General features: G+C 39.2%; 1 protein-coding gene across 2 annotated transcripts; it reads left to right on the top strand.

Annotated features, from left to right (window-relative positions):
* Positions 1-29,416: 29,416 nt before the first annotated feature.
* Positions 29,417-59,411, top strand: ZC4H2 (zinc finger C4H2-type containing). 2 transcript variants are annotated; one of them, XM_007088316.2, is made up of 5 exons: positions 29,417-29,552; positions 51,006-51,177; positions 52,745-52,917; positions 53,762-53,924; positions 57,925-59,407. In XM_007088316.2, exons 1-5 carry the CDS (start codon positions 29,500-29,502, stop codon positions 58,036-58,038), a joined length of 675 nt encoding a protein of 224 aa, XP_007088378.2. In that variant the 5' UTR covers positions 29,417-29,499; the 3' UTR covers positions 58,039-59,407. The 2 variants fall into 2 exon arrangements, with proteins under 2 accessions (XP_007088378.2, XP_007088379.1); XM_007088317.2 differs by lacking the exon at positions 53,762-53,924 and having other exon boundaries at positions 57,925-59,411.
* The last annotated feature ends 12,678 nt before the right edge of the window (positions 59,412-72,089 follow it).

The raw sequence follows: 72,089 nt of genomic DNA, 5'->3' as shown, positions 1-72,089 counted from the left end.
CTCTTAAAATTGTATATCTGTGTTGTTCGTTGTTACTTCTCTTTCTTATTTGTGCCTTTAGTTATTTGGGCCCTTTCACTTGTCTTTTTGATAACTCTGGCTAGGGGTTTATCAATTTTATTAATTTTTTCAAAGAACCAGCGCCTGGTTTCATTGATATGTTCTACTGATTTTTTGGTTTTTATATCATATATTTTTAAAACAATTTTTAATGTTCATTTATTTGAGAGGGAGAGAGACAGAGACAGAAACAGGGACAGAGACATAGAGAGAGAGAATGAGTGGGGAAGGGGCAGAGGGAGAGAGAGAGAATCCCAAGTAGGCTCTTCACTGTCAGCATGGAGCCTGATGCCAAGCTCAAAGTCATGAACTTCAAGAACATGATCTCAGCTGAAATCAAGAGTTGGACACTTAACTGACTGCACCACCCAGGCATCCCTATATATCATTTATGTCTATTCCAATATTTATTACTTACTTCCTTCTACTGGCTTTAGGCTTTATTTGACTTTCTTTTTCTATATTGTTTTTTGTAAGTTGAGGGTGCTTATTTGAGATTTTTCTTGCTTCTTTTTTTTAATTTTATTTTTTTTATTGTTTTAAATTTACATCCAAATTAGTTAGCATACAGTGAAACAATGATTTCAGGAGTAGATTCCTTAATGTCCCTTACCAATTTAGCCCATCCCCCCTACCACAACCCCTCCATCAACCCTCAGTTTGTTCTCCATATTTATGAGTCTCTTCTGTTTTGTCCCCCTCCCTGTTTTTATATTATTTTTGTTTCCCTTCCCTTATGTTCATTGGTTTTGTCTCTTAAAGTCCTCATATGAGTGAAGTCATATGATTTTTGTCTTTCTCTGACTGACTAATTTCACTTAGCATAATACCCTCCAGTTTCATCCACGTAGTTGCAAAAGGCAAGATTTCACTCTTTTTGATTGTCGAGTAATACTCCATTGTATACATATACCACATCTTCTTTATCCATTCATCCATCAAGGGACATTTGGGCTCTTTCCATACTTTGGCTATTGTGGATAGTGCTGCTATAAACATGGGGGTGCATGTTCCCTTCAAAACAGCACACCTGTATCCCATGGATAAATGCCTACTAGTGCAATTGCTGGGTCGTAGGGTAATTCTATTTTTAGTTTTTTGAGGAACCTCCATACTGTTTTACAGAGTGGCTGAACCAGCTTGCATTGCCACCAACAATGCAAAAGAGATCTTCTTTTTCCACATCCTCGCCAACATCTGTTGTTGCCTGAGTTGTTAATGTTAGCCATTCTGACAGGTGTGAGGAGGTATCTCATTGTGGTTTTGATTTGTATTTCCCTGATGATGAGTGATGTTGAGCATTTTTTCATGTGTCGGTGGGCCATCTGGATGTCTTCCTTGGAGAAGTGTCTATTTATCTCTTTTGCCCCTTTCTTCACTGGATTATTTTTTGTTTGGGTGTTGAGTTTGATAAGGTCTTTATAGATTTTGGATACTAACCCTTTATCTGATATGTCATTTGCAAATTTCTTCTCCCATTCTTTCAGTTGCCTTTTAGTTTTGCTGATTGTTTCCTGTGCTGTGCAGAAGCTTTTTATTTTTATGAGGTCCCAGTAGTTCATTTTTGCTTTTGTTTCCCTTGCCTCCGGAGACGTGTTGAGTAAGAAATTGCTGGGGGCAAGATCAAAGAGGTTTTTGCCTGCTTTTTCCTTGAGGATTTTGATGGCTTCCTGTCTTACATTGAGGTCTTTCATCCATTTTGAGTTTATTTTTGTGTATGGTGTAAGAAAGTGGTCCAGGTTCATTTTCTGCATGTCGCTGTCCAATTTTCCCAGCACCACTTGCTGAAGAGACTGTCTTTATTCCATTGGATATTCTTTCCTGCTTTATCAAAGATTAGTTGGCCATACGTTTGTGGGTCCATTTCTGGGTTCTCTGTTCTGTTCCATTGATCTGAGTGTCTGTTCTTGTGCCAGTACCATGCTGTCTTGATGATTACAGCTTTGTAGTATAGCTTGAAATCTAGGATTGTTGAGGTTTTTCTTGCTTCTGGATGTATGCCTGTATTGCTCTGTACTTCTCTCTTAAGGTTACTTTTGCTACATCCCAAAAGTTTTGGACCACTGTATTTTCTTTTTCATTTATTTCCATATACATATTTTAAATTTCTTCTTTGATTTCTTGGTTGACCCATACATTGTTTAATAACATGCTGTGTAAGCTCCCTCTATTTGTGGGATTTCCAAATTTTTCCTTGTGGTTGATTTCCAATTTCATAGCATTGTGGTCAGAAAAGGTTGATGATATGATTTTAATCTTTTTGTACTTGATGAGGCCTGATTTGTGACACAGTATGTGATCTATTCTGGAGAATGTCCCATGAGCACTTGAAAAAAATGTGCATTCTACTGCTTTAGGGTGAAACATTCTGAATATATCTATTAAGTCCATCTGGTCCAGTTTGTCATTCAAAGCTATTTCCTTGGTTTTTTTTTTCTTTAGATGGCCTGTCCACTGATGTAAATTGGGTGTTAAAGTCTCCTAGTATTATTGTATTATTATCAATAAATTCCTCCATGTTTGTTATTAATTGTTTTATATATTTGTGTTCTTTCATGTTAGGGGCATAAATATTTACAAATGTTATATCTTCCTGTTGGATTGTCCCCTTTATTATGATATAGTGCTATTCTTCATCTCTTGTTACAGTCTTTGTTTTAATGTCTAGTTTGTCTGATATAATTATTGCCACTCTAGCTTTCTTTTGACATCCAATTGTGTGATAAATGTTTCTCAACCCCCTACCTAAAATCTGCAGGTGTCTTTAGGTCTAAAGTGAGTCTCTTATAGTCACCATGTAGAGAAGTCTTGAGTTTTTATCCATTCTGACACTCTATGTCTTTTGTTTGGAGTGTTTAGTCCATTTACATTCAAAGTAATTATTATTTTTTAAATTTTTTTTAACGTTTATTTATTTTTGAGACAGAGACAGAGCATGAACGGGGGAGGGTAGAGAGAGGGAGACACAGAATCTGAAACAGGCTCCAGGCTCTGAGATGTCAGCACAGAGCCTGAGTCGGGGCTCGAACTCAAGGACTGCGAGATCATGACCTGAACTGAAGCCGGCCGCTTAACCGACTGAGCCACCCAGGCGCCCCTCAAAGTAATTATTGATAGATATGTACTAAGTGTCATTTTATTACTTCTTTTATCCTTGTATCCAGAGATTTTTCTCTCATCCTTTCTTGTCTTTGTCACTTTTGGTATCTGTTTTGCACTCAAAGAGCCCCCCTTAATATTTCTTGAAAGGCTGGTTTAGTGGTCATGAACTCATTTTTGTTGGTTTGTTTTCTTTTTTCTGGGAAATTCTTTATCTCTCCTTCTATTCTGAATGATAGCCTTGCTATATAGGGTATTCTTTTTTTAAATTTTTTAATGTTTATTTTTGAGAGAGGGACATAGCATGAGTGGGGGAGGGGCAGAGAGAAAGAATACAGAATCCGAAGCAGGCTCCAGGCTCTGAGCTGTCAGCACAGAGACCGACATGGGGCTCAAGCCCACAGAACATGAGGTCATGACCTGAGTTGAAGTTGGATGCCTAACCAACTGAGCCACCCAGGCGCCCCTATATAGGGTATTCTTGACTGAAGATTTTTTTTCCCATTCAGCACGTTGAATATTCCTTCCAGTTCCTTCTGCTTTGCCAAGTTTCTGTTAGAACTCCCTAGCTAGTCTTATAGGTCTTCCCTTGTAAGTCAATTGCTTGTTTTGTCTTGCTGCTTTTAAGACTTTTTTTTCTTTATCACTATATTTTGCATCAAATTTAATTACAATATGTCATGGTGTTGGCTTGCTTTTGTTGAGTTTGATGGGATTCCTCTGTGCCTCCCTGATGTTGATGTCTATTGCCTTCCCCAGATTAAGGATGTTTTCAGCTATTATTTCTTCAAATAAATTTTCTGCCTTTTTTTCTCTCTTCTTCTGTGACTCCTAATTCATTCCTCTGCTTTTTCCTTCCTGTTGTTCATTGCATTAATCTTATTTCCAATCTCGTTTATTATATTCATCTCTGATTGATTCTTTTTTAACTCTTTTATTTATGTAGTAAGGTCCTCAGTGATTTCTTCCCCTTCTTTATTCTAGCCCAGTGAGTATCTTTATAACTGTTGCTTTAAATTATCCATCAGACATGTTATATTTGTTTCACTTAACTCTCTGGCTGTAGCCTTATCTTGTTCTTTTATTTTCGATAAATTTCTCCATCTTGGCATTTTGTCTGCCCTTGCTTTCTTGGGTTAGAAAATCCAATTATGCTCCTGAAAATAATCTTTATGAAGAAGAGACCATGTAGTTCCCAGGGCCTGGTGCTTCATGGAGTGTCTCTGGTGTGTGCTACGTGCACTCTACTGTTGTGGTTTGGCTGCTCTATCCTTTGGGCCAATCATCTGCAGAGGTTCTCCTTGACTTCTGTGTGCACTGTTTGGTCCCTGGCTTGAATATGGCAAGTTTTTACTAGGTGTGCTCTCATCTGCTTGTGAAATGACACCTGTCATCACCTCCACCAAAACTGAGGTCTTACAGACATCTCTGGCTTTTTATAATTTCTATCTCTATATTCTCATAGTATTCATATATTACATTCCTTATCAACGCCTTTTAGTTCTTTATCCATTGTTCTGTTGAGTTATTTTGGCATATTTAAGCCAGTTGTCTTTTTAAAAATTTTTAAATCTTTTTTTTAATATGAAATTTATTGTCAAATTGGTTTCCATACAACACCCAGTGCTCATCCCAACAGGTGACCTCCTCAATGCCCATCACGCACCTTCTCCTCCCTCCCACCCCCTTCAACCTTCAGTTTATTCTCAGTTTTTAAGAGTCTCTTATGGTTTGCCTACCTCCCTCTAACTTTTTTTTCCTTCCCCCCTCCCATGGTCTTCTGTTAAGTTTCTCAGGATCTACATAAGAGTGAAAACATATGGTACCTGTCTTTCTCTGTATGACTTATTTCACTTAGCATAACACTCTCCACTTCCATCCATGTTGCTATAAAAGGCCATATTTCATTCTTTCTCATTTAAGACAGTTGTCTTAATGTCTTTTTTTAGTTAGTTCAGTGTCTGGGCATGCTCTGAGATGGTTTATGTGAATTTATTTTTTTATGAAGAGGCACTTCTTCATGTGTGTTTTTTTTTGTATGCCTTGTGATTGTTGTTGTAAACAACATTTGAATATTATAATGTGATAACTCTGGAAATATGGTTATCATTCTTCCCCCAGGTTTAATGTTACATTTTTTTAAATCTGTAATAGTCTGTCTAGTGACTTTGATTACCTTGCAGAAACTGTATTTCTTATTGTGTGTGGTTCTTGAAGTTTTTGTTTCTTTTAAATTTTTTTAACTTTTATTTGTTTTTGAGACAGAGAGAGACAGAGCATGAACGGGGGAGGGTCAGAGAGAGGGAGACACAGAATCTGAAACAGGCTCCAGGCTCTGAGCTGTCAGCACAGAGCCTGACACGGGACTCAAACTCACAGACCGTGAGATCATGACCTGAGCTGAAGTCGGCCGCTTAACCGACTGAGCCACCCAGGCGCCCTGAAGTTTTTGTTTCTTAGCTGGTGCCCCCCTTGTGTGAACATGTTTCTATAAATGTCAGGGCCTAAGGAAACAAACAAAACCCCACCTCTCCCTGTCTTTGCATATTGGTTGTGTGATGGGCCTTTCTTTGACACTTAGCTTGAACCTTACCTTTAAGCATCAAGCCTAAGAATCAGTCCAAAGTGAAAGCTTAAGGTCTTCATGGCCTTTTGTGAGGACGCATCTTGCCCTGTGTACATACAAGGCTTCCTAAATTCCTTCATATACACAGGTACTTTTGAATGCCTTAATTTCCCAAGGAAACTTTCCTCCAGCTTTTTCTCCCAGGCCTCAGGAGGAATACTGCATATGTAAACAGTAGTCTTTTGCCCCAGTAGTGTGTGGTTTGTCTGCTTTGCCTTACAATGTTTTCAAGCAACACCCACTAGTTTAATGGCCTGAGTATACTACAAGTTAGTCAAAACAGACATGAATGCCTTGCATCAGTCCTTAAGTTATCCCACAGATAGGTTAGAATAGACCTATGTAATAATTTGTAAATGAGGTCTATTGTGCTTCTTATGGAAGCTGGTACCAAAGTCTCTACAAATGCAATTGCCTTTTTCAAGACCGTTGCCAACCTGAGTAGAGGGTGGGACAATGACAAATAGAAACACCACAAACTTTTGTACAAAAATTTTCCACAAGAATTTATTGATTAAAATTGTCTTGATTGCTGTAAACATTTGCTTTCCACAATTCTAACAAAGTTGGTTCTAACAATATTTTTGCCCATTTTTCATTGTTTTGTTATTAGGATGGGAATGGAGCTGCCTGCTCCACCATTTTCCTGTTGTCACCTAGAATCTGTCTTTTAAAGAAAAGGGAGTCTTGAGAAACTAATCTGCTTTTTTTCTCCAGTGAATCCTCTGGAAAGCATGATTAATTTTGTAATTTCATTCTGACCTTGGTTGCTAATAAACTCAGAGATAGATTGTGGCTACCACTAGCAATTATGCAAGACTTTCTTTCTTGTCTTTACCTCTACCTTTATCTTATTTTATGCATTTATTTCCCATTTGTTCCTGTTTTCTTTTTCACTATATTTTTTTATAATGTGTGTATCTCTGTAAACTGCATGAAATTCTTTTGATGGAAGGAAGTGAGATATAAAGAAAAGAATATGATTAAATTCCAATATTTTCACTTACTACCTGGCCACCTTATAACTGGGAAAGAATTCTTCGTAAATATGTGTTGAAATCTTGTTGCTTTAGCACTATATCATTGATTCAGTGGGGGGAAAAAGCCAAGAAGATCATGAAAAGCATATCACAGCTAATAATTTATAATGGTGAAATGAGTTCCTGAACCTGCTTCTCAACTATGAAGTCTATAAACTGAAAAAGATTAAGGCTTCTGCAACAACTCAGCAATACAAAATAGTACAAAGTTTCTAGGCATTGACTAATATAAAGAAAAATTTGTTTTGGATCCTTAAGAACACTCTGATTTAATTAACACAGACATAATAAACCAAAATTTTCTTTATCTTATTCATAGAGTATTGCATAGTGTTAAATACATGAGCTCTTCAGCCAGTTTCCCTAGGTTCCCTATGTTCCCTAGGATAACTAGGCATGTCACTTATTAACTAAGTGACCTTGGGGTAGTTATATTACCTCTCTCTGACTCTGTTTCTGCAGCTTGAACACGAGAATAATGACAATGCTTAATTCATAAAGTGCTTTTAAGAATAAATTAATTTATCCATGTAATGGCTTAACATAGTACATAAAATATAGTAAGTACTCAGTAAATGTTATTATTCAATGATGAAACATCACGGAAAATGTGAAGTTGTGTTTCCATAACTGGAAAATGAAAAACTTGAGTTAATTTTAAAATTAAAACAAAATTTAAACAATTCTTATATAAACGCTTTTTAATGGGAAATAATTATCTTAGAATCATGAAAATAAATATGAATAAGATCCTGGCTTTGCCATTTAGTAAGTGGCTTTTGGAAAATTTATTTCACCTATTTGCACCTGAGATTCCTCATCTATAAAATGGGTGTTGAAATAATAACTGCTTTGAGGATGAAATGAAAGTACCAGCACAATGCTTGACACATAAGCAATCAAGTGGCTCTTATTATTCTGGATAAAGAATGGGGATATTTGAAATAGAGTTGAGGGGCACCTGGATGGCTCAGCCAGTTGAACGTCTGACTCTTGATTTTGTCTCAGGTCATGATCTCAGGGTCATGGGATTGAGCACCGCATCAGGGTCCTTGCTGAACATGGAGCCTGCTTAAGATTCTCTCTCTCTCACTCTGTCCCTCTTGCCCACTCACACTCTCTCAAAAATATATAAATAAAAATAAAAATATAAAAATAAATAAATAAGGGAGAGAGGGAACATGGCATCTTAGGAGGACGCTGGGCTCACCTCGCATCCTGCTGATCACTTAGATTCCACCTACACCTGCCTAAATAACCCAAAAAACAACCAAAGGATTAGCAGAACAGAGTCTCCGGAGCCAAGCTCAGACGAGAGGACCACGGAAGAGGGTAGGAAGGGCCCGAGGCGGTGCGCGCTCCACGGAATGGCGGGAGGGAGCCTGGGCGGAGGGGCGGATCGCCGGCCAAGCAGAGCACCCGAGTCTGGCTGGCAAAAGCGGAGGGGCCTGACGGACTGTTTTCCCACAGCAAGCACGACTTAGCGTCTGGGAGGTCATAAGTTAACAGCTCTGCTCAGAAAGCGGGAAGGTTGGAGGACAAAGGGAGGGAGAGCTGCTGAGCCCCCGGACGACAGAGCTCAGTTTGGTGGGGAACAAAGGCGCTCGCCAGCGCCATCTCCCCCGCCCATCCCCCAGCCAAAATCCCAAAGGGAACCAGTTCCTGCCAGGGAACTTGCTCCCTCCGTGCAAACACCTAACTCTGTGCTTCTGTGGAGCCAAACCTCCGGCAGCAGATCTGACTCCCTCCCGCTGCCACAAGGCCCCTCCTGAAGTGGATCACCTAAGGAGAAGCGAGCTAAGCCTGCCCCTCCTGCCCCCCGGGCACCTTGCCTACCCACCCCAGCTAATACGCCAGATCCCCAGCACCACAAGCTTGGCAGTGTGCAAGTAGCCCAGTCGGGCCACGCCACCCCACGGTGAATCCTGGCCCTAGGAGAGGGGAAGAGAAGGCACACATCAGTCTGACTGTGGCCCCAGCGGTGGGCTGGGGGCAGACATCAGGTCGGACTGCGGGGCCGCCCACCAACTCCAGTTATACACCACAGCACAGGGGAAGTGCCCTGCAGGTCTTCACCACTCCAGGGACTATCCAAAATGACCAAACGGAAGAATTCCCCTCAGAAGAATCTCCAGGAAATAACAACAGCTAATGAACTGATCAAAAAGGATGTAAATAATATAACAGAAAGTGAATTTAGAATAATAGTCATAAAATTAATCACTGGGCTTGAAAACAGTATAGAGGACAGCAGAGAATCTCTTGCTACAGAGATCAAGGGACTAAGGAACAGTCACAAGGAGCTGAAAAGCGCTTTAAATGAAATGCAAAACAAAATGGAAACGACGATGGCTCCGGTTGAAGAGGCAGAGGAGACAATAGGTGAACTAGAAGATAAAGTTATGGAAAAAGAGGAAGCTGAGAGAAAGAGAGATAAAAAAATCCAGGAGTATGAGGGGAAAATTAGAGAACTAAGTGATACACTAAAAAGAAATAATATATGCATAATTGGTATCCCAGAGGAGGAAGAGAGAGGGAAAGGTGCTGAAGGGGTACTTGAAGACATAATAGCTGAGAACTTCCCTGAACTGGGGAAGGAAAAAGGCATTGAAATCCAAGAGACACAGAGAACTCCCTTCAGACGTAACTTGAATTGATCTTCTGCACGACATATCATAGTGAAACTGGCAAAATACAAGGATAAAGAGAAAATTCTGAAAGCAGCAAGGGATAAACGTGCCCTCACATATAAAGGGAGACCTATAAGACTCGGGACTGATCTCTCTTTTGAAACTTGGCAGGCCAGAAAGGATTGGCACGAGATCTTCAGTGTGCTAAACAGAAAAAATATGCAGCCGAGAATCCTTTATCCAGCAAGTCTGTCATTTAGAATAGAAGGAGAGATAAAGGTCTTCCCAAACAAACAAAAACTGAAGGAATTTGTCACCACTAAACCAGCCCTACAAGAGATCCCTAAGGGGGATCCTGTGAGACAAAGTACCAGAGACATCACTACAAGCATAAAACATACAGACATCACAATGACTCTAAACCCATATCTTTCTATAATAACACTGAATGTAAATGGATTAAATGCGCCAACCAAAAGACATAGGGTATCAGAATGGATAAAAAAACAAGACCCATCTATTGGGTCTCATTTTAGATCTGAGGACACCTTTAGTGAGGGGATGGAGAACTATTTATCATGCTACTGGAAGCTAAAAGAAAGCTGGAGTAGCCATACTTCTATCAGACAAACTAGACTTTAAATTAAAAGCTGTAACAAGAGATGAAGAAGGGCATTATATAATAATTACAGGGTCTATCCATCAGGAAGAGCTAACAATTATAAATGTCTATGCGCCGAATACCGGAGCCCCCAAATATATAAAACAGTTACTCATAAACATAAGCAACCTTATTGATAAGAATGTGGTCATTGCAGGGGACTTTAACACCCCACTTACAGAAATGGATAGATCATCTAGACACACGGTCAATAAAGAAACAAGGGCCCTGAATGATACATTGGATCAGATGGACTTGACAGATATATTTAGAACTCTGCATCCCAAAGAACAGAATATACTTTCTTCTTGAGTGCACATGGAACATTCTCCAAGATAGATCACATACTGGGTCACAAAACAGCCCTTCATAAGTTTACAAGAATTGAAATTATACCATGCATACTTTCAGACCACAATGCTATGAAGCTTGAAATCAACCACAGGAAAAAGTCTGGAAAACCTCCAAAAGCATGGAGGTTAAAGAACACCCTACTAACGAATGAGTGGGTCAACCAGGCAATTAGAGAAGAAATTAAAAATTATATGGAAACAAACAAAAATGAAAATACGCTTTGGGATGCAGCAAAGGCAGTCCTGAGAGGAAAATACATTGCAATCCAGGCCTATCTCAAGAAACAAGAAAAATCCCCAATACAAAATCTAACAGCAAACCTAAAGTAAATAGAAGCAGAACAGCAAAGGCAGCCTAAACCCAGCAGAAGAAGAGAAATAATAAAGATCAGAGCAGAAATAAACAATATAGAATCTAAAAAGACTGTAGAGCAGATCAACGAAACCAAGAGTTGGTTTTTTGAAAAAATAAACAAAATTGACAAACCTCTAGCCAGGCTTCTCAAAAAGAAAAGGGAGATGACCCAAATAGATAAAATCATGAATGAAAATGGAATGATTACAACCAATCCCTCAGAGATACAAACAATTATCAGGGAATACTATGAAAAATTATATGCCAACAAATTGGACAACCTGGAAGAAATGGACAAATTCCTAAACACACACACTCTTCCAAAACTCAATCAGGAGGAAATAGAAAGCTTGAACAGACCCACAACCAGCGAAGAAATTGAATCGGTTATCAAAAATCTCCCAACAAATAAGAGTCCAGGACCAGATGGCTTCCCAGGGGAGTTCTACCAGACGTTTAAAGCAGAGATAATACCTATCCTTCTCAAGCTATTCCAAGAAATAGAAAGGGAAGGAAAACTTCCAGACTCATTCTATGAAGCCAGTATTCCTTTGATTCCTAAACCAGACAGAGACCCAGTAAAAAAAGAGAACTACAGGCCAATATCCCTGATGAATATGGATGCAAGAATTCTCAATAAGATACTAGCAAATCGAATTCAACGGCATATAAAAAGAATGATTTACCATGATCAAGTGGGATTCATTCCTGGGATGCAGGGCTGGTTCAACATTCGCAAATCAATCAATGTGATACATCACATTAACAAAAAAAAAGAGAAGAACCATATGATCCTGTCAATCGATGCAGAAAAGGCCTTTGACAAAATCCAGCACCCTTTCTTAATCAAAACGCTTGAGAAAGTCGGGATAGAAGGAACATACTTAAACATCATAAAAGCCATTTATGAAAAGCCCACAGCTAACATCATCCTCAACGGGGAAATCTGAGAGCTTTTTCCCTGAGATCAGGAACACGACAGGGATGCCCACTCTCACCGCTGTTGTTTAACATAGTGCTGGAAGTTCTAGCTTCAGCAATCAGACAACAAAAGGAAATCAAAGGCATCAAAATTGACAAAGATGAAGTCAAGCTTTCGCTTTTTGCAGATGACATGATATTATACATGGAAAATCCGATATACTCCACCAAAAGTCTGCTAGAACTGATACAGGAATTCAGCAAAGTTGCAGGATACAAAATCAATGTACAGAAATCAGTTGCATTCTTATACACTAACAATGAAGCAACAGAAAGAGAAATAAAGAAACTGATCCCATTCACAATTGCACCAAGAAGCACAAAATACCTAGGAATAAATCTAACCAAAGATGTAAAAGATCTGTATGCTGAAAACTATAGAAAGCTTATGAAGGTAATTGAAGAAGATTTAAAGAAATGGAAAGACATTCCCTGCTCATGGATTGGAAGAATAAATATTGTCAAAATGTCAATACTACCCAAAGCTATCTACACATTCAATGCAATCCCAATCAAAATTGCACCAGCATTCTTCTCGAAACTAGAACAAGCCATCCTAAAATTCTTATGGAACCACAAAAGGCCCCGAATAGCCAAAGTAATTTTGAAGAAGGAGACCAAAGCAGGAGGCATCACAATCCCAGACTTTAGCCTCTACTACAAAGCTGTCATCATCAAGACAGCATGGTATTGGCATAAAAACAGACACATAGACCAATGGAATAGAATAGAAACCCCAGAACTAGACGCACAAACGTATGGCCAACTCATCTTTGACAAAGCAGGAAAGAACATTCAATGGAAAAAAGACAGTCTCTTTAACAAATGGTGCTGGGAGAACTGGACAGCAACATGCAGAAGGTTGAAACTAGACCACTTTCTCACACCATTCACAAACAAAAAATAAACTCAAAATGGATAAAGGACCTGAATGTGAGACAGGAAACCATCAAAACCTTAGAGGAGAAATCAGGAAAAGACCTCTCTGACCTCAGCTGTAGCAATCTCTTACTCAACACATCCTCAAAGGCAAGGGAATTAAAAGCAAAAGTGAATTACTGGGACCTAAGAAGATAAAAAGCTTCTGCACAGCAAAGGAAACAACCAAGAAAACTAAAAGGCAACCAACGGAATGGGAAAAGATATTTGTAAATGACATATCGGAAAAAGGGCTAGTATCCAAAATCTATAAAGAGCTCACCAAACTCCACACCCGAAAAACAAATAACCCAGTGAAGAAATGGGCAGAAAACATGAATAGACACTTCTCTAAAAAGACATCCGGATGGCCAACAGGCACATGAAAAGATGTTCAACATCGCTCCTTAACAGGGAAATACAAATCAAAACCACACTCAGATATCACCTCACGCCAGTCAGAGTGGCCAAAATGAACAAATCAGGAGACTGTAGATGCTGGCGAGGATGTGGAGAAACGGGAACCCTCTTGCACTGTTGGTGGGAATGCAAATTGGTGCAGCCACTCTGGAAAGCAGTGTGGAGGTTCCTCAGAAAATTAAAAATAGACCTACCCTATGACCCAGCAATAGCACTGCTAGGAATTTACCCAAGGGATACAGGAGTACTGATGCATAGGGCCACTTGTACCCCAATGTTTATAGCAGCACTCTCAACAATAGCCAAATTATGGAAAGAGCCTAAATGTCCATCCACTGATGAATGGATAAAGAAATTGTGGTTTATATACACAATGGAATACTACGTGGCAATGAGAAAGAATGAAATATGGCCCTTTGTAGCAACATGGATGGAACTGGAGAGTGTGATGCTAAGTGAAATAAGCCATACAGAGAAAGACAGATACCATATGGTTTCACTCTTATGTGGATCCTGAGAAACTTAACAGAAACCCATGGGGGAGGGGAAGGAAAAAAAAAAAAAAGAGGTTAGAGTGGGAGAGAGCCAAAGCATAAGAGACTGTTAAAAACTGAGAACAAACTGAGGGTTGATGGGGGGTGGAGGGAGGGGAGGGTGGGTGATTGGTATTGAGGAGGGCACCTTTTGGGATGAGCACTGGGTGTTGTATGGAAACCAATTTGACAATAAATTTCATATATTAAAAAATAAATAAATAAATAAATAAAATAAAATAAAAAGAAATACAATTTCTATTGTGTGAGACATTTAAAATAAATAAATAAATAAATAGATAGATAGATAGATAGATAAATAAATAAAATAGAGAAGAGAGGAGGCTTTAGCAGAGTGGTGAAGAAAAGAACCCATAAGAATAACAAGGGCTGAGATTAAGAACTAAATAAATCAATCAGGCAGTACATGAATGGAGGAGGAGGACACTAAGATAAGGAGCTTAAAGGGATGGGGTGACTAAGTTGATGCCAACTCCCATGGTGACAGAGTTGCCAAATAAAATGCAAGATGATCAGCTAAATTTGAATCTCAGTTAAACCACAAAAGTTAGTATGGCTGAGATATTGCATGAGACATACTAAAGAAATATTGTTTACCTGAAATTTAAATCTGACTGGGTATCCTGTACTTTATTTCCTAAATCTAGTAATCCTATCTGGAGGGTGGGATACAATGGCCCCATTTGCAGAGGTTAGCTAAGGACTGCACATTTACGTGGTCTAGAACCAACATCCAATTCTTGAAGTGGCAGCACTAAGTTAAGCCTTGTGTTGGGTGGATTAGACAGCCATGTATCCAGACTCTTGCAAAATCCTCGGGAATTAGCAGGGAGATAGAATCTGGGGTTCTAGAATAGTATATAGAACATAATCAGTGACTAGGAAGTGTGGGGGCCAGATCTGTCCCAAGTAAAGGTACTGGCAAGCAATAAAAGCAAGGTGGAGAATGATAAACCATTGTAGTATTTTTTATCTGTGGGAAGAAAAGAGGGAGTGAAACTTGGCAATATCAACCACAGTAACCATCAACACCAAAATGGGAAAGTAGCAGAAACCTAGCTCTGCAGACTTGAGCACAAGTGGGGCAGAGCAGGCAAGTTTGAGAGTTAGGGAATGAAATCACTGACATGACCAGGCCTGGTCTCTGAGACCACTGAATCCTGGGTATGCCTGGGAGGAGGAAGGCTTGGGGAGTTCAGCTATTGTGAAGGGACACCCAACCTCAAACTTCAGAATGCAAGTAAATTCTAAACCCCACAAATCAGTGTGCAGAGTTACTATATGTCTTGCCAAGTGTTCAGACATGGGCAGATCTGAGCCTGAATAGTGGCATTAGTGGATTCAGCTACATTTTTAACACACATGTGGATGGTAATCGCAGCCTATCAAAAGGGTGGGGTCAGGGAGTATGAAGGATGAGAAGACACATTTGGTCTGAAAGTCACATTCATGTTAGGTCTTAATTTGAGGCCTTGACATTACAGATGAGTTTAAATACTGTCACTGATATAAGACATTATTTAATATTTTCAGAGACATAGCCCATATAGCATAAATTTCACTCGTTTTAAAATGTACAGTTACTTTTTTAGATGTACAATTTGGTGGCTTTTATTACATTCAGAATGTTGTGACAACCATTTCCACTGCCTAATTCTGAAATATTTTCATAACCACCAAAAGAAAACCAATACCCATTAAGAAGTCACTCTATATAACTCACTGCCCCCACACACACACACACTGACCCAGCCCCTGGCAACAACAAAGCTACTTTCTATGGATTTCCCTATTCTGAATATTACATATAAATGGAATCATACAATATGTGGCCCTTCTATATGGTCTAATATTTTTAAGGTTCATCCATGTTTTAGCAGGTGATCAGAATTTCATTCTTTTATGGATAGATAATATTTCATTGTAAGGATAAATTATATTTTGATTATCCATTTCTCAGCTGATGGACTTTGGGTGCTTATTTCTACCTTTTTGGGTTTTATTAATAATGCTGCTATGACTATTCATGTACAAGTTTTTGTGTGGACATAGGTTTTCGTTTCTCTTGGGTATATACCTCGTTGTGGAATTAATGGGTCACATGGTAACTTAACTTACTGAGGACCTATCAACTTTTACTTTATAATATTCCCAAGAACCTTCAAAATTGGAAATAATCTGAGATTCCTCACCACTGAGAAGTCCTAACCTTAACCAGTATTGACTACTGGGATGATCTTCAAGTTCCAATGGAAAGAACTATCCCAATATAGTGCCACCCCCAAATGATGCCTTATGCAATAACTATTAAATGTGCCCTTCCCTTCTCCCCACCCCTTTCTTCTTATTTCTATTCAGTTTATGAAGATAGGGAGGTGCAAAATGTATCTTTATACGTCTTTCAGATACACTGTATTTTCCAGGTTACAAATCTTTTTTGACAGGAAAGCATTACTATTCCCATTTGGTACATGAGGAAACTGAGGCTCCAAGCGGTAATGTGACTTGTCAAATGTCCTGAAGTCAATGAGTTGCTGATCTTGCATTAGATGCTAAGGCTTTAGACACCTGGCCTAGGCTCCTTTTCACTGAAGTCTGTGCCCTATAACACCTCTGGAAAAAGTGGAAGATCACTGGTATGTTTGGGCTCATAAACTAAATCCAGATTGCCTCAACAATGTTGAAAGTTGATCTTTATGCCAAAGGGAAAAGAAATAAACATGGACAGAAGGTTACAAGGAATGCTGTTTTTTTTTTGTTTTTTGTTTTTGTTTTTGTTTTTTTTCCTGTGAAGGTAGCATGATTGGGAATGACTTATCTGAAGGGAGATATCCACTCCTCATCTGTAGAGTGTGAATCCTTTGAAGGCCTGGTCTATGCTAGGCCCTGAGATACAGAAGAGAAGGAGAAAGTCTGGCACTAAGGTAAGATGAGTAAGGTATTTGCCTTGGGAAGAATTTTAAGGGGATCCAAAAAAAAAAAAAAAACAGTAATCAAGATAAACAAAAGTTTTATTGATTTTTGTTTTCAGAAAATTGTAGATTCATATGCAGTTGCCAAAATAATACAGATAGATCCTGTGCACCCTTTACTGTGTTTCCCCAATGGTAATTCTTGCAAAAATATAGTAAAATATCCCAAAGAGAATATTGACAATGATACAGTCAAGATACAGAACATTTTCACCACTGCAAGGCTCCCTCACATTGCTCTTTTATAGCTACACCTACTTCCCTCTTACCACCATCCTCTTTCTAAACCTTGACAGCCATTAATTTGTTCTCTACTTACACAGTTTTATAATTTCAAGAATGTTACATAATCATATAGTAACTTTTGGAGATTGGCTTTCATTCAGCATAATTATGTTTTCATTGCTGAGTAGTACTCCATGGTATGAATGTGCCACAACTTGTTCAAACATTCATGTGTTGAAACATCTGGCTTATTTCCAGTTCTTGGCTATTAAAAATAAAATGGCTATAAATATATGGATCTGGTATAAACATAAGTTTTCTTTTTTGTAAGATTAATGCCTAAGAGTGCATTTACTGGGTTGTATGATAGTTACATGTTTCCTTTTTTAAAAAGAAACTTACAAACTGTTTGCCAGAGTGGCCATACCATTTTACATGCTCACCAATATGATCCAGTTTCTCTGAATCCTTGCCAGCATTTGGTGTTATCACAATTTTTTTTTTATGTTAGACTTTATGATCAGTATGTAGCAATATCTCATTGTGGTCTTAATTTGTACTTCCCAAGTGGCTAATGATGTTGAATATCTTTTTGTGTACTTAATTGCCATCTGTATATCCTCTTCTATAACATGTTCCTTCATCATATCTTTTGCCCATTTTCTAATCAGATTGGGTGTTTTTTTTTCCTGTTAAATTTTGAGGGTTCTTTATATATTCTAGATGCTAGTTCTTTGTTGACTATGCGGCTTTCAAATATTTTCTTACAGTTTATAGCTTGTTTTTTAATCTTCATTCAACAGAAGTTTTAAATCCTGATAAAGTCCAATTTATCAATTTCTCCTTTTATGGATTATGCTTTTGTTGTAAATCTAAGAATTATTTGCCTGGCCCTAGATTCCAAGGATTTTCTCCTGTTTTCCTTTCGTAAAATTTTCTAATTTTACATTTTACATTTAAGTCCATCATCAATTTTGAGTTAATTTTTGCATAAGATGTGAGGTTTAGGTCAAGACTATTTTTTTTTCCAACAGATATCCACTTAGTCCAGCATAATTTATGGAAAAGACCATTCTTCTTCCACTGAAATGTTTTTGTACTTTTGCCAAAAATAAGTTTGGTATATTTGTGTGGGTCAATTTCTAGGCTTTCTATTCTATTCTATTCTATTCTATTCTATTCTATTCTATTGATTTCTGTGTTTATCCCTCCACCAATCAGTGTTAATTACTGTAGCTATCTAATAAGTATTGAAAGAGGTTAAAGTGATTTATTTCACTTTAGTATTCTCTTTCAAAATTATTTTAGCTATTCCTGTTCCTTTGCTTTCCCATTCCAATTTTAGAATTATCTTGTCTCTACCCAATTTTTTTTTCTGTAGTTTGGTATCAAATACATTAAACTTATGAATCAATTTGGAAAGAATCAGCATTTTGTCCTAGTGTTGATCTTTAGGCTCTTGCCTTGTTCTTTATGCTTAATTTGCTGTCCAGGTCACCAATCCCTCTACAACAGAGACCTGCTTTTATCTCACATAAATGTCTGTATCTACCTTCCTCCATTGCTTCCATATCAGAGCTAACTGAAATCTGGTGGCTGGAGCCCTTGTCTCTATGGAAACACCATCCTGGAGGTAGCTGTCTTCTGGGATCTTCCAAATATGCACTCTGTTGGAGACTTCTTGCTCTGCATCTCTTGCCTTTGGGATACTCCTGTTAATTCATGTCACATTCCAATGAGCTCTCTGGTCTGTGGCTTGTCAATGTTACAAGTCCAGCTTTTTCTGTAGGGCCTGAGTCTTCCCCAAACACCCGTCTAACACCTTTGTGAATATGTGGTATCAGGTGAATGGGGAGAATTCTTGGTCCTTGTTTCTGGACCTTTTCAGCCTTACCTGACCCTCCACTCCTAACAGGGCCACACTAGGCAGGGCTTGTAGCTTGGGACTGGAGGATTTATAGTCTAAAAAGGCCCTTTGGCAAAGCTGTTTTTGGCAAGTTAAAGATAAGCATGCTTATCTTAATAGCACTTTTTACTTGTTGCATTTCTTTGGTCTTCAGCCAGGTCCTGCTTACTCTGATCCTCAGTTTCCCTATATTTAAAATAAGGACAAATAGGACTAAATTACTGTTTTTCAAAATCCAGTAATTTTTAAGCAACAGAGCACTATGTTGAAAAATCTCTTTCATGAAACCCCCAAAATGAAAACAATACCAGCTGAGCTCTAGTTTAACCAGGAGTGCAGTGGCTCCCCTTTACTCTAAATTTTAGGGCTCTCTCAAACCCAATTTGAAAACCATTGATCTAGCAGATTTCTGAGAAGCTTTTGGAGAACTGATATTCACTAGCCTTTGTGTGTTTTTCTTTAATATGAAATTTATTGCCAAATTGGATTATTTGTTTTTTTGGGTGTGGAGTATGGTGAGTTCTTTGTAGATTTTGGATACTAGCCTTTTATCTGATATGCCATTTGCAAATATCTTTTCCCATTCTGTCAGTTGCCTTTTAGTTTTGTTGATTGTTTCCTTTGAAGTTCAGAATTTTTTTATCTTCATGAGGTCCCAATAGTTCATTTTTGCTTTTAATTCCCTTGCCTTTGGAGATGTGTCAAGTAAGAAATTGCTGCAGCTAAGGTCAGAGAGGTTTTTTCCTGCTTTCTCCTCTAGGGTTTTGATGGCTTCCTGTCTCACATTCAGGTCCTACACCTATTTTAAGTTTATTTTTGGGTATAGTGTAAGAAAGCGGTCTAGTTTCATTTGTCTGCATGTTGCTGTCCAGTTTTCTGAGCACCATTGGTTAAAGAGAGTGTCTTTGTTCCACTGGATACTCTTTCCTCCTTTGTCGAAGATTAGTTGGCCATACATTTGTGGGTCCAATTCTGGAGTCTCTATTCTATTACATTGGTCTATGTGTCTGTTTTTGTGCCAATACCATGCTGTCTTGATGATTAAAGAAGCCTTTGTGTGTTAAATAAACCAAGGGAGGGGCGCCTGGGTGGCTCAGTCGGTTGAGCGGCCGACTTCGGCTCAGGTCATGATCTCGCAGTCCGTGAGTTCGAGCCCCGCGTCGGGCTCTGTGCTGACAGCTCAGAGCCTGGAGCCTGTTTCGGATTCTGTGTCTCCCTCTCTCTGACCCTCCCCCGTTCATGCTCTGTCTCTCTCTGTCTCAAAAATAAACGTTAAAAAAAAATTTAAAAAAATAAATAAATAATAAACCAAGGGAATACGAGGATCAAGAGGGGTAGAAATGTTGTGTCATTCTTTATTCAAGATGTGCTGGTTTAGAGGGGTGTGGATTCTAGGAACATGCATGTCTTTGCCTGCCAGAGGGATATTGATTCAAGCTTTCTTCCAGTGCCTGAAAAAGACCTAGCTCTGATAATACTTGTCTGGGAAAACCCTCGTGATTCTCCCATTTGGAGTTCCTTAATCCTTTCTATATGAACCCAGAGCATGGTATCAATTTCTCCCTTATAACACAAATAACAATGTATTACCATTGTTTGTTTACCAGCCCATCTCAAATTAGGCTATGAACTTCCTGAAAGTAGGAACTGCCTTATTTCTCTAGACCTCCAGCCCTTAGAATAACACCCAAAATGGGGAGGTTATTCAATAAACATTTGTTGAAGTGAAATGTTGGATCAAGAAAAAAAGTGTTTCTTGAATTCTTTTGTTCCATCCTTGAATACCTTCCCCCCCCCAAGAAACCCAAATCATCCAAATCATTCTGCAGAAATTTTGTATAAATTTAAATAAAGGAAACTATATTAATTAGTCTTCCATAGAGTTAGAATATTGATTTTTAATCTGATTTATGATAAAGTTGAGATGCATTTTTGTGTGCCAATGTGCTATATGTAGGGTTTATCTAACATTATTTGGTTAATACCAAATAATAGATCAATACCAAATAGTAGATCATATAATCAATGTGTATAGCATATTAATGGCCATTTTATAAGACCAGGAACAAAATTGCCCTACTTTTTTAAAAAGTTTATTTATTTTTGAGAGAAAAGAGAGGGAGAGAGGGAGAGGTGGGGAGAGGGAGAGGGAGAGGGAGAGGGAGAGAGAAAATCCCAAGCAGGCTCTGTACTGTCAGCACAGAGCCCATTTCAGGGCTCAATTTCACAAATTGTGAGGTCATGACCTGAGCCAAAATCAAGAGTCAGATGGTTAACTGACTGAGCCACCCAGGTGCTCCTATAATTTCCATATTTTAAAATAATCTCAGAAATTTAAATATTTTGTATCTTCAATTTTATGACAGATTGGTGATCACATCATTAATGTACTTATTTGGCATTTTCATTCCTAAGCAGATAGGCACAATCATTCCTTTCAATACTTAGTATTTGGAGGATAAAGGGAACCTGACTGGTGGTGGAGCTAGGTTGTCAATGGTGGTAAATAAAAAGGTGGAAAGTTCATTGAAAAATATCCATCTTAATATAATAGCAAATATTTCTATATTGCTTACTGGTTTTAAGCCAGTTCCAAATATTAACTCAAGTTAATTCTCATTGCAACTCTGAAAGGTAGTTATAATGACCATCATACCAGATGAGAAGAACAAAATTCAGATAAACTAAGTGATTTGTCCATAAGTCAAACAGCTAAACATATTGGAGCACGGACATGCAGCCTAAGTGCAGAGTCTGGGTGACTCACCACCGTGCATACTACTACTGGGCTAAGAATGGAAAGGATATATGGGGCAGTCAGGTTGGGCAATTATATGAGGTCTATGCAGGGGGATTTTGAAAACTCAGGAAAAGATATTTGCCTTTTCACTTATCTCCCAAACTATTCACCTAAAGATGCCTGAGGTTTCATTTATTGAGATTCATTCCTTTCACTTAAGATTTGGTCTGCTGTTCATAATGCAACCAACCCCTGGGTGAGGTAACACTAAGAATTAGGAGTTATTTTTATTTTCCTAGTCTGTTTTTATTTGTATTTTATGCATATAACTTTGCATTATATAGCTTCAATCTTTATATAGTTAAATCTGTCCATATTTTCCTTCGGGGTTGTTTTTCTTGTCATGGTGGCTTTACAAGTTATCATCCCTCTGAGGCTCTACTATAATTAAAGGTGGTGTTTTTTTGGCCCTATATTAAGGGGGAGACAATGACTCTAACCTTCACATCATATGCTGCCCTGTCCATTTTGACATCTCTAAATAAACCTCTATCATTGTTTTCTTATGCATAAATTAAGAAAAACTATTTATCATTTTTTATGCTCTGCTCCTATTTCTGTTCACTAAATTCTTTCCAAATTTGGGGAAACAAAGCAACTCTGAGAATTTGGAGAAGTGGAGAGGACAGTAAAAGGTATTAACAGGTACTGAATGCCTACTATATTTCAGTCATTGTACAGGGTGCTTTTTCATACCTTATCTTTTTTCATTTAATCCTTAAACATCTGTATGAGGAGGAGGAGGAGCCTATGGATGCTTGCAAGATACCCCAAACTGGGAAAAATGTGATTCAGCCCTTCTACAAGCCCAGCTCCATACTTGGTCCTTGAGATATAAAGCAGACACTTAGTAATGGGAGCCTGAAGGTCATTTGAACTAGACATACAGTTTGGTCTTCCTCAAAGAGGTAAGAATTGAAGGAAGTGGGAGGGGTGTTATCAGATCTCTGATGGAGAAAGCAGAAGAAAAAAAAAGAAATTTGATGTCAATAACTTGGGGATAGCTTCTATTTTGAAGTAAGGAGGAAGAAAAGAAGCAAAGGAGGAGAAATGCACTCAAAGAAAAAGGCAGTAAAAGCAGTGCTGTGGCTTGAAAGCCAAAGCAAGGAAGGCCATTGCAGTATGATATCACTCTGAGAACATGGCTCTGACCATCTCTCTGGGAAGCAACAACAGATAGAGCCCAGCAACAAGCCTTCTGTTCTGCTATCATAGAAGGTAAATGAACACTGGAACAGGTTCCAGCAAAAATGAAACATACAGATGAAAGCATTTAGTAGAATAGCAAATATATTAACACACAGGTGAACACACATCTTGGAAAGTCCTGACCATTATCAGCTTATGTGTTCAGGGGGATATCTAAGGAGTCAGAAAAGTTACAAATATAGTTATCCAGTTATTTTTGTCTACCTATTAATCCTTAAAGATACTCAATTATAACATTGTAGAATCTCAGAGTAACTGACCTAGAATACCAGACACAAAGTCTAACCCCTTTGTGTTAAAAATGTTGGAATGGAAGCACAGAGACGAAACAGACCTGCATAGGTCACACCGAGAGTGAATGGAAAAGCTGGGCAGAGAAGCCAGGTCTCCTGCCTCCTTCTCTCATTTGTGTGGTTCTGAGTAAATGAGAAACTAATGAGGAAAGAATTGGTGGCAAATATTCCCAGTTAAATTGATGAATTTTTAAAAGTATATGTGGTAGAAAATAGAATCTCGGAACATCAGTACCAGAGCAGGCCCTGGAATTCCTCATCTAGTGTGATGATATTTTACAAATGAGGAAACTGAGACTCAGAAAGGGCTTGGCTGGTAAGTGGTACAACCAGTCCCTCAACACAGCTCCCCTGCTTCCTTAGCCTGCCTCTTCATGGAAGCTGATCCATACAGATTTAGAAAACCTGAATACATTACAGAAATAAATACAACAAAAGCAATTGTTCACATGATTTTTTGCCTCTCCTGGTCAGAATGCAAGTGCTGTGTGAACAAGTACATAAGAAGAAAGTTCAAGGAAATGAGAGAATGACTGCATCTTTTAGAACAGGATAAACAGGAAAGAGCAAGGGCAGATGGCTTAAATAACTCACATCTACTGGGAGTTGGGGGGATGGATAACACAGGGAAATAAACAAGAGAGGGCCCTAGGTTCACATCTTGTTGGGCTTAGAAAATGGGGCTTTTAAGCATCTATCCTCTGTTAGATATTTTCTTTTAAGTTCCTGGGTATATTAGTGCCATCTTATCATTTTAGAGATGCGAAGACTGAGACCTAGTAGGGGAAAGGACTTTGAATCCAAAGTCATAGACTCAGCAGTCAATGTACCTTCTCTCTTGAGTTCTGGAGGAAGCTGATGAATGTTTACTAAGAAAATTCAGTAGATGTACACTAGGCTACTTTTATAATAGGGTTTTTTCACAATATGGTTTATAGATTTGGAGTGGGCCTTCCCTACTCTGACAACATTTCTTTATACCCTGCACTTTCATTTGGGGGATTTAGGTCAGTGACATTGGGTAGGTGAGAAAGGGTAAAGGAGCAAGATATTTAATGACACAAAGCCATCAAAAATAGCAAGAATCAGGGCATCTGGGTGGCTCAGTCGGTTAACGGTCCGACTTCATCTCAGGTCATGATCTCCCGGTTCATGGGTTCAAGCTCTGCATCTGGCTCTGTGCTGACAGCTTGGAGGTTGGAGCCTGCTTCATATTCTGCGTCTCCCTCTCTCTCTCTCTGCCGTTCCCCCATTTGTGCTTGCTCGCTCTCTCTCTCTCTCAAAAATGAATAAACGTTAAAAAACTAAAAAAAAAAAAAACCATAGCAAGAATCTCAGATGAAACATGGCCTGAAAATACCTAGCATAATCCATGTAGGCAGATGCAAATTATATGCTAATCACCCACAGTTCCCATCTCCTAAGGGAATCTTGAATAAGTCTTCAATTTCTGACCCCCACACACATTATAAGAATTATTAGGCCAGATTAATTGAAGAGATGAAGAATATAAAAATTTCTGGAAGACTGTGAAAATGGGACTGCTTATCTCTGCTCCCAAGTTACTGGTTGACCACAGGCAGGTGAATTACCATTTCTGATCTTCAGATTTTCTGTGAAAATCTTACTACATATGCCACATGTAGGATCCTTTCTAAATAACACCCTATAGTTCTCTTCCATTCTTGGCACTACCCTATCATCCAGTCTAAAACTCCAGGCGTCATTTTAGATGCCCTATCTTTTCCTCCATACTTCTTTATCCAACCAGTGAGCAAATCGTACCAGTTCTGGATCCAATAATATGTTTCCAGTTAGTCTGTTTTTCTTCATATCCACTGTTACTAACCCAATCCAAGCCACCATCATCTATTTCCTGGTTAACCGCAATAGCCCTTCACTAGCTTCCTGCTTCTACTCTTGACCCAGTACAATCTGTTATTCTCATAGCAGTCAGAGTGATCTTTAAAAATTAGATCATGGTGCCTGGGTGGCTAGGTCAGTTAAGAGTCCAACTGGCTCAGGTCATGATCTCATGGTTCATGGGCTCGAGCCCTGTATCAGGTTTTGTGCTGACAGCTCAGAACCCGGAACCTGCTTCAGATTATGTCTCCCTCTCTCTGTGCCCCTCCCCTGCTCGCACTTTGTCTCTCTCTCTCTCTCAAAAATAAATAAACATTAAAATTTTTATTTAAAAAAACTAGATCATGTTACTCCATTACTTTAAACCCTCAATGGATGCCATCGTAATTAGAATAAAATCCAAATTTCTCACTAGGGTTTACAAGATATTGTCTCTGCCCATCTCCTCAATATACTACTGTTCCCCTCAATCAGCCAGAATCCTACCTACTTTCTTTCATAGATCAAGCATGTTTCTGCCTCAGGACCATTACACTGGCTGTTCCCTCTTCCTGGAATACTCTTTCTCCAGATCATTGCATGACTGATTCCTTTTCAGGTCTCTACTCCAATGTAGAGACTTCCCTGGCCACCCTATCTAAAATATCTTCTCTTCTGCCACTACTGTAATTCCATTACTCTCTTTTAGTTTGTTTATTGGCTTTATCTTCACCTAAAATTATCATATTTAATTGTTTTTTCTTTTCCGTGATTATTGCCTGGCTCCTCTCACTATAACGCAAATTTCATGGGGCCAGGAATCTTAGGAAAGTAACAGAACATAGTGGTTAGGGGCATGGCCTCCAGAGACAAACAATCTAAATTCGGATCTCAGTTCTGCCACTTATTAGTTGAGTGACTCTGGTAAAATTATCTAACTTCTCTATGCCTTCTAGCTTCCTTTCCTATAAAATGGGGATAATAACAGAAATACTTCTTTGAGTTGTTGCAAAAATTAATCTGAATTAATACATTCAAAGCACTATATCCCCAGTACCTAGAAGAGTGTCTGGCATGTAGTAGGTGCCCAAGAAATATTTGAAGGCTGATTATATGAATTAATCCTTGATGCCTCCTGTTCCTTCCCTCCTTTTCTGCTTAGTTTCCTTTGGGAAGGTTTTATTTGACTATAACCTTGCCCTCTGCCCAGGACTAAGTTTATTTTCCTGTTATGTGTACTCACAGAACCCAGACTTCTTCCAATCCTTAATTGCTGGGTATAGCTATATATTTGTGTATGATCTTTGTAATATAACTGGTCAAATAAACTGCAAGCTTGCTGAGGGCAGAGCTTATTTTATCTACTATGGGATCTCTGCTGCAGAACATAGTGCCTGACATAATAGGTACACAATGAATAGTTTTTAGCTGAGTGACCCAAGAACTTTGGCTAATTTTTCTCTTAGGAATGCTAATTAAGAAACATGGTTGGAGGGGCGCCTGGGTGGCTCAGTCGTTTGAGCGGCCGACTTCGGCTCAGGTCACGATCTTGCGGTCCGGTCCGTGAGTTCCAGCCCCACGTCGCGCCCTGTGCTGACAGCTCAGAGCCTGGAGCCTGTTTCAGATTCTGTGTCTCCCTCTCTCTGACCCTCGCCTGTTCATGCTCTGTCTCTCTCTGTCTCAAAAATAAATAAACGTTAAAAAAATTTTTTTAAAAAAGAAACATGGTTTGAGAAATTTAATAAGTACTTTGCAGCACGTTTTGAAAGGCAATTGCATCTCTGCCTCCTCTCTTAGTGTTCAGTTCACTGTTGAAATACAGGAAAAGATACACAAATTCAAACAGTTTGGCCTCTACTCTTTAAATCTTGATCTATTTCATGAAAGTATCATGCCCACAAGCAACTGGCTGGCTTCTTCTTTACTAAATCCTTGTGTTTTAATGGTATTCACCCCAACATTCCTTGCCCTCCTTACCTGTTTCATAGCAATGAGGACAATGCTGGTCCTGATAGGACTAAGATTTTTTCCCACCACTTCAAAGCAATCAGTTTTTCTAATAAAATAATGCATTAGAGGGGCGCCTGGGTGGCTCAGTCGGTTGAGCGTCCGACTTCGGCTCAGGTCATGATCTCACGGTCCGTGAGTTCGAGCCCCGCGTCGGGCTCTGTGCTGACAGCTCAGAGCCTGGAGCCTGCTTCAGATTCTGTGTCTCCCTCTCTCTCTGATCCTCCCCTGTTCATGCTCTGTCTCTCTCTGTCTCAAAAATAAATAAACGTTAAAAAATAATGCATTAGAACTCACTGCTAGCACAGCTCCTAAATATTCTCTCATCCATTACAAATTTCTAATCAATTGAGAGTTATTGAACACTTACTATAAGAAGACTATCAGTTTGGCTTGAATATTGTTTTAAGTACTGCTTCAGGAAAAGGGGCAGAAGGCTATAATTTATATTTCCCTTTGTTTATCTATAACATTTTCCTTCCTATCCTAACTACCCTGGTTTCTTACAACTCAGTAAAGAGCAGGTGAGATACCTGTTATTGAAGAGGTCAAGAAGCCAAGGTAAACTCATAGAAGCTAAGAGTTGCTGGCCTTGGGCCACTGGGCCAAGCCACTTTCCCTATATGAGTCCGTTCTTTTCCTGGTAAAAGGAGATGAACCTACTTACCACCTTCATAGTGGTTGTGAGGATGAAATGAGGGACTGTACATGCAGCTCTCAGCACTAGTAGCTGATATGTGCCAGGCACTTACACAGACTTGTACCCTTTGCCCTCCTCTTACAGGACACAGCTTGGCCCAATTCTTGCCTCTGGACTCTATGGTAGGGTAGCTCAGACCCATAGTCTTTGTGACAAGTTAACTCAATAGTCTTCAAATGCTTACTAGTGGAACTATATGACAGGGATCTTAAAGACCATCAAGAAAGTATTGGGCTAGACACCATGGAGAATTTCCTGGTTGTGAAAGGTATTTCTGGGATCCAAAGAAGAGAGGGGCTTCGTTTTTCCCTATAGAACCTCTAAAAAATCAATGTGGACATCCACAATGTCCTGAGATATATATTCTACTAACTTTTCTCTAGCACCTAAAAATTACCAAGCCCGTATTCAGTACCATTGGGATGATCTCATTGAATACTTATAACAAGCCTTTGAAGTGGGGCTAGATAGGTTCATTTTTCAAATAAGGAAACTGAGGCCCAGAAAAAGAAAGGGAAAGCTCATTCAGAGAGACTCTGATTCACCTTTAGTTGAGAGTGAGCCAAAGTCTTCTTTTTGTAAAGTCCAGCTCTCTGGCCCAGTCTGTGCTTTGGAAGTAACTATTTCTTACAAGCTCTCATCTCCTCCAAATCATTTTCCATTTGGCCTCTAGAGTTACCTCCCTAAGACATCCCTCCAATCTTATCACTCCCATGCTTTGAAACATAAAATAATTTGGTATTATTTGGCACATAGTAAGCACTTAATAAATGTAAATTGAATAAATGTGTGCCTATATGATTAAGTCTAAACTTTTTAGTGTGACATTCAAGGTCTTTCATATTCTGGCTCCAACCCAGCTTTCTACATACTTTTCCCACTTCTCTTTCCCACCTCCACAGCCCATATATGAACCTTATACTTCAGACACCGTGGTCCACTTGTCCTTTCCTTTATATATGTGTTGTGCCTTCTCCTGGAAAGTCTATCTTCCCCAATGGTCTGGCAAATTCTCCGTCACCTTTTGAGACCTATTTACATCTTTTCTGGTCAGGTTACACCTTATCCATTCCTGTATTATGATAGAACACTGCACTGTAATTAATGGGTCACCTTACAGGCTCTCCTGCTCCTCAAAGCCAAGGACCTATTTTTATTCATTTTTGCCTCCTTCATTGACTGGCACAATCTGAGCTCAGAATGGATTGAAGGCTGGAAGGAACTAGGTCACTCCCCCAGCTTTAGCAGCTACTCCTTCCTCCCCTGCCTCTTCTCCAACCCCGCCCTCCCGCATCTCCATCTGAATGCCAAAACCACTAATTCCCCTAGCTGCCACCCGAACACTCAACATCCCAAAAGAGAATTCTGCAGGGTTTCTCTCCAGCCTCAAAGCACCCACTAATTAGCGACTGACTCCTGGTTACCTTTTGGGGATGAGTGGGCTTAAGGGCCCCTGGAGGGGTGTGAGTGAGTACGTCTTTTATCTCTCCAGTTGCCTTCCGGGGTATTTTTTTCCCATTTTTTCCGCAGGGGCTAGAGGAACATCCCCGTTCACTAGAATACCTCATAACCTTTGACATAATTATCTGTGACAAATTGATTTAAAATGTGGCTGCAGGAAGCGAAATAGGCATGTCTCGCTAGACCTTCTGGGAGTTGTAGTCTCGCTGGTCCTTGCGCTGCCTGGCTTCTCTTGGAGCTAAGAACTACAGCTCCCAGGCCTGCTCAGAATCCCTACCGCACAGGCTCAGATCCCCTGCCCGGAGGAGGTGGTTACGTTGTGTCTATTGTATCGCTGGACTTGTGTGTTTGTACATTTCTCAGGACGAGAAATTGAGAGTGAAAAGCATGGCAGATGAACAAGAAATCATGTGCAAATTGGAAAGCATTAAAGAGATCAGGTAAGTGGAACGTTGCAGCGCCTCCCAGACCCCCTCGATGCCCCCAAAATCCCCCGCTGCGGGAGGGAGCTGAGTTACCTATGGAAAGTATCTATTGTTAAGCTACTTGTGGAGAGGGGCTGGAAAGGAACCCATGCACGGAATTCAAGGATGGAAGGGAGGCTGGAAAGTGTCGGAACTGAGACTAGCAGAGAGAATGACCAACAGAGACGTCTCTCTTGCCAGTGTCATAGAAAAGCCAGATGGAGACACAGGGGGGTTGGGGGGGTTGTTGGTTCCAAGACAGCCTTTTTCATCTTGGGATGGGAGTTGGGGGACAGCATTCTAAAATCCATTATTTTTTTAGTGTTTGTTGGCTCCAGGGTGTATTTGGCTCCTTGCTTTTTAAGAGTCAAGATGTTGTTTGTTTGTTTGTTTTGTTTTGTTTTGTTTTGTTTTGTTTTAAGTCTCCTGATCAACTTCAGGACCTGAAACTCACGCTAGCCTTTTGAGAGCAAAGTCCAGTGCATTGGGGCTGGTGGTGGCTGCCAGGGACTGAGAGTTGGGGGTGCAGCAGTATCCAGCAGGCTGGGACTGGGAGGATGGCAAGCACTCAAGCACTCCAGAGTGTGTCATTTTTGCATTCACACACTCACCATCTTCTTCCTCTCCTACCCGGTGCTCCATAAGGAGGATGGGATCAATGGAGACTGGGGAAGTGGTGGCTGTGCCAGAAAGTGGGAACTCAACTGCAGTTCTAAGACTCCAGAGGTGTAAGGTAGGCAAGCAAAGTTGGAGTTGCCTGTGTCCTGACCCTTTCCCTCCAGGAGCAGCATTAGCAAGGCAATGATGTTGTCCTTGCTCAGAACACAGTATCATCTGGCAAGTGGACTTCTTGGGCTTTCCTGCACCTACTATGCTTTGCCAGAACCACACCCCTTCGCCCACTCCAGCTTGGCCTGGGTTGGGCAGTCTCCCTTGAGTGTTTTCACAGAACCTGGGGAAAAGCAGCAGTGAGGGAGAGTGGATAGCAAGTATGTCCCTTTAAGAAATAAGACGTTGGACCAAAAGATTTAACCCTTGGAGTGAATGCCTTAGGTGAGACTCATGCATATAGGCAGTGTAGGGAAACACTTGAGATTTTTTTGTCCTTTGGATGGTCTGCATCTCTTCCACAGGGGTTTAAAGGGAAGGGAACTATTATTTATTGAGCACCTGGTGTGCCAAGCTCACTGACCCACTATTGCTTATTTCAGCAACAGTCCGGAGAGCTTCCTACATCTCTTTTACAACTGGGAAAATGGAAGCTCGGAACATTTAAGTAGCTTTCCCAGAGCCAAACAGCTTGAAAATGCCAGATTTTGACAGGAACCCAGTCAATTTGTGTGCAGAGGCTCTGGTTTTCCCACTGTATCCCATGGAGGGTCCATGGGAAAGGCTGGAGACGGGGGTTATGTTGCAATATTTTTCTGCAAAATTATAAGAAGATAGGGAGTGAGATACTTTGGTGTGTCAGAAGGCCAGCTATCATAATAACAATAAGCTAATAAGCTAATAACAGCTAATAAGAAGCTTAAGCCTGAAAGTCAGAGACCTAGACTTTTACTCTTACTGGACTTTAAAGAAACCTCTGCCCAACCCCAAAAGAAGGTACAATTGAGAGCAAGAGAAGTAACTCCTACCAGTGGAGAATACATGGGGAACCTCTACCCTTACCAGTATAAACCAGGCATTCCTACCACTAGCTGGGATGGGTACATCAGAGGCCTACAGAAAGGGCTGAAGTCCCACCAGCAACCAGCAGTAGCAAGGAGTCCCTTGCAAACCTGACAGTCAACCAGGAGCCCAGTGGAGAACCTGGACTTATACTGACCACTTCCTACAAAACAAACAAAACAAAACACATGTCAGGTCTGCAAAACCAAAAGATTTAAAAGAGATCTATTGTCCAAATTTAATTTTTAGATAAATCACTTGCCATACCAAGATTATCAACTTAAATGACAATAGAAGGTAAACACATGCCAACATTGAGATGACACAGATGTTAGAATTATCTTGCAAGGATTTTTTAAAATATAATTTGTTGTCAAATTGGCTTCCATACAATACCCAGTGCTCATCCCAACAGGGATTTTAAAGCAGCTATCATAAAAATGATACACTAAGCGATTGCACCACACTTAAATGATGAAATTGAATATCTCAGCATATAGATAGAAAGTCCCAGCAAGGATATATAAAACATAAAGGAGAACTAAACAGAAATTTATGAACTGAAAATTATTATGTATGTGTACACACACACACACACACACACTCACATGCACACATACCACATACATACATACATATTGGGGGCATACACGTCTAGAATTGTTATATTTTCTTGGTGGCCTCACCTCTCTTATTGTGTAATATCCTACTCTGTTCCTTTGCTCTGAAATCTGCTTTATCTGATATTAACATAGTCACTCCTGGATTCTTTTAATTCAAGTTTCCATGTTATCATTTCTTTTTATTCTCGTCCTACCTATATCATTATATTTGAAGTACATTTTTAATACACAGCATATGGTTTGATCATTTTTAAAATCAACTTTAAATTGTATACATGTATACAAATACACACACACACACACACACACACACACACACACACACTGAGTGGATGGGCTCCACAGCAAGATGGGGAAGACAGAGGAACAAATCAGACAATTTAAACATCAAACTATAGAAATCAAAATCCAAACAAAGGAAAATTAGATTCCAAAAAAATAAGATAAAAGAAAGACTTAAGCACAGCCTTCAGACCTGTGGGACTATAAAAAAGATCTAACATCTATGTCAACAGAATCTCAGGAATTGAGGAGAAATGAGGACTATGAAAGTACTTGAAGAAATACTGGCTAAAACTTCCCAAATTGAGCAAAGGACTTGAACCTCCAGAATCATCAAGCTAAGCAAACACCATCAGGATAAATGTGAAGAAATTCACACCAAGATGCATTATAATCAACCTTCTGAAAACAAAAGGCAAAGAAAAGATCTAGGAAGCAACCAAAGACCAAAGCAACCAAACAACACCTTACCTATACATTCAGGGGGAAAAAATTAGAAGACAACAGATTTCTCATCAGACATTGACCAGACCCTAGCGGGAACTGGCACAACATTTTCCAAGTGCTGAAGGAAGAGAATCATGAACCCTGAAAGAAATCCTGGATGAAACCCAAAATCTTATGTCCAGTGATAATATCCTACATGAATAAAACGATTAATTGAGTAAGACATTCTAAAATGAATTGAAACAGGGAATTTATCAGTAGGAAGTCTACCTTATAAGAATGACTAATGACTAAAGTAGGTTATTTGAACACAAAATAAACAGTAAAAGGACTCTTGCAAGGAAGAACACAGTGAGCTAAAACATGGGTAAATACAAGAAAAGTTTTTTTCTCTTGAGTTGTCTGAATTATGTTTGATGATTGGATCAAAATTTATCTCCCTGTCTCATGTAGTTCTCCGTGTACATAGAGGAAATGTTTAAGACATTCATGTCATAAATAGGGGAGTGTAAAGGGATGTAAAAGTGGGATGATGTTTGTATATTTCACTTGAGCTGATAACAATGATGACATCAGATGACTGAGATAAATTATGCATACATACTGTAATAATGAGAGGAAACACTAAAAAAGCTATACAAAGAGATGCACTCAAAAACATTATAGATAAATCAAAGTGGAATTAAAAAAAAATGTTCAAGGGGCTCCTGGGTGAATCAGTTGGTTAAGCATCTGACTTCAGCTCAGGTCATGGTCTCACTGTTCGTGGGTTCAAGCCCTGCGTTGTTGACTTCAGCTCAGGTCATGGTCTTGCAGTTTGTGGGTTTAAGTCCCATGTTGTTCTCTGTGGTGACAGTTCAGAGCCTGGAGCCTGCTTCAGATTCTCTATCTCCCTCTCTCTGCCCCTACCCTGCTCGCACTCTCTCTCTCTCGCTCTCAAAAATAAACATTAAAAAAATGTGCAAGTCACCCATAGGAAAGCAGGACAAAGAAGAAAAAACAAAAACTAAAACCAGAGAGAACAAACAGCACAAAATAAAATGGCAGGCTGCGGCTTAACATACCAATAATCATGTGCATATAAGTGGTCTAAACACACCAATTAAAAATGGATTTAAAAAATGATACAAGCATATGCTATCTATAAAAAATGCACTTCAAATATAATAATATAGATATGCTGACAGTAAAAGGAGGGGAAAAGATACCATGCAAACTTGAATTAAAGAAACCAGGCATGGCTGTGTTAATGTCAGATAAAGCAGATTTCAGAGCAAAGACAAATCCCAGGAACAGAGTGGGATATTACATAATAAGAAAGGGCCAAGCCACCAAGAAGATATAATAATTCTAGGTGTGTCTGTCCCCCAAATCATTTAAATTAGCTTGCTTCTGACAACTTTACAGTAATATACAAAGGTTACATCATTTGGTTTAAGAATTTAAAGTGGGGAGAGTACTACAAATATTTGATGTTCACACACAGACAGGTAAACATGTATGGGAGGTGAAGAGAAGGAGGGAACAAAGGAAAGGGAAGAAAGAACTGGAGAAAGGAGGTAGCATATCTGTTGATCACCTAATTTCAAAGCTCTTGGGTCATTTAATATTCAATCTTCCTAGTGGAAATCTGGTAGGAATTATTTTCCCCATTTTACAGTAAGGATACTGAGGCTCGGAGAGGTTAGGTAACATATCTATGGTCATACAGCTAACAAAGGGAGAGAATATATCCTATTCACATGGCATATGCATTTCAAAAAATGCTGATAATCTGATTAACCATTATGCAGTTCTTCAACTATTCTCAAATCCCTTGAAGGTATGAGCAGAGCAGCCTATTTTGATTAAACACTAACAATAATGTTGTTTCTAAGCTGAAGTAGCAGTGATGATGGCAAGCAACATCAACAAAAAACCTGATTAAGACAAGCTGGAAACTAGACAGACTCCCCAGGTGGAGGCCCAGCACGAAGTACATTCATACTCAGTGCTCATGTATACCAACAGCAGAATTTGAAATAGGAAATGCCTCAGGAATAGATTCTTCCACCACAGACCATTTCTCACTCTTGACTCTGACCATGTGTCCAGCCTTGTCTTTCCTCACAATCCCAACCACACAGCAACACTGTGCTCCAGATCACAGACCCCAAATCTCACACTGGTCTATTTTGCTCACCCAATCATTAAGCTTTCAAGTGGTGGTGAAAGAGCACACAGTTATGTACAAAGGGGAAGAGGAGAATAGAACAAAAAAGGGAGATGGAAAAGGGAATAAAAGAAATTATGAGGCAGAGAAAGTGAATGCAGCCACCACTAGATGAACCAGAGCACACTAGTACCTCTTTGACATGCCCATTCCATTCATGCACACACATTATACTCACCCATGCACACATATCTATACACAATGAGCTTTCCCCACTTAAAAAGGGAAAACACATTTTGAGCTTTCCCCACTTAAAAAGGGAAAACACATTTTGGAAGTATATACACGTGTACCTCATTTTATTGTGCTTTGCAGATAGTGAATTTTTTACAAATTGAAGGTTTGTATCACCCCTGCATCAAGCAAGATTTTGGGTGCCATTATTCCCACATCATTTGCTCACTTCATGTTCCCATGTCATATTTTGGTAATTCTTGTAAAATTTCAAAAATTTCACTATTATTATATGTCTTATGGTGATCTGTGGTCAGTGGTCTGTGATGTATTATTGTATATGTTTCAGGGTGCCATGAACTGCAGCCATATAAAATGGTGGACTTAATGAGTAAATGGTGTCCATTCTGACTTCTCCACTGCCCAGATGTTTTGCCATCTCTCCCCATATCCTTGTGCCTCCCTATACAATGAGATACATCAATATTGACATTAGACCAATTAATAAACCTACAATGATCTCTAAGTGTTCAATTGAAAGAAACACATTTCTCACTTTAAATCAAAAGCTAGAAATTCTTAAGCTTACTGAGGATGGTAAGTCAAAAGATGAGACAGGCCAAAAGCTAGGCTTGTTGTGCCAGTTAGCTAAGTTGTGAATGCAAAGGAAAATTTCCTGATGGAAGTTGAAAGTGTTGTTCCAATAAACACGTGAGCAATAAGAAAGGAAAACAGCCTTGTTGCTGATATTGGGAAAGTTTTAGTGGTCTGGATAGAAGATAAAACAAGCCACAACATTCCCTTAAGCCAAAGCCTAATCCAAAGCAAGGCCCAAAAACTTTTAATTATTTGAAGACTGAGAGAAGTGAGTAAGCTGCAGAAGAAAAGTTTGAAACTAGCAGAGGTTGGTTCATGAGGTTTAAGGAAAGAAGCATTCTCCATAACACAGAAGTACAAGGTGAAGCAATAAGTGCTGATGTAAAAGCTTCACCAGGTTATCCAGAAATGTTGCTAAGATCATTAATGAGGGTGGCTACGCTAAACAATAGATTTGCAGTGTTGATGTAACAGCCTTATATTGGAAGTAGATGCCATCTAGAACTTTCATAGCTAAAGAGGAGAAGTCTATTCCTAGTTTCAAAGCTTCAAAAGACAGGCTGACTCCCTTGTTATGGGCTAATGTAGGTTGAAGCCAGGGCTCATTTACCATTCTGAAAATCCTAGTGCCCTTAAGAATTATCCTAAAGCCACTCTGCCTATGCTCTATAAACAGAACAACAAAGCCTGGATGAAAGCACATCTGTTTACAGTATGGTTTACTGAATATTTTAAGCCTACCATTGAGGCTACTGTTGAGAAAAAAAAAGTCCTTTCAAAATATTACTGCTCACTGACAATGCACCTGGTCACCCAAGAGATCTGATAGAAATGAACAACTAGATTAATGTTGTTTCTGTATTTGCTAACACAGCATCCATCTGTAGCCCATGGATCAAGGAGTAATTTCACCCTTAAGAAACACATTTTGTGGGGCACCTGAGTGGCTCAGTTAAGCACCCAATTTCAGTTCAGGTCATGATCTCACAGTTTGTGAGTTCAAGCCCCATGTTGGGCTCTGTGCTGATAGAGCCTGGAGCCTGCTTCAGATTCTGTGTCTCCCTCTCTCTCTCTGCCCCTCCCCCATTCGTGCTCTGTTTCTGTCTCTCAAAAATAATACATAAATGTCAAAAAAAATTTTTTTAATAAATACATTTTGTAAGGCTATAGCTGTCATAGATAGTGATTCCTCTGATGGATCTGGGTAAAGCAAATTGAAAACCTGGAAAAGGTTAACCACTCTAGATGTCATTAAGAACACTCATGGTTCATGGGAAGTGATCAAAATATCAAAAGTGACAGGAGTTTAGAAGAAATAATTGCACCCTTATGGATGACTTTAAAGGATTTAAAACTTCATTGGAGGAACTAACTGCAGATATGGTGCAAATAGCAAGAAAACTGGAATTAGAAGTGGAACCTGAAGATGTGACTGGATTGCTGCAATCTCATGATAAAACTTTAACAGATGAGGAGTTGCTTCCTATGGATGAGCAAAGAAAGTGGTTTCTTGGGATGGAATATACTCCTGGTGAAGATGCCATGAAGACTGTTGAAATGACAACAAAAGATTTAGGATATTACATAAATATCAGTTGATAAAGCAGCAGTGTTTGAGAGGATTAACTGCAATTTTAAAAGAACTTCTGGGATAAAATGTCACCAAACAGCATCACATGCTACAGAGATATCGTTCATGTAAAGAGTCAATTAATATAGCAAACTTCATTGTCTTGTTTTAAGAAATTGCCACAGCAACCCCACATTTCACCAACCATCACCCTGATCAGTCAGCAGACATCAACATCAAGGCAAGACCCTCCACTAGCAAAAAGATTATCATTCATTGAAATGTCACATGATGTTTAGCTGTTTTTAGCAATAAAATATTTTTAACGTATGTACATCTTTTTTAGACATAATGTTATCGCATACTTAATAGACTACAGTACAGTGTAAACATAGCTTTTTATGTACTAGGAAACAAAAAATATTTGGCTTTTATTATTGTAATATTCATTGTATTGCAGTGGTCTGAATCAGAACCCATAATATGTCAGAATCATGCCTGTTTTGTGGTGTGAAGGAGATTCTCTTAAGTATAAGTTTCTGCTCTAGGTCCTCTTTTTTTTCTTTCTTTCATCCAGCTATACTCCTATGGCTTCAAATATTACTTTCAAATCCCCAGTCTCTACCCCCTAGCATCCTTCCAAGCTTCAGCCCAATACATCCCACAGCCTCCTGGACTTGTCCACCTGGTTGTTCCACATATGATGCTTACATTGGCCAAATCTTATGACTTTGTTTCCCCCTACCCCAGTCCAGGTACTTACCCTAATGATTTAGTGCCATTATTCTCTGAATAGTTACCTCAGATTGAAACCTAAATGTCAGTGTTGCTTACATTTTTTTTTTATAACTCACCTCTGATGTCTTAGTAAGTCCTATTGTTTCTACATTTGCCATATGGCTCAAATTCCTGCCCCATTCTCCATTTCCACACTTACTGCCCCATTATGCCTTCATCATGACTGTCCTGCGTTTTTGTAATGTTTTATCCATTTGTACCTACAGAATTACTTTCCTGTCTTCATTCTCCTTCCCTGTCTTCAGTGCCATCCACATTGCTATAAGAACTGCCTTCCTAAAGTGCTGGTGTTACTATGTTATCCTTCAAACACATTTACTGACTTCCCATTGCCTATAGCAATTTTTTTTTTCAAAACACAGGTCATGAGCCATATGTTTCATGAAATAAATTAGTCAGTTTCCAGTAACATTTATAAAACCTTTTTTAAAAGTAAAATAAAGGGGGGCCTGGGTGGCTCAGTAGGTTAAGCGTCTGTCTTCATCTCAGGTCATGATCTCGTGCTTGTGAGTTCGAGCCCCGCATCAGGCTCTGTGCTGGCAGCTCAGAGCCTGGAGCCTGCTTTGGATTCTGTGTCTCCCTCTCTCTGTCCCTTCCCCAGCTCACATTCTGTCTCTGTCTCTCTCTCTCTCTCTCAAAAATAAATAAACATTAAAAAAATTAAAAAATAATAAAATAAGATAGAAAATATAAACATACATTACATAAGAAATGGTAGGTGTTCTTCTCACAAACTTTTGTTTTCAAGTTTTTATCTGTCTATGTGTGTATTGAGTCACAATATGAAAATCATTTCTTGCTGTAGGTCATTTCTTACTGTATGTCTACTGGACTGCTATTTGCCTACAATTGTTATATTCATGCCCCCCCCCAAGGCTGGCCCAGGCCCACCTTTCCAATCTTATCTGCTACTACTCCTTTTCATTCAACCTATCCTTTATCTACATGAATGTTCCTTGCTCTCTCACAAATTTTCGTTCCTGTAGGCCTTTGCCAGTGTCAGTCCCTCATTCTTGAATTCCCTTCCCTCATTCTAAGCCTGTAAGTCCTACTCTTTTTTTTTTCAGGGAAGACCCAGAACAAACCCTGCCTCTTATTCAAAACCTTCCACATTCCCCAGTCCAAATGGATCACTAACTTTTTGGGCTCCCACAAGGAAACTTACAGAAATTTATTATTCCACTCAAGTTATTCTGCCTTTTGATAAAGTTTTGAATTGACATCTCCTTTCCTTACTTCATTCAGTCATTGCTGTGGCAGCTTCAGCAGGTTCTTCTGTCACCTGGCTTGAGAACTGACACATCCCCAGTGCTCACTCAACAGTTCATCACAGGAGATCTGGTACCTCTGTGATTTAGGAATGGGCAAGTCAAGCCAAACAATGCCCATCACAGGAGAGAGAATGGAGAGGAGTTGACATTTGATAGCTGTAATGAAGTCTTCAAACTGAACTGTTCTAAGATACCTGCTTTTCTGACAGTAGCTGTTTTCCCAGATTAGCAAATAAATATAAAATGGAAGAACACTCAGTATTTACGGAGTGTTCTAGCTAGACTAGAGTAAGCCAGAAAAGCTGGCTCTTTTTTCTTCATTAAGTGACATTTACCAACCGCCTGATCTGTGCTATACACCAGGCTGGGATATTCTGTGGGAAGCATTAAGATAAATTAGACCTTCTCTCAAGGATCTTAGAATCAAGATGAATAGCTCTGATCTGTCTCCTGAGTTCCAGACTCATATATCCAACTTCCCACTTAACCAACCCCACTGAATGTGCCACTGGCATCTCAAACAGGCCCCAACAGAACTTTCAATTCCACCCCCATCCCAAATATTCCCCTTTCCTAGTCTGCCCCATCAGTAAATGTCACCCCAACCCAAAATCTGGAATAATTTTTTATTCCTCCCTCTCCGACTCCCTACATCTGAAGCATTAGTTCAGTGACTATTAAACATTAGCATACTGGTTATGCATCAGGCTCTACCTGCTGGACCCTTCAAACAGATTGCTGGGTCCTGTCTCCAGAGTCTGATTAAGTAGATCTGGGGTGGAGCCTGAGCATTTGCATTTCTCACAAGTTCCCAGGCAATATTGTTACTGCTGGTCCAGGGATCACACTTTAAAAATCACTGCATTGGGGCGCCTGGGTGGCGCAGTCGGTTAAGCGTCCGACTTCAGCCAGGTCACGATCTCGCGGTCCGTGAGTTCGAGCCCCGTGTCAGGCTCTGGGCTGATGGCTCAGAGCCTGGAGCCTGTTTCCGATTCTGTGTCTCCCTCTCTCTCTGCCCCTCCCCTGTTCATGCTCTGTCTCTCTCTGTCCCAAAAATAAAAAAAAAAATAAAATAAATAAAAAAAATAAAAAGTTAAAAATCACTGCATTAGTAAGACCTGGTGGGCTATACGTATATAATATATTCTGGATCTGTCCATTTTTTACCATTTCCTTATCAATAAATCTGTGCAGCTTTTTTTTTATCCATCTTCACTAGCCAATATCTTTACTTGATCTGCCCATCCTCAAGTCCTACAGGTCCCAGATGTCCTACCCTGCTTGTTGTGTGAGTGTTGAGGCTAAGCAACCTCCGAAGTTGGATGAGCCTGTCACATCTGGTCCCAGAATGGATGTTCCATTGCCTTAGAACCTCTCGTTCTTTCTACCCTTCTTCTTCCACATTAGCCAGCAAAAAGCCATTGGAAAGAAGTCAGCCAGCTGAATGTTTTTATTTTGACTTGGCATTCTGTCTGGATAGGCTATGGCCTATGGAGGTCAGGTATCCTTGTTTAACAGTTAAGTAACACTGTGGCCCCAGTGACTGTGAGAAACCCTAAGGAAGTATCCGGTGGTTTTCTTGCAATTCTGTGGCCATACCAGCTGCACTTAGCCTCTTGGGAGGATTTCATTAGTAATTTTTCTACATAAAATAACATCTTTAATGACTTGAATGCTTTCCTCACTTGTTGAGCCAAACGTGACACAGATTCTACTTCATGGAGTCATCCAAGACCTCTGTGCAAGTCTACACTGAATTCTACTTCTCAGGTAGAATTTCCATGGTTCCAGGAGGTTCCAGGATATGCCCTATTTCACCCTAAAAATCGGTGACTGCACTAGGACAAGAATTCACCCCCATTGGCTTGTTTTCTGTCACTTGAAATATATCATATGAGGAAAGTTCCTTGGTATGGTGCAAAGGTTGATTAGGCTCAGCACAATGAATTCTCTGTCTCCTGGTTTGTGAGCTTTGACAAGCCACTTTACTTCTCTCAGCCTCAGATTTTTCAAAAATGAAGCTAAACACACCTATTCATATGCTGGTGATAATGATTAAATTAGATGACATATAAAACAGTTAACAATTGCAGGAACATACTAGACACACACACACAAATAACTATTATTAAACAGAACCTTTCTGGGGGCATCTGGGTGGTTCAGTCAGTTAAGTGTCTGACTCATGATTTTGGCTCAGGTCATAATCTTACGGTCATGAGATTGAGCCCCATGTCAGATGCCATGCTGGGTGTGGATCCTGCTTAAGATTCTCTCTCTCCTTTTCCCTCTGACCTTCCCCCACTCTTGTGTGCATGCACTTTCTCTCAAAAATAAAGAAATGAATTGAAATATAAAAAATAAACAGAACCTTGTGAATACCCAGTTTGTTCTTCCCAGTTCCTGGCACTTATGAATTCTTAATAAATGTTGACTGAATTAACCAAATCCTCCCCACCTGTGGTAATGTTTTTCTTTCTCTTAGGCTACTGAAATTACATTCAATACCCTAAACTTACTACATATTTGCATTCATTTTGTCACTCCAAATGTAATTTCTGAGCCCTGCTTATGGTGAAAGCAGTGTTATAGATGATGTGGGATTTACAGAGAGAACTATAGAATTGTGCCAGTCTCTAGAAGGCTCTTGTATGTATATTATCTGGATTTTAAATTGCTTCATATGTAAGTCTGTACACATAGAGGACCCAGAGGACCATAGCTCTGTGGTCTTGGGCTAGTTCTATTCCCAGTCTGGACATTTGTTTCTTCATGTCTGAAACGAAGAGGATGGATTTGATTGGTAGCTTTGAAATAATGTTCTGAGGAGCCCTGGGAGTTCCAGAAAGGTATATCAAGGGTTACTCTAATACAGTCAGGCAGAGTTGGATTTGAAGAAAGAATAAGGACTCTGGGGGTCCCACTTCCACTTCAACCATAACAGTTACATTTTGTTCTATTTTCTGTATTGGATCACAATTACTTTATTTGAAGGAAGGGATCTTCTCCTCAGTCACCCACAGGATCCAGCACAATGTTGGAGTAAATGGTATTTACTTAATAAACTTTCTTTGTCCACTTGATTGATAGAAAATTTAAAGAGAAGGAGCTAGCATGATGCTCACTCTAGATTTGAGAAAGGGAGGACATTTTACTTAAATTTGATCTTAAGCTCAAACTACCCAGTTACTAGACAGAGCATGGAAGGTTGGTCACTAGATACTAAGCCCGAAGAGCATAGTAAAGGCAGTTGACCACAAGGGTAATGTCTCCATTTTGGTTTTCATCATTAACCCCCTCCCTAGTCTTCCTGGGTACTTCAGTTGACCAACTTCATTAAAAATCTAAGAGACTCTTAAAAACAGAACAAACTGAAGGTTGATGGGGGTGGGAGGGAGGGGAGGGTGGGTGATGGGTATTGAGGAGAACACCTGTTGGGATGAGCACTGGATGTTGTATAGAAACCAATTTGACAATAAATTTCATATTAAAAAAAATCTATTTTCCTACACACAAGCCTTTTGACGATTCATTTATTTTCCAAGAGAAACAGGGACAGAGGAATAGAAAGACCTTAGAATTTCAGTTCTGACAGTGTTGTAAGTTTAGATTTAATTCTAGGTGTGTTAAGAATCCATTGGAGGATATATGTTCAACAGCTCTATTGAGTTGCAATTTATATACTGTAGAAAACATCCATTATAAGTGAACAATTCAATAGCTTTTAGTAAATTTGCAATTATACAACTATCATCACAATACAATTTTAGAACATTTCCATCACCCCATAAAGAACCCTTATGCCCAATATCAGTTGACTTCCATTCCCACCCACAGCCCCAGGCAACCAGGAATGTACTTCCTGTCTTTATAGATTTGCATTTTCAGGACATTGCATAAATCTTAGCATATTGTTTCTGAGGTTCACACACACTGTATCATATGCTACTGTTTCCTTTTTTATTGACAAATGGTTTTTCATTGTATGGATACACCACATTTTGTTTATTCACTGACATATTAATAAACATTTTGGTTGTGTCCACCTTTCAGTTTCTAGGAATAATGTTTCTCTGAACAGGATCGTATAAGTCTTTACATGGAAATATGTTTTGTTTTTAAATTTTTATTCAAATTCCAGTCAGTAAACATAAAGTATATAACATTAGTTTTAGGTGTACAATATTCAGCACTTCATACAATATTCAGCACTTGATACAACCAGTGCTCATCACAAGTGCACTCTTTATCCCCATCACTTATTGAACCCACCCCCCGCCCCACCTGCCTCCCCTCTGGTAACCATCAGGTTGGCCTCTATGGTTGAGTCTCTCTCTCTCTCTCTCTCTCTCTCTCTATATATATATATATATATATTTTTTTTTTTTTTGTAGTTTCAAGTTTTTATTAAACTTCCAATTACTTCACATATACTCTAATATTAGTCTCAGGTGTAGGATTTAGAGATTCATCACTTACAACACTCATTGCTCATCACAACTGCCCTCCTTAATACCCATCACACATTTAACACATCCTCCGTCCACTTCATCTCCAGCAACCCTCAGATTGTTCTTTATAGTTAAGAGTAGTAGGTTTTACAGATTTCCTCTCTTTCCCCCCTATATTCATGTTTCCTGTGTTGTTAGTTTTAGCCATTCTGACAATGTGAAGTGATATCTCATTGCAGTTTTGATTCATGTTTCCCTGATGATGAGTGATGTTCAGCATCTTTTCATATGTCTATTGGACATCTGAATGTCTTCATGGGAAAAATGTCTCTTCATGTCTTCTGCCCATTTGTTAACTGGGTTATTTGTTTTGTGTGTTTAGTTTGATAAGTTTGTTATAGATTTTGGATAGTAACTCTTTATCAGATATGCCATTTGAAAGTATCTTTTCCCATTCAGAAGGTTGCCTTTTAGTTTTTTGATTGTTTTCTTCACTGTGCAGTTTTTTTTATGTTTTATTATTTTTATTTCAATTTAAAAAAAATCCTAGTTAGTTAAAATATATGGTAAAATTGGTTTCAGGTGTAGATTTAGTGGTTCACAGCCAACATATCAGCCAGTACTCATCAAAATAAGTGCCCTCCTTAATGCCCATCACCCACTTAGCCTATCTTCCACCCACTTCTCTCCATAAGCCCGCAGTTTGTTCTCTATATTTAAAAGTCTCTTATAATTTCCTTCCCTTCCTTTTTTCCCCTTCCCCCATGTTCATCTGTTTTGTTTCTTAAATTCTGCATGTGAGGGAAATAATATGGTATTTGTCTTTCTCTGGCTGGCTTATTTTGCATAGCATAATACGCTGATTATTACATAATTACATAAATACATAATTAGCATAATAAAGCTAGAGCTTCATCCATGTCCTTGCTAATGGCAAAATTTCATTTCTTTTTATGGCTGAGTAATATTCTAGTGTGTGTGTGTGTGTGTGTGTGTGTGTACATACACACCACTCTTTATCCATTCATCACTCAATGGACATTTGGGCTCTTTCCATAGGTTGGGTATTGTTGATAATTCTGCTATAAACATTGGGTGTGCATGTGTCCCTTAAAATCTGTGTTTTTTTATCCTTTGGGTCAATATAATAATTTCTGGGTCATAGGGTAGTTCTATTTTTAACTTTTTAAGGAACCTTCGTATTGTTTTCCAGAGTGGCTTCACCACTTTGCATTCAGACCAAGAGTATAAGAGTGTTCCCCATTCTCCTTATCCTCACCAATATCTGTTGCTTCCTGTGTTGTTAATTTTATCATTCTGAAAGGTGTGAAGTGATATCTCATCGTGGTTTTGATTTGTATTTCCCTGATGATGAGTGATATCGAGCATCTTTTCATTTGTCTGTAAGCTGTTTGTATGTCTTCTTGGGAAAAATGTCTATGTCTTCTGCCCATTTCTTTTTTAAAAACTTTTATTTGTTTACTTATTTTGAAGGGAGAGGGGCAGAGAGAGAAGTAGAGTGAAAGTATCTCAAGCAGACTCTGTAATGACTGCACAGAGCCTGGCACGAAGCTTGATCCCATGAACCTTGAGATCATGACTTCAGCCGAAATCAAAAGTCACATGCTTATCCAACTAACACTCCCAGGCACCCTGTGTTCTGCCATTTCTTAACTGGATTACTTGTTTTTTTGGGTATGGACTTTGATAAGATTTTTTTATGCTTTTGGATACTAACTCTTTATCAGACATGTCATTTGCACATATTTTCTTCCATTCCATAAGTCATCTTTTAGTTTCATTGATTGTTTCCTTCCCTGAGCAGAAGCTTTTTATCTTGATGAAGTCCCAATAGTTCATTTTTACTTTTGTTCCCCTTGCCTTTGGAGATGTGTCTAGTAAGAAGTTGCTGCAGCCAAAATCAAAGAGGTTGCTGTCTATGTTTTCCTCTAGGATTTTGATTGTTTCCTGTCTCACATTTAGGTCTTTCATCTATTTTGAATTTATTTTTATGTTTGGTATAAGAAAGTGGTCCAGTTTCATTCTTCTGCATGTGGCTGTCCAGTTTTCCCAAAATTTATTGAAGAAACTGTTTTTCTCCCCATTGGATGTTCTTTCCTGCTTTTTCAAAGATTAGTTGACCATTTGGTTGTGTGTCCATTTCTGGGTTTTCTATTCTGTTCGTTGATCTATGTGTCTTTTTTTGTGCCAGTACCGTATTGTCTTGATGACTACAACTTTGTAATATAGCTTCAGGTCCTTAATTATGATGTCTACAGCTTTGTTTTCCTTCCTTTTCAGGATCACGTTTGCTCTTTGAGGTCTTTCGTGGTTACATACAAATTTAGGGTTGTTTGTTCTAGCTCTGTGAAAAATGCTGGTGGTATTTTGGTAGGGATTGCATTAAATGTGTAGATTGCTTCGGGTAGTATAGACATTTTAACAGTGTTTCTTCCTCTAATTCATGAACATGAATATTTTTCCAAATATTTGTGCTCTTTTCAATTTCTTTCATAAGTGTTCTAAAGATTCGGAGTAAAGATCTTTTACCTCTTTGGTTATGTTTACTCCTAGGTATTTTATGGATTTTGGTGCAATTGTAAATGGAATCAGTTCCTTGATTTCTTTTTCTACTGTTTCATTATTGATGTATAGAAATTCAATAGATTTTTGTTTGTTTATTTTGCATCCTGCAACTTTACTGAATTCGTGTATCAGTTCTAACACTTTACTGGGGGAAAAGTGTTCTTTCAGCTTTTCTACATATATTAGCATGTTACCTGCAAATATTGAAAGTTTGACTTCTTCCTTGCCAATATGAATGCCTTTCATGTCTTTCTGTTGTCTAATGCTGAGGCTAGGACTTTCAGTGCTAAGTTAAATCACAATGGTAAGAATGGGCATCCCTGTCTTATTCCTGACTGTAGAGGAGAAGTTCACAGTTTTTACCCATTGAGGATGATATCACCTGTGGATATTTCATATATGGCCTTTATGATGTTCATTTATGTTCCCTCTATCCCTACTTTGTTGAGGGCTTTTATTAAAAAAAAATGGATACTGGACTTTGTCAAATGCATTTTCTGCATCTATTGAGAAAATCGTATGGTTATTTAAAAAATTTCTTTTATTTTAGAGATAAAGGGAAAGAAAGAGCACACAAGCAGGAGACAGGGGCAGGGGAGGGAGAGAGACAGAGAGAGAGACAGAGAGAGAGAGAGAGAGAGAGAGAGAGAAAGAATCCCAAGTAGGCTCCATGCTTAGTGTGGAGCCCAACATGGTGCTTGATCCCATGACCCTGAGATCACGACCTGAGCTGAAATCAAGATTCAGACACTCAATGGACTGAGCCACCCGGGTTCCCCAAGAATCATATGGTTCTTATCCTTTATTTTATTAATGTGGTGTATCAGATTCCTTGATTTGCAAATACTGAACCACCATTGCAGCCCAGGAATAAATCCTACTTTATTGTGGTGAATAATTCTTGATTGTGGTGTTTTGTTTGATTTCCTATTATCTTGTTGAGAATTTTTACATTCACCTTCATGAAGGATATTAGCATATAATTCTCCATTTTAATGGAGTATTTTCTTTTGGAATCAAGGCATTGCTGCCTTCATAGAATAAGTTTGCAAGATTTCATTCCATTTTTATTTTTGGAACAGTTTGAGAAGAATAAGTAGTAACTCTTCTTCAAATGTGTTGGAGAATTCTCCTGTGACGCCATCTGGCCCTGGAATTTTGTTTGTTGGGAGTTTTTTGATTACTCATTCAATTTTCTTGCTGGTTATAGGACTGTTCAAGTTTTATATTTCTTCCTGTTTCAGTGTTGGTACTTTATATGTTTCAAGTATTTTATCCATTTCTTCCACATTGTCCAATTTGTTGGCACACGTTTTTTGCATAGTGTTCTTTTATAATTGTTTGTATTTCTGTGGTATTGTCAACTCTCCTCTCTCATTCATGATTTTATTTATTTGGGTCCTTTCTCTTTTCTTTTTGATAGGTCTGACTGGGGGTTTATCAATTTTATTATTATTTTTTTTAAAGAACCAACTCCTGATTTTATTGTTGTGTTATGTTTTTTCTTGTTTCTATATTATTAATTTCTATCTAATCTTTATTATTTCCCTTCTGCTGGCTTCAGGTTTCATTTGTTGTTCTTTTTTAGCTCCTTTTGGTGTAAGTTCAGGTTGTGTAATTGACATTTTTCTTTACTTATTGAAATAGGCCTGTATTGCTATATACTTTCCTCTTATGATTGCTTTTGCTGCATTCCAAAGATGTGGATCGTCATGTTTTCATTATCATTTGTTTCCATGTATTTTTTTTATTTCTTCTTTAATTTTCTGGTTGACCCATTTAATTGACATTTATTTGTTTTCTTTCCACATGTGTGTGTGTGGGGGGGTTAAGTTTCATAGTGTTGTGGTCTGAAAATATGTAATGATATGATCTCGATCTTTTTGTACTTGTTGAGGCCTGATTTGTGACCTAGTATGTGATCTATACTGAGAAGTGCCCCCATGTGCACTTCACAAGAAAGTATTCTGCTGCTAATTCCATCTGGTTCAATGTGTCATTCATAGTTTCCTTGCTGATTTTCTGCTTATATGATCTGTCCATTGATGTAAGTGGGATCTCAAAATGCCCTACTACGATTGTATTATTATCATTGGGTTCCATTATGTTTGTTATTAATTATTTTATATATTTGGGTTCCTCCAAGTTGGGGACATATCTGTTTACAATTTTTTAGATTTTCTTGTTAGACCCCTTCATTATGATATAGTGTCCTTCTTCATCTCTTACAGTCTTTTGTTTAAAAGGTAGTTTGTCTAATATAAGTATGGGTATTCAGCTTTCTTTTGATGTCCATTAGCATGATAAATATTTCTCCATCCCCCCACTTTCAATCTGCAGACATTTTTAGGTTTAAGATGAATCTCCAGTAGGCAGCATGTAGATAGATCTTTCTCTTTTTTTATTCATTTTGACACCCATTCTTTATATGTGTGTATATATATATATATATATATATATATATATATAATTTATTGTCAAATTAGCTAACATACAGTGTATATGGTGTCCTCTTGATTTTGGGGGTAGATTCCCATGAATCAACATTTACATACAACACCCAGTGCTCATCCCAACAAGTGTCCTCAATACCCATCACCTATTCTTGTTTATTCATGTTTATTTTTGAGAGAGAGAGAGAGAGCGAGCATTGGAAGGACAGAGAGAGAGGGGGGGACAGAGGATCCAAAGCATGCTCTGAGCTGATAGCAGTGAGCCCAATGTGGGGCTCGAACTTACGAACCATGTGATCATGTCCTTAGCCAAAGTTGGACACTCAATGAACTGAGGCACCCAGGCACCCCAACACCCATTCTTTTGAATGGACTATTTAGTACATTTATATTCTGAGTAAATGTTGATAGTTATGAATTTAGTGCCATCTTAATGCTTGTTGTCTTTATTTCCAGAGATTTTCTCATTTCCTTTCTAGTCTTTTTCCCAAAGAGTCCCCTTTAATATTCCTTGCAGGGTTGTTTTAATGGTCAAAGTCCTTCAGGTTTTGTTTGTCTGGGAAACTCTTTACCTCTCTTTCTATTCTGAATGATAAGCTTGCTAGATAGGGTATTCTTGGCTGTAGATTTTTTCTACTCAGCATATTGAGTATATCATTCCACTTCATTCTGCCCTGCCATTTCTGTGGAGAGATCTGATGATGCTAACTGTATTTGTCTTCCCTTGTAAGTTAGGATTTTTTTTTCTCGATGATTTAGGATTTTTTTCTTTATTTGTATATTTGGCAAATTTAACTACAATATCCCTGGTGTTTCCCTGCTTTTCTTGATTTTGGTGGGAGTTCTTTGAGCTTCTTGGTTTTGGTAGTCTGTTTCCTCCCTCAGATTAGAAAATTTTTCAGCTATAATTTCCTCAAATAAACCTTCTGCTCTCTTTTCCCTCTCTTCTTCTTCTGGGACTCCTATGACACAAATGCTATTATATTTCATGGAGTCACTGATTTCCCAAGTATACTTTCATGATCCAAGAGTTTTCTTTCCCTCTTTTGATCAGCTTCATTATTTTCCATTATTCTATCTTCTCTTTCACTTATTTTTCCTCTACTTCTTCCATCTTTGTGTTCATTGCATCAGTCCATTTTGCATTTCAGCTATTGTATTTTTCACTTTGGCCTGAATGATTTTAAGCTCTTATGTCCCTGAGATAAGGGACTCCTTCGTGTCTTCTGTGCTTTTTTCAAGCCCAGCTAGTGATGGATAACAACTAGGAAGTACCTCAGAACCAGAGAGTAGAGAGCCAGGGGAAGGACAAAAGTGTGCTGCAGAGGGGCCTCCTTCCATTTTGTGCACGTATATTTTGAAAAATGCAATCTGAGTGCATATGCATTTTATTGAGTATCATATCTTCAGTACTTTTCATGTCACAAGTCTTCATAATGATTCATTTTAATGGCTTCTAAATATTACAATTTTGCCCATAGTCCATAATGAACAGTCTTGTGTATTAACCTTTTGTTTTCTTTAATTATTTCCTTAGAATAAATTCACAAGGGTGGGATTACTTAACCAGAGAGTATACAATTGGGATTTAACAACCAATAACAGGTTTTATATTTTTTAGGAAAAGAAATGAGCTATAGTTCTTCTAGTCCTCTTCCTCTTCTGGAACTGAGTAGTTGACCCTGTAGAGCTGTGCTTTCCAATTAGCCACATGTGTGGTTTAAATTAAAGATAAATTAATCAAAATTAAATAAAATTCAAAATTCAGTTCATCAGTTGCACTACCAACATTTCAAGTACCCAGTAGCTACACATGCCTGGTGGCTAGTGTATTGGAAAGCATAGAGACAGAACATTTCCATCATTGTACAAAAGTTAATGGACAGTGCTCCTTTAAGAATGTCTCAAAAGGTCATTGTTGGCATTTTGAGTGGGAATTATTTGTGGTATGGGACTTTACTGTGCTTTGAGAGGCTGTTTAGCATCTTTGACCCATGTTCACTACATGCCAGTAGTGTTCTCTCTTGGATCAGTCTAATAACAAAAAGTCTTCCACATTTACAAATGTCCCACAGTAGAATAAAACTATCCCCTTTGAGACCCACGGAACTTCTATCTTAGAATAGAGAATCTCCTAACTTTTTGTGGCTGGCTTTAGGTTGGCTATGCCTGGAGAAAGAAAAGCTTAGAAAGGTGGCTTAGAAAAATAACCCTGGTTCAGGGCCTAACTGCACTCTATTCCCATTTTTCTCCCTTTTCCTACTGGTCTGTTTCTTGCTTTTTGGTAATTGCAGGAACAAGACCCTGCAGATGGAGAAGATCAAGGCACGTTTGAAGGCTGAGTTTGAGGCCCTTGAATCAGAGGAGAGGCACCTGAAGGAATACAAGCAAGAGATGGACCTGTTGCTACAGGAGAAGATGGCCCATGTGGAGGAACTCCGACTGATCCATGCTGATATCAATGTGGTATGTAGCTGATGGCCAGAAGCCTACCTCTAGGCCCTCTGAGAAATAGACAGTAGTGAGTACCATGGCCTCTTGTGATGTGGCTTTGGCCAACCAACTTGGGAGAGTAGGCATCAGGCTGTAGTGGAATGGAAGAATCCAGGAGTTCTGAGATCTAGTCTTGGCTCTGTCACTGATTGTATATCACTGGACAAGTCCCTTTTTCTGCTAGGCCCTATTTTCCTTCTCTTTACTATGACAGGGAGTCAGTCACCTCTAATGTCTCTTTCAGCACTGATGTGCTCTCATTCTGGGAGTTGAGAGTTAGCCTTAGGGTAAAGCAGAGCAGACAACTGCCTCTTGGGTCTAGCTCAAAGGGCTCCAAGGCTTCCAAGTAGGCTAAACAAATAATATCTGCCAGCCTACTAAAGTGAGGCTCCCTCATTAGAGTCTCTCTTTTGGAGATACTTGGAACATGGAGAATAAACTGTCAGCTAAGGTGATAAGTTTCCCACTTTTTGGAGTTATTCAAATATGGTCTGAATGATCACCTGTCTGAGCTGCAGTATTGATATTCCTGCACCAGGAGGAAAATTGGAGGTGCTGACTTATAATGTCCTTTCTAATCCTTAGAGCTTATGACAATAAAAAGTATTTTTTAATTACATTTGAAGGAGTTAAGTTTCTATTCTTGGGAAACTCATTTTTATGACAATACTTATTTCCTGATATTGCCAAGCCAAAGACCTTAAAGGAAATATAGATGTGACTTAGACAGTAGTAATGGTATTTTCTGTGTCACAAGATCACAGGATTCCAGGGTCTTATGAGGAGTTGGCATTTCTGCTGCCAGCTAACCAAGGATACAAAGTCAATTCAGTTAAGAAAATATTAGCTGGGGCTTAGAATCTAACCCAGTGGATCTCAAACTTATACATCAAAGTCACATGGAAGAGGCTCTTAAAACATAGATTATTGGACTCCACACCAGAATTTCTGATTTTATATGTCTGGGGTGGTGTCTGAGAATTTGGATTCCTAATGAGTTCTCAGGTGGTGCTAATGCTGCTGATTTGGTGACCACATTTTGAAAACCACTGATCTAAGAGAAAAGCCAGTAGCCTGGGAAGCAGAAGTCCTGAATTTTTGTCTAGGTTTTGCCCCTGAGAAGTATTTCTCTGAGGAAGTTTTTTTTTTCTTCCTGAGTCTCAATTATCTGATCTCTAAAATATTGGTGGGGCAGACTAAATGAGCTCTAAGGTCCATTCTAGCTTTAAGGTGCTATATTTGAATAATAACTACCATTAATTGACCCTTTACTCTGTGGTAGTCCCTGTACTTAAAGCTTATATGCACTCAATCACTGAATTTTCCTAAGATTATATGAGGTAGGAACTATTATTATCACCATTATACAGATGAAAAAAACTGAGGCTTGAAGAGAGTCACATAGACTACATGGTGAATTAAGGACACGACTATAGATTGGCCTGGCTCTGGAGCCTGTGCTATTTTATCCACTCAGCTATAGACCCTTGTGGAGAATGTTGGTGTCTTTTCTTGGTACCTACCTCACTCTATGTTTCAGATGGAAAACACCATCAAACAATCTGAGAATGACCTAAACAAGCTGCTAGAGTCTACACGGCGGCTGCATGATGAGTATAAGCCACTGAAGGAACATGTGGATGCCCTGCGCATGACTCTAGGCCTGCAGAGGCTCCCTGACCTATGTGAAGAGGAGGAGAAGCTGTCCTTGGAGTAAGCTGCTTGCTCCCTGTCCTTGCAACATACACACACACAGCACATACATACTGACACACACATGTAGCGGCACATATACAAACATAAAATCTGGTTTAAAAGTCATGGTACCCAGTCCTAGCCCCAGGACTGTCAGTGGTTGACTCATTGTATGACCTTGGGCAAGTCTCTGTGCACCAAAACAAGGACAATTAGACTAGTATTTCTAGGTGGCTTTTAAAATTCTTTGTGTAATTTTGGTAACATGTGACTGTGTCTGTGACTCTTTGTGTGTGTGTGTGTGTGTGTGTGACTCTTACAAGGTTACTTCCCAAGTCAAGGTCCAGAAGGGATGTCTAGAAACCTTTGAAAATATAGAAGGCTGGGCTTTCATGGTCTCTAGGGGCTAGCCTTGGAACTTCTGTTTAAGACCCAGAATTAAGAACTACACTCACCTTACAGAGATAGTTCAGTTCAGTAGAAGGAAGCAGACTTCCATATGGTAGAGCAGGCTGCCTGTGGATGTTGTGAGCTTCTTACTCTGAAAAGCATGTCAGCATAGGCCTGAGGATACTTAATGGGAATATTGCAAAGGTACATGGGGTAAACAATAGGCAAATGTCTTTTAAGGACTTTGCTAGCCCTGGGATTCTTGATTTTCTGGGTCTATCAGAGCCAGAGAGCAGAAGGATTACCCTTCCCAGCAGACAATGAGCCAGGTACCCAAGGGGAACCTTGTGCTGGGGAGGGTGTAGGAACTTTCTATACTGAGCCATACTGGTTCTGTGGCATGGAGTCTCTAAGAGGGGCAAGGTTCTCCTTGCTTTCAGAATGATCCAGCTAATGTCTTTCATCTCCAAAGTTACTTTGAGAAGCAGAAAGCAGAGTGGCAGACGGAGCCTCAGGAGCCCCCCATCCCTGAGTCCCTGGCCGCTGCAGCCGCTGCTGCCCAACAACTCCAGGTGGCTAGAAAGCAGGACACTCGGCAGACAGCCACCTTCAGGCAACAGCCCCCACCTATGAAAGTAAGTGAGCTGGGAAAGGGTTGTGGAGGAAGAAAGGTGTCTTCAAGCAACCTCATGGGAGGCTGGGATGGGGGCTTTGGAATTACCTATTTGGTGCCTTCCTAAAACAGCCTTTGCTTAGGACACAGAAGAAGGGGTGTTTTATATGTGCTGTAGCAGACCAGCTGTTTTTTTTTTTTCTTTCAAGATTTTATTTAAATTTAAGTTAGTTAACATATAATGTAGTATTTGTTTTAGGAGTAGAATTTAGTGATTCATCACGTGCATGTAACTCCCAGTCCTCATCATAACAAGAGCCCTCCTTAATTCCCATCACTCATTTAGCCCATCCCCCACCCACTTCCCTTCCAGCAACCTTCAGTTTGTTCTCTGTATTTAAGAATCTCTTATGGTTTGTATCCTTCCTCTCTGGTTTTATCTTATTTTATTTCATTCTTTTCCCCTATGTTTATCTGTTGTGTTTCTTAAATTCCACATATGAGTGAAATCATATGGTATTTGTCTTTCTCTCACTGACCTATATTGCTTAGCATAACACACTTGTTCCATCCATGTTGTTGCAAGTGGCAAGATTTCATACTTTGTGATGACTGAGTAATGTTCCATTGTATATATATACTACATCTTCTTTATCCATTCAGCAGTCGATGGACATTTTGGCTCTTTCCACAATTTGCCTATTGTTGATAATGCTGCTACAAACATTGCGGTGCATGCACCCCTTTGAATCAGTATTTTTGTAACCTTGGGGTAAATACCTAGTAGTGCAATTGCTGGATCATCAGGTAGTTTATCCCTGATGAATATGGATGCAAAAATTCTCAGTAAGATGCTAGCAAATCAAATTCAACAGCATATAAAACGAATTATTCACCATGATCAAGTGGGATTCATTCCTGGGCTGTGGGGCTGGTTCAACATTCACAAATCAATCAATGTGATACATCACATTAATAAAAGAAAAGATAAGAACCAAATGATCCTGTCAATCGATGCAGAAAAAGCAATTGAAAAAATTCAGCATTCTTTCTTAATAAAAACCCTCGAGAAACTTGGGATAGAAGGAACATACTTAAACATCATAAAAGCCATTTATGAAAAGCACACAGCTAATATCATCCTCAATGGGAAAAAACTGAGAATTTTCCCCCTGAGATCAGGAACACGACAGGGATGTCCACTCTCACCGCTGTTGTTTCACATAGTGTTGCAAGTTGTAGCATCAGCAGACAACAAAAGGAAATCAAAGGCATCAAAATTGACAAAGATGAAGTCAAGCTTTCACTTTTTGCAGATGACATGATATTATACATGGAAAACCCAATAGGCTCCACCAAAAGTCTGCTAGAACTGATACATGAATTCAGCAAAGTCGCAGAATACAAAATTAATGTACAGAAATCAGTTGCGTTCTTATACACTAATAATGAAACAACAGAAAGACAAATAAAGAAACTGATCCCATTCACAATTGCACCAAGAAGCATAAAATACCTAGGAATAAACCTAACCAAAGATGTAAAAGATCTGTATGCTGAAAACTATGGAAAGTTCATGAAGGAAATTGAAGAAGATACAAAGAAATGGAAAAACATTCCGTGCTCATGGATTGGAAGAATAAATATTGTTAAAATGTCAATACTACCCGGGGCGCCTGGGTGGCTCAGTTGGTTGAGCGTCCAACTTCAGCTCAGGTCACGATCTCGTGGTCTGTGAGTTCGAGCCCCGCGTCGGGCTCTGGGCTGATGGCTCAGAGCCTGGAGCCTGCTTCCAATTCTGTGTCTCCCTCTCTCTCTGCTCCTCCCCCATTCATGCTCTGTCTCTCTCTCTATCTCAAAAATAAACGTTAAAAAAAATTAAAAATAAATAAATAAATAAATAAATAAATAAATAAAATGTCAATACTACCCAAAGCAATCTACACATTCAATGCAATCCCAATCAAAATAGCACCAGCATTCTTCTCGAAGCTAGAACAAGCAATCCTAAAATTTGTATGGAACCACAAAAGACCCTGAATAGCCTAAGTAGTATTGATGAAGAAGATCAAAGTGGGAGGCATCACAATCCCAGACGTTAGCCTCTACTACAAAGCTGTAATCATTAAGACAGCATGGTATTGGCACAAAAACAGACACATAGATCAATGGAATAGAATAGAGACTCCAGAACTGGACCCACAAAAGTATGACCAACTATTTTTAACTTTTTTTAATTCAAATTAGTTAACATACAGTGTAGTCTTGGCTTCAGGAGTAGAACCCAGTGATTCATCTCTTACATATGACACCCAGTGCTTATCCCAACAAGTGACCTCCTTAATGCCTATCATCCATTTAACCCATCCCACCATCCACCTCACCTGCAGCAACCCTCAGTTTGTGCTCTGTATTTAACAATCTCTTATTGTTTGCCTCCCTCTCTGTTTTTATCTTATTTTTCCTTCCTTTCTCCTATGTTCATCTGTTGAGTTTCTCAAATTCCACCTATGAGTTAAATCTTATGATATTTGTCTTTCTCTGACTGACTCATTTCACTTAGCATACTACCCTTTACTTCCATCCACATTATTGCAAATGACAAGATTTCATTCTTTTTCATTGTTGAGTAGTATTCCTATATATATATATATATATATATATATATATATATAAACACACACGCACACATCTTTATCCATTCATCAGTCAATGGACATTTGGGCTCTTTCCATAATTTGCCTATTGTTGATAGTGCTGCTATAAACATTGGGGTCCATGCACCCCTTTGAATCTGCATTTTTGTATCCTTTGGGTAAATTCCTAGTAGTGTAATTGCTGAGTCATAGGGTAGTTCTGTTTTTCATTTTTTTTGAGGAAGCCCCATACTGTTTTCCAGAGTGGCTGCACCAGTTTCCATTCACATCAACAGTGCAAAAATGGTTGCCCTTTCTCTGCATCCTTGTCAACATCTGTGGTTTCCTAAGTTGTTAATTTTAGCCATTCTGACAGGTGTGATCTTATTGTGGTTTTGATTTGTATTTCTCTGAAGATGATTAGTGTTGAGCATTTGTTCATGTGGCATACCAGCTGATTTTATAGCCTCACATTCCCAGAGGGGCTACAATGCAGGGAGATTGACAGGCTCTGCCAAAGCATAATTTTTAAAAAGTTAGAAACAAAATTTGTGCAAATATATAGTGAGCATGTGTTGTTAATGAGGAATTCAACAGGATTACAAAGCCGGTTCAAAAAGCATTTAAGAAACACACATATATAGTAAAGGAATGAAAGGAATGCTGAAATAAGTTTGGAAAATTAAATACAGGACTGGTTGATGAACTATAACCTTTAATTATCTTTCCTTTGGAACAGAAATAATCTGCATCTCTACTGGGCAAAAACTATTTGTTGCTTATTGCCATAAATCACAGAGTTGGGCCCTGATCAATAGTAAATAATCAAATAAAGGAACATTCTCCTAGAGCAGGGGTCAGCAAACTAGAACCCACAGGCCAAGTCTGATTTGCTCCCAGTTTTTGTAAATAAAGTTTTACTGGCGCACATGTATGCTTGTTTGTTTATGTATTCTCTGTAGCTTCTTTCATGTATAACAGTTATAGTTGAGTAGTTTTAACTACCACCATGTGACCTAAAAAGTCTAAAATATTTATTCTCTTGGCGTTTGTAGAGAAAGTTTACTAATATGTGTCTTAGAGAATTGAATAATCCTTGACACAGCCTGTTGGTCCATGCTTTAACATAATATTAAATGGATATATAATTCTCACTTTGTGTTATTTCCCAACTTTGGATATTTTTCCTCAGTACCCTTCTTTGACCCTCCTTCCTTTATAGCCCTTACATCTGTTACATCTGGCACCGATCTACTTGAGTCTCAGTCATTGATTACTACTCCTTTCTGTTGGAAAATCACAACTGCTTTCTGGGGATCAGAAGCCTGAACTATAAGCTAAAAGAATCTGATTACTAACTTTCTTTGTCCTGTGTCCTTTCACTAGGCCTGCTTGTCATGTCATCAGCAAATTCATCGGAATGCACCTATATGTCCTCTGTGCAAAGCCAAGAGTCGGTCCCGGAACCCCAAAAAGCCAAAACGGAAGCAGGATGAATGAAGAGATGGAGAATACATAGAGCTCTGCTGCTCATAACCCTTCCCCTTGGCCAGAGTGATTAATGTCCTGATTTGAGACCACCCTCCCCTACCTCTGCCAAGTTTCCTATTTAACGTGATGGAAGCACAACCGCTCTCACCTTGCTCTTATTTCTTTTTTCTCTTGGAGTTTCTGATTTAAGAAGGTGCTAATGACAGTGTGTCCGATGATCCCTTCTCTCCCATCCACATTTCAACCCTTGCCCTTGTTTGAAGTTGAGGGAAGGACAGAAAGCCCAGATGTGATTCTCTGCCTCTTATGTCTGACGCCTGGGGCCTAAGGGCTGAGGGTTGGAGGAGGCCCTTCCTTCAGGTAAAGGCTCCAGTGTGCCCTCTCCTTGTACTTTTGCCTTAGGCTCTGAAGGGACAATAGTCTTCTTGCAGGACTTTCCAGTATCTTTGGTGTATATTTCTCCCCCACTGCCACCCTCATCTCATCTCATCTAATCAAAGTCCAGAAGTAACTTGGACAAGGCCTCCTTTTGGAGTTCTCTCTCACCCTAGTCTCCCAGATATACTAAAGTTCTCAGGTACCAGGCTGTGTGTCTAGAGATTCTGAGACTTATGGGTTTTTCTCCCATAACCTTAGCTTTTCAAATCAGTGGCAGAAGTTCCCCACGGTGAAATTAGGGAGCCACACCCACTCCACAAGTCCTTTATAACTTGCTGCCTAAATCGTTGGGCTCTAATGTAGGAGCTGCCTTATGTTGAGAGGGACCCTATGCTGACATCTGTGTTGCCAAATGTTCAAAAACATTTTGAACAAAACCATTTTTGTTCAAAACTATTATTCTGGCACTTACATAGTGATATATATGAGAATCAAGTGAGTGATAACCATTTTACACAGAAAAGAGGGTGGGACTTCCATCCATCCATCCCTCTCTTGGGTCTGCCCTCTTCTGTAAGGAGGCCTCAGCTCAGGTCAACTGCTGGCCACCCCTTTCCTATAGATTCTCCAGGTGGCCTTCCCTTACAAAAGAAAAAGCACTAGGCTCCCCAGGCCCTGTATCTCTCCTCTTTACCAAAATCAGATGTCTAGTCAAGTTATTCTTATACTTAAAGACAGAGATGGGAGTTGGCTGAGTGAGAAAGTTTTAACTCCAATCTCAGTCCCTGGCTGGGGAAAGGGGGATATTTTCTTCCTTCTTTAACTGTAGTTTTAAGTTGCTGGTGTTCATGTGTTCATAATATAAAAAGTTCCTCTGCTCTTTGAAAGTAGAGTGTTATGTCTGTACGAATTCTTTTAAATAAACATTTGTTCATTGGAGTGAATGCTGACTGAATGCTTCTAAGTACCAAGTAATATAAAATACGTGCCTTTTCCCGTTCTGAGCAGCTCTTCTTCCCTTTCATTCTCTCCACCCTATAAATAAGGAAACTGAATAAACCACTGCACAATAATTTACCCTATTATTATAATTTCCATTTATTCTCTACCCACTCTGTGCCAGGTCTCTATGCAAGATGCTGTATGTACATAATTGTATTTGATTTTCAAAACAATCTTTCTAATTTTAATGTTTTTTTTTTGAGAGAGAGAGAGAAGGAGGAAGTGGGGGAGGGGTAGAAGGAAAGGGAGAGAGAGAATCTTAAGCAGGCTCCACACCCAGTGCACAGAGCGTAATGCAGTGATCTATCTCACAACCCTGAGATAATGAGCTGAGCTGAAATCAAGAGCCAGATGCTTAACTCACTGAGCCATCCAGGTGCCCAAAAATGTTTCAAGCTAAGTACTTTTATTACCATTTTCCAAAAAATAAACCAAAGTTCAGACAAGTTAAATAACTTGTCCTGAGTTAAACAGCTGGTAAGAGAAATTTTAAGATGTGAACCCAGATTTGGTTCTAGAGCCCGTTTTCCCCTACTTTTTCTCTATAATTATTATTTTTTCTTTAAACCTTTCTCCCTTTGGGGATGGTTTGATGATAGGAGTAGTTGAAATAACTCTAAACTAGAAAATAGGGCCTAGGAATCCAGTAACTGATACAGGAATACAAAGGCCTCCTTCCATATAGGGATACAATAGGGAACAACAGTGAAAAATCATCTAGTTTCAGAGCTCCCCATAGGGTGGACTAAGGTTTCCATTAACACTGTGTTACAGTTAGGGGTGCCTGGGTGGTGCAGTTAAGCGTCTGACTCTTGATCTTGCCTTGGCTCAGGTCATGATCTCACTGTGAGTTCAAGCCCCACATCGGGCCCTGTACTGATGGATGCGGAACCTGCTTAGGATTATGTCTCTCCTTCCCTCTGACCCTCCCCTGCTTGTGCTCTCTTTCTCTCTCAAAATAAATAAACTTAAAAAATAAAGAAAAGACTTTCAGCTCAACAGCTCCCTCTGTTCAACACTGCTTCCTCTAATGCTTCTCTTCTACAAGTGTTGATCCCAAGGGTTCCATAATTAACATCTTGTACATTAAACTGTCCTAGTGTTTCCCAGTAACCAAGTAGCTGACAAAAATTTCTCTGTGCCTCAGTGTCCTCTCCTGGAAAATGGGTAAAATAATAGTACCCACTTCCAGGACTATTGTAAACAATGCTATGTACATAGTAAGCACTCAATACGTGTTAATTTCCTTCAGGTAGATTGAATGACTAGTCAAAAGAAATACTGTTTGTCAAACCTAACATTACTTCCTTACCCAAGATTTTTTTCACCTACAGGCCTGCTTTTGAGGTGTCCCAGGCTCATTGTGGGCAAAAAGAGCACACTGAGCTATGTGACTTTGAGTATAACCTGTATAGGCCTCAGTAGGTCCCTGGAAGTATATGAGGAGTGGTTATTGCTCTGCATCCTTGACACACCGGAGTTCAGATTTGTCAATTATAAAATTCAGTTGTAGCGCCACTAGGTCAGTCATTTCCCAGGGACACTTCTGAATGGGAAGGGAACAGTCACGTGTTGAGCACCTACACCTGCTAGCCACTGGTTGGGGTGCTACTACCTCATTTAGTTTTTCTGGTTTATTTATTGTGAAACGAATTGCCTCAAAACTTAGTGGCTTAAAACAACCATTACTCATGATCTTCAGTTTGAGCAAGACTTTCAGGGAATAGCTTATTTCTATTCCATGTGGTGTTGACTCAAACAGCTTGGCTAGGGCTGGAGGATCCAAGATGTCAGCACTCTTGATCTGGCAACTCAGCTGGGGTGGCTGAAAGAGCTATGGGCTGTCTGGGCTTCCCAACTCCTTTGTTAGTATTTTATCCTCTATGGCCTCTATTCCAAGTTGAGTAGTCAGACATTTTTAACCTGGAAGCAGCTTCCAAAAAGGTAAAAAAACAGAGCTTCAAGGCCTTTTGTGGCATAAGACCAGAAATGATACAGCAACACTGCTGCTGTACTCTACTGGTCTAAGCAAGCCCAGCTGAGCTAACACAGGAAGCCCAGGTTTAAAGAGTGAGGAAAAGGGACTCCATATCCTGATGGGAAGGACTGCATGCATGTCAGAGATAGGAGGAATTATTGGCCATATTTACACACAATCTACCACATCTTCCAGCAACAACCTTGCAAGGAAGGTGTGATGTCTGTCCACTTTATAGATGATAAAACTGTGGCTCAAAATGGTAAAGTAATTGCCCAACAACTAGGAAAAAGGCAGAACCAGAGGCCAGACCTAGGTCCATCTGCCTCTGAAGCCTGTGTTCCTTCTGCCTAAGTGCAGTGCTGCAAGTCCAAGACCTGCTTAAAGGAGAATGAATAAGGGAAGAGAAGGAATAAAAATACAGTGAAAGAAGAAGATAATGGAGATTAAAGAGAGAGAAAAGATGGAGGAGAATAAAGGAAGTTAGTTGTTATATTGGTAAAATCCTTTACAATGAAAGCACCTGTTTCAACATTCTCATCTTATGATAATGCTAATAACCCTGTACTGTTAGTAGAGAATATATTATTATCCACATTTTATAAATGAGGCCCAGAGAGGGAAACTTGCTTACACAAAGTCATATAGCAAGTTAAGAGGAACTAAAGGCACAACTAGAACTCAGGCCTTCCAATCTTGGAATAACCCAATCTGGGGACCTCTTTACATGTTTGACACAGTGGGAATGAATTTTTTGCATGCTTTGTGCCAGAGGTTACTTTTATGCCGAGAATAGGAGCTCACTCTACAGGAGAAGACCAGGCAATTTTAGCAAATTTCTCAAAGTCCCCTATTACTACTGTGCCGTCAGCTATGAGCATATTTGGAATGATCAACATGTCTCAAGATAAATTCTGGGAAGTCTGTTAACTCAGGTCCAGGTTCGCCTAGCTTAGTTACTAACCCTCTATTGGCCTCCATTTTCTCAAATGTGGGGCAGGAGCAGTGGTAGCCCTCTCTTAATAACATTGTTAAGACTAAATGTGCTAATACATGTAAAGTGCCTAGAATAGCATCCGAGAAGCATTCAGTAAATGGTAGCTATGAGGAAGAAAATAATGATTATGAGGGACTTCCTGAGAGGACAAAGAGGGGGAGGAAAAAGAGGAAGGAGGAAGGTAAGGAGGAAGAAAGAGGAAGGAGGAAGGTAATGAGGAAGAAGAGTAGAAGGGTGATGAAGGGATTAGGGAAGAAGTGGGAGAGGATGGGGAAAGGGAAGGGTACAATAGGGAAGAGATTACATCATGTAGGGCATCCCAAATAGGGAAAAGGTGATAGCCGAAAGCCATGGTTCCTTTCCTGGAGCTTGATGAGACTCGGGCTCTTCTGCCACCTGTCACTGAGTCTGTTTAACAGTTGTAAAAGACACAGCGCCCTCTTGGGAAGTAGGCAGAAGCCCCTATTTCTAACACATTCTTTTCTGCTTGTGGATAGGGATGTAAGAGTATCTTTAAACAAGAATCCCTAATATGTGGTATAGGCTCATGTGCAGTTCAATGTTTTTTGAACTGTACATCATATAGAAATGACATTGACTCAGGAACCAGTTGTTTCTGGTTTCAAATCCATTGTTTTTATGTATTTGCAGTGCATCTTTGAGCACGTCACCAAACTTGCTGACCTCCAGTTTCCTCATTTGTACACTGGAAATAATTGCTGTGTGGGGTTGCAGTGAAAACTTTCAAAATGAAGAAGGGAAGGATCACCATTACTGAATGCCCATAATTTAGTGGGTACTGTGTTGAGTGTTTTCATACACTTTATCACATACAGGAGATAGCATAGTGTAGTGGCTAAGAGCATCAATAGTAAAGTAAGAGATTCTTAGCAACTGTCAGCAATGACATTTGCTGTGTGACCTTCAGTAAGCTCATTAACTTCTTGAAAGCTTATGTTTACAATGGGGGTAATAACAGAATTTACCTGATTGAATTGTTAGGAGGATAAAATGAGCCAACATTTATAAAATGCACAAAGAAAGCATTGAGTGAGAAAGCAAATAAATCAAATCTTCCTAGCAACACTTGGTGTCACCAACTTAGAAATGAGAAAATTGAGGCTGATAGAAGTCAAGTATCTTTAAATTTGGGTCTGACTCCACTAAACCACAAAAATGTTTAGAAGAGTGTACTGATGCCTGCAATTTATTATGAAATACATCAACTCTTAGGTGGATTGATGGATTGATAGAAGGATAGATAGGTGATCAAAGAAGTTCAGTAAAATGGATCTAGGATCCATTTTACCTATAAAATTTGCTGTATGTATAATTTTTTTCATAAGAAAATATTGAGGAGGTAAAACATCTATCTGGTAATATTACTCCTTTGCCTAAAAGCCTCAGATTGTTAACTAGTATTATCACTTTATAATTTGACCTCTTGTATGATCAGCATAACTTTTGTTAAGCCCAGTGGAGTTGGCAGAGCACCAGGGAGGACAGATGATAATGGAGAGAGGGTGATAGATATGTGTTCCCACATAGGATGACATTCTTGTCCCAGTCTTCCCAGGACTGTTCTGGTTTTAAAAAAGAAAGTCATACATCTTGGGAAGTCCCTCAGTCCTAGGCAAACTGGAATGGTTGGTCACTTTACTGCACCTTTGGGTCCAGCTGTACTGTGAGCCTTCTTTTTCTTTGGTGGTGCTAAGGGCAGCTGTCATTTACTGTTTTTAATTTATGTCATAAGATGCTTAGGGGCTCTGGGCAAATACTTTTAGATCTGGCCCTGACCCATTCACTCTGCCAACTGGGCAGATGCTGCACCCTGCTGGTGATGGGGTGCATGCATTACAGAACTTCCCCCACATTGTTGTGCACACCCAGTGCAGAAGCAATTATGCCTGCTCCTTTCTCCTGTATACATCACCACAGTCCTAGCCATTCAAGTTTGAAATCCCATAACCCTGACATCTCCAAGGGCACAGAGACATGGCCCTTGATATTTGGGTCCTACTGCCAACCCTGAATCCAGACATTCTTCCACATTCTGACCAAGTAAACACACTGCCTACCAGGAGGTGTCCGGGTTCCATCCAGAAAGCAGAAGGGATGCCTCCACAGCAAGCAGGTGCCTGTATTTGTCCAAAAGGAGTAAGGAACAGATGCTCATATATATGGAAGCACCTGGAAAAAGTGAAGAACTAGCCTAGCAATCCCCAAAGATACAATGTCTGTTTTTAAGTGTTCCCAAGAGAAAAGCCTACAGAGAAGTACACTTCTGCTGTCTAATATTACTCTGGCAAGTCACCACATGCCTTACAAAACTATGGCTTACCAGGATTTTATATGGCTTGCTTGATGCCTTCTAATATACAACAGTCTGTGACACATGCATTGGGGTAAGGAAAGATCTGAAAGAGCCAAAGTATAATAATTTCTCTTTACTAAGTGAGCATTTTATATGATTTATCTTTCTTTTTCAAACTAGAATTATTTAAATTCTAGTTAGTTAACATGTAGTGTAATAATTCCATGAGTAAAATGTAGTGATACATCATCATAAGAAGTGCCCTCCTTAATACTCATCACCCATTTATACTTCCGTCCATCAACCCTCAGTTTACTATCATTAAGAGTATCTTATGGTTTGTTTCCCTCTTTTTCCTCCTTCCCATATGTTCCCTGTGTGATCCCATTCAAATTCTTTTAATAACTTCTCAGACATTAGATCCCATTCCTTGCATAGCTTATCTTTTTTAGATTTGAATCTAGTAATTTAGAGCTGGAAAGCTGCTGGGAGTCATTTAGTCTAACTCATCCTCATACTAATGGGAACATTAAATCCAGAGAGGGGAAGGGACTGGCACAGGTCACAAAGCAATCTATTACAGAGGTAGAGCTAGAACCAAGGTCTTCTCCTGAATCCCAGCCTATTCCAGGTTCCTGATGCCAACTTTGTCCTAATTCATCTAAACACCTAGATGTCTTCTTTACACTGGATCTCCTCTTTCCTAAGGCATCTTTGGTCCTGTTCCTAACATGACCAAAGGAGGTCTCTGGCCATTGTTGCAGTATCCAGTGAGCTGTGATGGGGGAATTTGACATAAAAGAGCTCAGTCCCATGGGACAATGTTTTGGGGGAAAATCCAGTCCTGTATACCATCTAGAAAGACTGAGCGGACTCTTTCCATTAACAAGATGGTCTTTACTGCCTAAAGCTCATCTCTTAAGAGAAGGCACTAATTCCTTCCAGTTCTAGATCAAAGCCTATTGGACCTTCATGTATGCTCCATCTCAACTCCTGATTCCCAGATTTTTCCACATCCAAAAGGGCTCAGACTCTTAAAAATTATGGCTTCAGATCCCCTTTCTGCCCCTCAGCCCCCTCTCATATTTCCAAGTCTCCTTCCTCTTTCCCTAATTTCCTCCAGTCCACCTACTCCTGGACCTCAGAGGCTTCAGGCCTGGGGCACTCTCCTGGTCCACCAACTCCATCCTGCCTTCCTACTCCAGCCTGGACCTTCTGGTCAATTGTTTTAGTATTTCACTTGCCAATGCCTTCAGGCTGTCTTCATTCCCATCCTTTCTAAATGCTACTTGGAGAACTCGAATCAAGGACAGTTGCTGCTATTGTTCTAAGCAGCACTTAGCACTTATTGTGCTAAGTGTTGCAGGGAACACCCTCTAATCCTGTGTAGTCTGGACCGGCTTAGCATTCATAGACCCTAACTTTATCTGGGTCTTTAGCACTGTGCAGTTAGTTCCTGGTCACCATACCGTTGGTCCCTGGTCACCTTCCTTTCCTTATTCCTTCAGTGAAGAAGAGTGAGAGCTGTCACCTAGAGGTCATATGGGTGCTCAAAATTACATATGTTAAGTCAGCATAGGTAGAGGAGAAGGGCAGTCTATAGTTAGGGTCATCTGAGTTTAAACCTTGTGTCTTCAAGTTATTGGTTTTGTGACCTTGGGCAGGTCCATAATCTCCCTTAAACCTTATTTTCTTCTTCTATAAGGTGTGGAAAATTTACAAAAGCACTTTATCATCTATTGTGCCATTTTATCTTCCCCAAAATGTTAAAAGAAAAGTAAGATATAAATCAAGGAAATGCAGTCTCTAGATCTTGGATTGGATCTCAATTCAGAAACTAACTGTAAAATATGAGGGAAAAAAACCGGGGAAATTTGAGCACTGAGTATTTAATAACATTAAGGAACTGTTAACTTCTTAAGTTCTTATAATTATACTGTGGTAATGTTGGAAAGCAGAATTCTTATATTTTAAATATACATACTGCAGTATTTTAGCATGAAATAAGACGATGTTTGCGATTTTTTTAAAGTAACCCAGTGAAAAGTTGAGAGAGTAAAGGGGGCTATAAAGTGACCATGTTAAAATTGGAAGATGTGGCGGGGGGACACCTGTGTGGCTCAGTCAGTTAAGCGTCCAACTTCAGCTCAGGTCAGGATCTAGCAGTTTGTGAGTTGGAGCCCCAGGTCGAGCTCTGTGCTGACAGCTCAGAGCCTGGAACCTCATTCAGATTCTGTGTCTCTCTCTTTCTCTCTGCCTCTCCCCTCCTCACATTCTGTCTCTCTCTGTCTCTCAATAATAAATAAATGTTAAAAAAATTAAAAAAGAATTGGAAGATGGGGGGTTGAAGGTAAGATGGCCGAGGGTATGGTGGCTCTAAGCAGGGTGCCTCCTTCCTTGAACACAGGTAGATAAATATCAAATCATTCTGAACACCAAGAGATCAATTGGTAGTCTTAGAGAACCAAGCTGCATGTCTATAAACCAGAAAAACAATGCATGGAAGGTAGGAACTGTATTTAAGAGTTTGTGGAAGAAAAGAGCCATGGGTGCTCCCCAGGGGAGGAAGTAGTAACTGTGGTGGGAGTATAAAGAGAGAAGGAGGAGAAAGAAAAAGCTCAGGGGGATAAAAAGAGTGAAAATACATGCAAGTAATTACACAAGAAAACGACTCCCCAAAACATTTGATGGGGAAAAAGGAGAAGATTGCAATACCTCCAGTTTTCTATAAAGAGTGGAGTGCAGATTCCGGTTTCTGAGGTCTGCGACATTGCCAGGTTTGTGCCTGGGTCACTTAACAGTGCTCTGGTGGGAAAGCAGAGCTGAACGCCAGCAGCAGCAGCCTGAAGATTCCCAGGGTTATATACGGAGAAGTGGTTCCCCTGCTTTGAGTGCATTTGGTAAAGGTGATACAGCCTCTCTGTAGGCAAAGGACTCTGCAGGTACCATCAAGCTGTCCTGCTCACCAGTATAGGAACAAAGACTCCAGCTGAGGTTAGGAATCCCTGGCTCTAGTTGTATGTTGCAATTTACCATGAACTCTTAGCAAGGACACTGTCACATTGCTGTCTTCTGTAACCAGCCCGCAAATTCCACAATGCAGGAAAACACTTTCCCAGAAGACCAGTGCAGGTCTCAGCTGGTGGGGTCTCTGAAATGTGGGCTTTTGAAACATAGCCATGCCTGAGATAAAACATAGGAGTGCTACACTGTTTGGCAGGCAAATATCTTGGACACAGACAAGGTGAAGGCAGGATGGAAACCAGGGACCCAGGCAAGGTCAATGTTTATGCATATGTGAGGGCTTACTGAAGAGGGGTGGTGTGCATTTCCTGCTGCTTAAATGAATGAATGGGGGAGGCCATTTTCTCCCTGTACACAGCAGCTTAATCAACTTCAATGAGCTAAATAGCACCACCAATGGAGAATAGACCTGCTGCACCAAGCCCTCCCCGCCTAGGCCCTGTAGGCACATCCCCACTAGGGCAAATGCACCTGAGAATCAGAGCAGCAGACCCCATCCCCAAAGACTAGCAGAAACCCCTCTCCCACACCAACTCTACTGATCATAGGGTGCTACTGCAAAGCTTTGGCTCTGGGGAAAGAAAAAATCTAGTGTAATTTGGGTGTTTGCTTGTTTCTTTTTTTTATTTTTGTGTCTTTCTTTCTTTTTTAGATACAAAAAGAGCAATTAATTAATTAATTTAATTTTTAAAAATTATTCAAAATATTTAACTTCAAATTTTTAATTTTTTCTTCTTTGCTTTTTATTTTTTTTCCTAGCAAGCTTCTTGTGACAGACGAATCCTTTGTAATTTTACTTTATTTTTATTTTTTATCAATTTTTTATTTATCTTTTTGTGTTTTTTTGTGTGTCCAAAATGACAAGATGGAGGATTTCACCTCCAAAGGGAACAGGAAGAAATGATGGCCACAGATTTACTCAAGGGAGATATAAGTAAGATGTCTGAACTAGACTTAAAACAACAATTATAAAGATATTAGCAAGGCTTGAAAAAAGCAATAAAAGACACTAGAGAATCTCTTACTATAGAGATAAAAGAACTAAAATATAGTCAGATCAAAATTAAAAATGCTATAACTGATATGCAATCCCAAATGGAGGCCATAAAAATCAGGATGGATGCAGCAGAGGAGCGAATCTGTGCTACAGAAGACAAAAAGGAAAATAATGAAGCTGAAAAGAAGAGGAAAAGAAAGGTCATGGAACAGGAAGGCAGACTTGGGGAACTCAGCAACTTATTAAAATGTAACATTTGTATTATAGGAGTCTCAGAAGATGAAGAGAGAAAAAGAAGGGCAGAAGGTTTATTTGAATAAATTAGCTGAAAAATTCCCTAATCTGGAGGAGGACACAGGCATTAAAATACAAGCACAGGGAGCTCCCATTAAATTCAACAAAAACCAATCATTTTCAAGGCATATAATAGACAAATTCACAAAATAAACACACAAAGAAAAAATCCTGAAAGTGGCAAGGGAAAAAAAAAAAAACAACTTAATCTACAAGGGAAGTCAGATCAGGTTTGCAGCAGATCTGTCCACAGAAACATGGAAGGCCAGAAAACAGTGGCAGGAAATATTCAATGTGCCATATGGAAAAAATATGCATCCAAGAAGTCTTTATCCAGCAAGACTGTCATTCAGAATAGAAGGAGAGATACAAGCTTTCCCAGACAAACAAAAACTAAAAGGGTTCATGACCACTAAAGCAGCCCTGCAAGAAATTTTAAAGGGGACTCTTTGAGTGGAGAAAAAACAAACAAACAAACAAACAAACAATCAAGCAAACAACAGACCAAATGCAACAAAGACCAGAAAGGACCAGAGAACATCACTGGAAACACCAACACTATGGGCAACACAATGGCACTAAATTAATTACTTTCAATACTCACTCTGAATGTAAATGGACTAAGTGCCTCAATCAAAAGACATAGGGTAACAAAATGCATTTAAAAAAATCCATCTATATGCTGCCTACAGGAGACTCATTTTAGACCTGAGGACACTTTCAGATTGAAAGTGAGGGGATGGAGAACCATCTGTCGTGCTGACGGAGATCAAAAGAAAGCTGGTGTAGTCATATTTATATCAGACAAACTAGACTTTAAAACAAAGACTGTAACAATAGATGAAGAAGGGCATTATATCATAATCAAGGGGTCTATCCATCAAGAAGATCTAACAATTGTAAATATTTATGCTCCCAACTTGAACAACCCAAATATATCAATCAATTAATAAGAAACATAAAGTACCTCACTGATAACACAATAATAGTAGGGGATGTTAAAACCCCACTTACATTAATGGACACATCATCTAAGCAGAAAATCAACAAGGAAACAATGGCTTTGAGTGACACACTGGACTGGATAGACTCAACAGATATATTTCATCCTAAAACAGAATACACATTCTTCTCGAGTGCACATGGAACATTCTCCAGTATAGGTAACATACTGGGTCCCAAATCAGCCCTTAAGAAATACAAAAAAATCAAGATCATACAATGCCTCTTTTCAGATAACAATGCTATGAAACTTACATTCAAACAAAATTAAAAAAATTGGAAAGCCCTCAAATACATGGAGGTTAAAAAACATCGTACTAAAGATTGAATGTGTTAACCAGTATATTACAGAAGAAATTGAAAGAAAACATGGAAGCTAATGAAAATGAAAACACAACAATCCAAAACCTTTGGAATGCATCAAAGGCAGTCCTAAGAGGAAAGTATATTGCCATTCAGGCTTATCTCAAGAAGCAAGAAAGGACCCAAATAAACAAAATAACTGTATACTTAACAGAGCTAGAAAAGGAACCACAAATAAAGTCTGATGTCAGCAAGAGGGAAATAATAAAGATTAGAGCATAAATAAATGATATAGAAATAACAACAACAAAGAAAACAGCAGAACAGATCAATGAAACTAAGAGCAGGTTATTTGAAAGATTTACCAAAATTGATAACCCCCTAGCCAGACTTATCAAAAAGAAAGAGCAATGACACAAATAGATAAAATCACAAATGAAAGAGGAGAGATCACAAATAACAGCACAGAAATACAAAGAATTATAAAAGAATACTGTGAAAAACTGGGCAATCTGGAAGAAATGAACAAATTCCTAGAAACGCACAAACTACCAAAATTCAAGTAGGAAGAAATAGAAAATTTGAACAGACCCATACCATGCAAAGGAGTTGAAACAATAATAAAAAATCTCCTAACAAATAGTGGTACCTGGGTCAGTTAAGCATCTGTCTCTTTAAAAACAATTAATGCTTATTTATTTTTGAGAGAGAGAAGGAGAGAGAGAGAGAGATGTGAGTGAGGGAAGGGCAGAGAGAGGGAGACACAGAATCTGAAGCAGGCTCCAGGCTCTGAGCTGTCAGCACAGAGCCCAACGCGGGGCTTGAACTCACAAACTTCATGGGTTTGAGCCATCAAACTCAGTTCTGACAGTGCCAAGCCTGCTTGGGATTCTCTCTCTCTCTCCCTCTCCATGTACTCCTCCCTGACTCATGCTTCTCTCTCTCTCTCTCTCTCTCTCTCTCTCTCTCTCAAAAAAAATAAGTAATTTTAATTTAAAAAAAATCTCCCAACAAACAAGAGTCCTGGGACAGATGGCTTCCCAGGGGAGTTCTACCTGACATTTAAAGAAGACTTAATACCTATTCTCCTCAAACCGTTACAAAAAGAAGAAAGAAACAAAGAAAGAAAGAAAGAAAGGATGAAAGCTTCCAAACTCATTCTCTTAAGCCATCATTACTTTTGCAAAACCAAAGACCTCACTATAAAGGAGAATTACAGGCAAACATTCCTGATGAACTTGGATGAAAAAATTCTCAACATGATACTAGCATATCAAATTCAACAGTACCTTAAAAAAATATTCACCATGATCAAGTGAGATTTATTCCTGGGCTGCAGGTCTGTTTTAATATCTGCAAATCAATCAAAGTGATACACCACATTAATAAAAGAAAGAACCATAAGAAAAAACATGATCCTGTAAATAAATGCATAAAAAGAATTTCACAAAATGCAACATCCATTCTTGATAAAAACCCTCAAGGAAGTAGGGGTAGAAGAAACATACGTTAACATCATAAAGGCCAAATATGAAAGACCTAAAGCTAATATTCTCAATAGGGAAAAACTGAGACCTTTTCCCCTTAGATCAGGAATGAGACATGGATGTCCAGTCTCATCATTACTATTTAACATACTATGGAAGTCTTAGCCTCAGCAATCAGACAACATAAAGAAATAAAAGGCATACGAATCAGCAAAGAAGAAGTCAAACATTCTCTATTCTCAGACGACATGTTACTCTATGTAGAAAACCCAAAAGATTACACA

This window comes from Panthera tigris, chromosome X (genome assembly GCF_018350195.1).
Source record: "Panthera tigris isolate Pti1 chromosome X, P.tigris_Pti1_mat1.1, whole genome shotgun sequence".
Taxonomy (NCBI): Eukaryota; Metazoa; Chordata; class Mammalia; order Carnivora; family Felidae; genus Panthera; species Panthera tigris.
This window is presented reverse-complemented; position numbering and strand designations above follow the sequence as displayed.

Bases quoted from the DNA above. Each gene is read 5' to 3' on its own strand.
- ZC4H2 (XM_007088316.2), top strand. From the start codon at position 29,500: ATGGCAGATGAACAAGAAATCATGTGCAAATTGGAAAGCATTAAAGAG. The intron at 51,178-52,744 runs GTATGTAGCTGA...TCTATGTTTCAG, and splicing joins TCCATGCTGATATCAATGTG to ATGGAAAACACCATCAAACA. The intron at 52,918-53,761 runs GTAAGCTGCTTG...TCATCTCCAAAG, and splicing joins GAGGAGAAGCTGTCCTTGGA to TTACTTTGAGAAGCAGAAAG.